Here is a 68,619-nt window from a genome sequence, read left to right as displayed (position 1 = left end):
GCTGTAATAGTGGCCTTAGTCGAGGTGCATATTTTCTTTTTGTCTCCTATTTATGCATTTCATCACACTTGTAATTTCAGTTTATCCTGATTTGAGTCATGTATTTTAGTCTGCTACAATATGTCATTTTGATTCACACACTCTCACACAGCTTGCCTCCAAAGCTGAGGAGAACCTGCTGCTAGCGACTGGAGCAGATCTGGGTGAGAAGAGAGCTCTGCTGATATTTGCAGACACGCTAACGCTGCTGCTGGAAGGTGAGAAAACACAGACTGTGCATGTCTGCCTGAATTCCCCTTTGCATGCTCTCTCCACCCGTGTGCTGGTTTGCGTTCACAGGTATCGCTCGCGTTGTGGAGACCCATCAGCCAATCGTAGAGACGTACTACGGTCCAGGCCATTTGTACACGCTCATCACTCACCTGCAGCAGGAATGTGATCGCCAGGCCCAGAAAATAGTTGACAGCTTCATCCAGCAGAGAGGATACCACACCAAGGTGTGTGTGAGACGCCGGCGCTGCGTCACATGGTTGCTTTCACTGCGTCCCTAACCCGGCTGTGACCTTGAATCTGCTCTTTAGTTTCAGGTCGTCCAAAGCAGCATGATGAAGAGTGTTCCAGGGGAGAGGATCGAGCCAAGGTGCGTGTGTTTGTCTAAGCGGGATGCTGCATTTCCTACATGTTTGAGGGTTTATATTTTTGTTTATACCTCTTCCTTCCACAAACAGGGAGCTGGATCCCGTCCTGGCAGAAGTCACTCTGATGAACGCGAGGGCGGAGCTCTACCTGCGCTTTCTACGTCGCCGCGTGATGGCCGACTTTGAAGTTGGGGACGCTCAGAGCATCACGCAGGGTAGCTTCATGTGTGATTTTCTTTTTCTTTTCTTTTTTTAATTCAAATGTGAATGTAAAGAAGTGTGCAGTTGAAAATGTGTGTTTTCCCCTCCGTGTTTAAACACACAGAGCATCAGCAGAACGTGGAGAAGCTGCTGAAACACTGCCTGCTGAGCACAACGATGCAGGAGCTGATTGGTTATTACATTCCCATGGAAGAGTACTACATGAGAGAGTCTGTCAACAAGGTCAGCTGAGTGCAGTGTTATTTCTGTACTTCAAAGACTCGGTTCACTCATCGAAGACTGTTTATGTGTCCGCTGCACTGACACAAACGTGAAAAGGTTGTGTAACATTTCTGTGGATGTGCAGGGAGCTGTACATGTCGAGTCTGAGGTTAAAAAAAAAAAAAAAAGCTTAAATCCTGCAGGTCACCCTCATCTCTGCTTCAGGCTACATTAGCTGCTGATAGTATAATGCACTCAGATGACAGACCAAACTGTGGTGGTCATGTTGCATTGTGGGTAATGTACACATCTGTTTTAGAAAGGGAAAGAGAATATGAGGGATTTAAAAAAAAAAAAAGGGCAACAGGCTGTTTTTACGTGCAAATTCATCAGCATTTTCTTACTTGAATTTACCTGTGATTTCACTGCAAACATTAAAAATTGCTTAGATTACCAGAGAGCAGATGAGTCCCAAAGTGTGGCCTGCAGCCCCCTGGTGGGCTGTGAAGGTATTGCCAAAGGTTAATTGGCAATAAATACAGGCTGGGTCAAAAAGATTTATTCAATTTCAAAAGGTTGTATTTTTTTTAAAGCAGTGGACATTTTAAATTTAAACATTTTATTTTAAAATGTAACACCATCTGCTTCTTGGAGTTTGTGTTTTTGTTGGGGGTTTTAAGCTATCGTCACTCCTGAGCAAATGCTTTGCTTCTCTCTTGAAAAAGGTTTACAGCTTTCCCTAGTGGAACAGTTCAGAGCATACATATTTCCTTCATCAGGGTTTCTTAACCTTTTCCCTGCACTTTAGAATGCCCAAAAACTTCACACATCAACTGTTTCTCATTTATGATTAGTGATGAAAAAAAGGCTCGGCGGTGCTCGTGTAATACAAAAAGACAGGTCAGCCGGATAGATCAGCAATTTCCTGTTTGTTTACTTTTCCTGAAACAGTTATGTGCATTAATTTAACGTAGTTTTACTCCACATTCATCCCCTGGTTGTCCACCCTGGCCGTGCAGAAGCTCTGTGCCTTACATAGAAAAATGAGGACATTTCAGCATATGCTAATTATAAATAGACAGACAGACTGATTCTCATTCAGTCGTGTCCTGAATGTGACAGTAATTTTACATGTGTTTGATGACTCGCAGGTCTGGCAATGAAATGGCTATAGTGACATTTTTAAAAACAAAATGTAATATTTGTAGACAAGATCTGAATATACTCCAAACATGCATCCAAAAACTTGACTCTTTAACACCCGAGTATCAAACAGGATGTCTGACTTATAAATAAAATATTTCTCATGTTTCTGGAACAGTTTAAAGTTTCTCTCTAGCCCAAACTTGTAGAAGAGCAACGGTAACGACAGCATTGACAAGTAGCACTTGTCAATGCTTGTGCTACTGTATGATAAAGTCAAGTTGCTCATTTTACATCAGAGGCAACATACACTTTGATCTTAGATGGGCCGGACAAGTAAAAATACCCCTTTTGTCACTATAAAATGTGTTAACTACACATTAAATACCTAAGATATCTCAATATAAATACAAAAATATAATATTAGAAAAAATGCCATTTCATCTTTAGATCTAATTTTTCTACTTTTTTTTTTTTTTTTAAATGCGTTTGAGTAAATGAAAGAAATCTGTCAGCACCACTCTTTGTGTCTACATTTATAAGAAAATTCTGGTAGCTCATCGCCCAGACTGTCCTGTAATTATAAAGTTTTTGTTAATTCCCTGAAAACCTCCTGTTTTTATTACTTATGCACACATTGTGCATAAATCTGTGCACACATTCGAAACAAAAACCGTTTGCATATTATACAGTGAAAAAAAGAGTAACTTTCTATCATTTTACTGTTTATGTGTTACCTTATTACTGTAGCATAAAGTAACTTCACGTTTTTTATTTATTCGTTACCATGTTATTAACTCCTCTCCTCCCCCAGGCTGTTGCTATGGACACATACGAAAAGGGACAGCTGACCAGCAGCATGGTGGACGACTGTTTCTACATTGTGAAAAAGTGCATCAGCAGAGCTTTATCGAGTTCCAGCATCGACTGCCTCTGTGCGATGATCAACCACGCCAACTCCGTGCTGGAGTCTGACTTCAGGTCGCTCGCTCATTTTCTACCTCTTTAAAATCCTGGTTTTGTTTGGTTTTACACATTTATTACATTGACACGTGCCCCTTTCCTGCCTCATCTGCCTCTTCTCACCCGTCAGGGAGGTGTTGTATAACAAGCTGCGGCAGGGCTTCCCGGCTACAACACTGCAGGACATCCAGCGTGGTGTCAGCAGCGCGGTCAGTCTGATGCAGAGCAGCTTACAGCAGGGCAAGTTCAACACGCTGGGCATCGAGAGCACCGAAGACGCCAAGGCTGCGTTCCTGGTGAGACCGCTCGACACAGAAATACTTGCCTCACTCGTAGAGCAGTTCCTTAGAAATCTTTGTCAGACTGTAAGATAAATGAATCGCTCACATCTGCTGTATAAGCCCTTTAAAAAAGAGCTCAGCAGTAATTTAAAGGAGGAATCGAATGAATGAGCTAAGTGAGTAGCGCTTTAATTTTTAAAATGGCTCTTTGTTAAAACAAGAGCGACTTCAAAAACCTTTTTAATATCATTATAAATTGAAATTAAGAAACACTTAAAGGCTTATAACTACCAGCTGAGGCAGGAGATGTCAAAATACCTCATCTCCAGCAGATTATAGTTTTTAAAGCAGGACTGAGTCACGCTGGCTGTAAGAATCCTTCATTTGCACTCGTCCCCCACTCAGGTGACCCTGAATAACGTCGAGGTGTGCAGTGAGAACATCACAACTTTAAAGAGGAACCTGGAGGTGAGTTTGTGCCACAGCTCTTCCTTTCTCCTGTTCATCGCGTTATTTTTATTTTTCTCCCCAGAAATTAAAAAAAATGTCAATTTTCTTTCCGGTCAGAACGACTGCTCCAAGTTGTTCAGTCAGGGGGTCGGCTCTGGAGAGCAAGCCAAGATTGAGAGCTGTTTGTCCGACCTTGTCAGCACGTCCACAAAGTTCAAAGATCTATTACAGGTTGGACGTGCACGCAGACACACACACACACCACATGCTTGTCTGCACAGACTTGTATATTTTCTTAATTGGAGTGGGAGCCTCAGGATGGAGAACTGTTGTTAGACCAGAGAGCGCCGTGGAGGGAGAGCTCTTATTTATTTAACAAGTCACAGGAGATCTAGAAGCGCAGCTTTAATGAGATCTTTTAATAAAGCCCTGTTTTCGAGGAGGTGCGTGTCGTTGTTGTGTAACCCCGGGGATACTCCGGGCGTGGCTGCCTGACATCCGGCTCCAATGAAGCAGATCGCACCTGCTCCACACGGTGCTTATGATTCCAGAAAATGCATCCCAGAAACAAGTTTTTGCTTCGTGTTGGCGCTGGAGAAGGCAAAGACTGGAACAGCATAGAGCACCCAGTCAGTTACTAAAATAACAGACCTCGTGCTCCCGGGGTATCCCAGTATCCCGTGAAAACATGACAAACCCACAACCCGTGTGCTTCCAGAATAAAGAGAAATGGAAAGAACTAAGAATTTCTTTATTTATTTTTTAAGGTCGGGTATTTGTCTTTGGTTTTCTTTCACAGGAGGGTCTGACGGAGCTAAACACAACAGCCATAAAGCCTCAGGTCAAACCCTGGATCAGCAGCTTCCTGTCCATCTCACATAACATAGAGGAGGTAACGCTTTCACCTTTCTGCACACGAATAAATCAGAGGTTACAGAACGTCTTGCTGCAACTGTCTGCATCCCTCACAGGAGGAGTTTAATGACTATGAAGCTAATGACCCCTGGGTGCAGCAGCTCATCGTCAACTTGGAGCAGCTGATGACAGAGTTTAAGGTGTCTTTTAAGATTTGACTTTGTGTTTACCGGCTAAAGATACTCTTCCTCATTGTTTAGTAAACTTCTCTTCTCGTCTTCTGATCTGAACTCCCCGCCAGATGGCCCTCTCCCCGGTCATCTACGACACGCTGACCAGCCTGATGACCAGTCTGATAGCTATTGAAATGGAGAAGACGGTCCTCAAATGCTCGTTCAGCAGGGTGAGGCGCTTAGCTTGGCCACTGGGTGGCAGCGAGCTGCTTGTGCGTCACGTCACTGACACTCCCGTGAAGAAAGGCCTCCAATAATTTATTAATGAGTTCAGAAAGGCCTGTAGCAGAGGGTGCTTCCTTCTGGCACGGCAGCTTCTTCCTATTTTTGTGCACCATGTTTTTACATAACCTCTAAATAAATTATGACACAATGTAGAACATATAGTCCTAAAAAAAGAACGTTGCCATGTACGTAAAACGCACCCACAGACGTTATTTTTGACTTTTCTGTTGTAGCTCGGGGGGCTCCAGTTTGATAAAGAGCTCCGCTCTCTCGTGGCGTACCTCACAACCGTGACAACCTGGACCATCAGAGACAAGTTCGCTCGCCTCACACAGATGGCCACCATTCTCAACCTTGAGCGGGTAATTTAGACTGTTTTAGAAACACACACACCATTTATGGCGGCTTAGCACCAGTGATGGATTGTAACTAACAATGTTTTTGCTATTGGGAAATATCTATGTGACAGCTTTAGCTGCTATCCATCCATTCTCTTCCGCTTATCCAATTTAAGGTCGCAGGGGGGCTAGAGCCTATCCCAGCTGTCATAGGGTGAGAGGCGGGGTACACCCTGAGCAGGACACCATTAGCTACGAGTTGCTTTCATTAACCTGGCTTTAGCCTACCTGATACAGCAATGAAATGTGGCCTGCTGGCTTAAATGCAGGAGTTCTTTCCCCTGTATAGGTCAATTTTTGGTATTCCTTTCCCCAAAGAAGTCGCCAGTCAGTATCACGTTGTCAACTGGGATTTCTTTTATTCTTTTTGTCTCATAGCATGTTTAGAAATGACAAGAACAATGGGCTCATGTGGTTTCCACAGAGTGTGGACCACTCGTGCTTTCTGTCATACTGTTGTGAGCTGGAGAAAACACCAAAAATACCAAAAATAACTAAAGTTACTATTTCACCGATTTCTTCTGCAGGTAACTGAGATCTTGGATTACTGGGGCACTAATTCAGGTCCCCTGACGTGGCGACTGACGCCGGCAGAGGTGCGTCAGGTCCTGGCGCTCCGCATCGACTTCCGAAGCGAAGACATTAAGAGGCTGCGGCTGTAACCCTCGGAACTGGTGTGCGGGTGCCTTCGATTGCTGTGAGAGTTTTCACTGCAGAACTCTGTTTGCAGTACGGACAAGCCGAGGATTTCTTTTTATCTGAATTCTTTGGGGGGGTTCAGACCTTCTGCTCTTCACCCCTGACTGATGACAGTCTATATCATTATAGCCGGGCTTTTATGGGGCAGGGATTTTGACGAATTTGATAGGAATTAACTGTAAAATATGAGAACGTTCTGTTAAATGTTTAATTAAAAGCGTGACTGTGTAATTATATCTCAGTGGGAGTTTAACCTGTAACTGGCTCTGAGAAACGAGGACACACTGGGACTGAGGAGCGGCGCTCTGCGGCTCTCAGTGAAACAGAGCAGTAATGAACATCGTACCCATTAAACTGACAGAAGCAGGTCAGACAGCTGATCCAGCCTAGTCATTCAATATATGAATAGCTCCTTGTCTGCAGCGATGGAACACTTTTAACCTAATAAATCGAGAGCTGCTGTGCGACGCCTCTGATCCCCCGCCATCCGCCACATTTCACCGAGTGCCGCTCCGCTGCTGCGCAGGACCTGCTCCCAATCTTTTATACATATTTCTGACACTAAATACAAAGCTGTGCTCACCAGGCGATGAAGCATTAAAAGTGGTCCACTCTCATAATGTTCAGCCTAATTTCCCGGTCTAACCTTAGTTCTCGGCACAGATTAAAGCAGGTCAGCGTTTGTTTAAAGTTTTGTTTTTGTTTTTTCCCGAGCAGCGTTGCAACCGTGACGGTCTCGTTTTTGTTTTCCTTTCAGTCCTGTATAATCAGACTCAGACAAACGCAGGGATAGTTAGGAAAAGTGTGGCTTTAATGTAAACACAACATTCGATTGGCTCAGCACAAACATTCCACATGAGAGCAACCAATAAACTACTGAATAGGATGAGGGGTGCAGCACAAAAACATTCACAGTAAAAAAAAGAAAAAAAATCTGGTATAATCATAATATATATATACAGTACGGTGCTTTTTTTTTTTTTTTTAAGGTGAAAATGGAGATATGAGGGTTGATATGTGATGGCTAGAGAGTATACAGGGGTGGGAAGATGAATTTCTGGGTGCATGGGTGAAAATAGAGAGCTGGGGGTTTTTTTGTTTTGTTTTGTTTTTTTCCTTCTCTGTGAAAAGAGAAACATGACAGAAGAAAGAGGAGAGAAGGAGAGGAGAGGGGAGTGGTGGGATAATGGTTCCCTCCTCACTGATCAGGAGAGGGGAGGTGAGGAGGAGGAGGGAGTGGGGGAAGAAAAACTTGACTCCCCAGACAGAGGCTGCCTCAAATGAAATTGTTCTCCCCGTGCAGTCTTCTATTTCTACACAGATTCACATCGAAGGGTCACGCACCACACGGAGAACAAGATGTCATCGGAGGGCTGATTTCTACCCTCTGAACCGAAGGCGGGAATCGGTGCACCCCAGTTATTTTGTGACAGGAAATAAATAAGGTGGCATGGGATTTCAGGAGGTAGGAGGAGGCATGTAGGGCGTGAGGCTTAAATAAATAAATCATTCACTGATAATAAAATGTTATATCTGTTGGTTAAATAATAGAGTCGATATAATGAGCTATGATTTCTGATGCTATTCCCCTAACTGTCGTTCTCAGATGGTTGGCACCGATATTTTTTTCAAGAGATATCATTGGCTGTTAGGTATTTCCTCAGGCTACAGGAGGCCAGTGCTGATGGGCAGCCACTCTGAACAGAGGGATCCTCTCTTCTAATCGTGATTAAAGTAAAAGAGAAAACCGAGAGTGGAACAGGCCTGGGGGGGCTACTCCGTCATGTGCACATCTGAAGGAAACTTTAAATAAGCCTCCTTCTTTTCCATCCATAACCCTCAGCCACAAGTACAGCACCTCCCTGACATCCCCGTCGTCATCTCCACACACAACAGCAGCTCTTCAAACGGCGCACCAGAGGCTGTATTCAGTCCAAAGACGCGAGCCTTGAGACTTGCACTTAAAAACAAAAATGCCCACAAATTCTGGGGACAATATTCCACGTTGTGCTTAACCCAAAAAAAAAAAAAGAGCACACTCCTCGCATTACATTTCAAGCTCCGGCTGAATAAACCCCTGGTGCCGCCGCTTCTGACCCTCCCGGTTGTTGACACGGTCATAGACGAAACAGCAAACATTCAGCTCAAAAACACATTTTGAAAAAAAAAAAAGACAAAAACGGGTTTTTTTATACTGAAATCAAAATAAGAGGAAGAGGAACAAATCATGGCAATAATCCAGTGTGGTGTCTGACGGCAGCTCTTTGGGTCCGTTTGGACGTGTAGAATTACATATTTATGTGTTTAAGTATCATCAAAATTATCATTATTAACACCTCATACACTCCATGACAACCTCTGTGCTTGGCCAGGCCTCAGTATAAGCCACACCCTCTGAGGTTGTTTGCAATAATGATGTCGGTGACGGCATCAAACACTACCTGGATGTTTCCCGTGTCTGTGGCACAGGTCAGGTGACAGTAGATCTCCTTGTTTGGAGAGCGGTTCTTACTCTCAAACTGAACCTGAATATATGCAGTAGCGTCTTCGTAAGTGTTAGCACCTGGAGAGAAAACAGCAGAGGGCGATTAAAGCGCGTCGCTTTGCTCGGGAAGCCGCTCCGACTGAGGGCGCGGGACTCACCTGTGTATTCTGGAAAACAGATCGTCAGCGGGGACTTCTTTATCTTCTCAGCGAACAGATCCTTCTTGTTGAGGAAGAGGATGATGGAGGTGTCGATGAAGAACTTGTTGTTGCAGATGGAATCGAAGAGCATGAGTGATTCGTGCATGCGGTTCTGCGGAAAGAACAAGTAAAACAATGAGGGGAGTCTAATAAAACACACAGGTCCAAAGGAAAGCCGGCAGCGCTTCAGTAAAGATCGTTTCTTACTGCTTTTGTTACTTGGACACAGGCCCAGTCTGAGCCCAGAAAAACCCTGATAAACAATAAATCGCAGTCCGAGCTTTAATGATTGTTTAATCGCTTTTGTTATGAAACAGAATAAACACACATTTTACAGGATTATTATTATTCCTGTTAACTCAGCCGAGGCACTTTGCAAATATGCATGTGTGGGGGTTTTCCGTCACAGAGGCCTTTTAGAGCAGTTTTAGCCAAACACAAAGAGAAATCACCAGCCTTGTCACATTTTTTAACCACTTTTGCTCATCTTAGTCTGATTTTTTTTTTTTTCACTTGAAACGGTTGGAAGTCACAGGGAAAGGCATAGAGTTCTGTCAAGTATGGTAACAAAAGTATTAAGCCAGGGGGGAAAAACCTGTATGTATCAATTTTATATTGAAGAAGAAAGTAAGAAAACGATAAATAAATGAATAAGAAGTGTTTTTTCCTTAAAATTTAAAGTCTGAGAATGGAATGAGGTGATGTGTGGACTGTACAGCCTACCTCTGAGACAAATAGAGATTGCATAAATACATATTTTTATACAAATATATAACACGTGGCGAAAAAAACTTGCCAAGAAATCTTCAAGTTAATTGGACGACTTCTAAGTTTTATTGGATTAGCGTCAGTGGAGGGATTCAGGCACACTTACAGTTGTTTCATCTTCATGGAGCACCTGGTCATACCCACTCAGAGCGACGCAGAAGATGATGGCCGTCACGTCTTCAAAGCAGTGGATCCATTTCTTCCTCTCTGACCTCTGACCTCCCACGTCAAAAAGCCTGGAAAAGGGCGGGGGGTGTCAATACAGAGCAGGAGCAGAAAACCTTTGAACTTCGAGCAGGAGCGGCTTCCTACCTGAAGTGGAGGTTTTTGAAGGTGAAGTGGGTTTCGACGATACCAGTGGTCTTCACACGGGTTCTCAGGATGTCCTGCTCTGTGGGCTGGTAGTCTGCCGCACCAATTCGGTCTAAACTGTCCAGATAGCTGATGAAGGAAGACAGGAAAAGCAGTGGATAAAAATGGTGGATTTTTTGTTTGTTTTTTTTCCTTTCGTAGTCTCTTTGCTCGACTCACTATTTAGCCGAATCATTAAGCTGGTATTCTCGAGCACGGTTGAAGCACTCCTGAGTCCCGGCGTCAGCCCATAAACGCTTCATAGCGCTGAGGAGCTCTGCAGAGTACGGCTCTGTGTCCTCCATACGACTGACCACATCACAAACCAGCTTAGCATCGGCCTGCACGAGCACATTTCATTAGATCAGGGAAGAGCAACTAAATTATATCAGTATATTTATTATTCATCATCTGTCAGAGCTGTATATATGGGGCTTTTTAAATATGATAAATCAAAATACACATCTGTTCCTCTAAATGGATGCTACAAAGAAGTTGAAAAGTACACTAGATAAAACTGCTGCATCCAGTCCTTAAATCAAAACCCAAAGATGCTGTGAACTACATGAGACCAAAATTCGAGGTTATTTTGTTAAAATTGCAGCTTCTGAAGAGCTGAAGGGTGAAGGTAAGACTAACTTTTCGATCCTTGTCTCCAAACTCAATGCCCAGTGAGTCCATGGCTCGAAGGATGGCTGCCAAGCTCTGGATGGTGTTGCTGTAGACCACAGGCTTGTACTGCTTCACATCATCCCCAGAAAAGCCATCTTCATGGATAATCCTGCACAAGTACAGAGATATGAAAGAGGGAAAAGTCAGACTAGTCCGTATCCTAATGCACAGCTAAATAACTGCCTTTTCACAATAAAAGTTCTGCCTCTGTGTGTGCGCACGTGTGTGAGGTGGTTACTGTCTTATCATGCTCTCTCCCGTGTTCCTACCATCTCTGCCTTAAATCCATCTTTAAGTGTGTGTATAGTGTGTATAATGAGGCAGAAATTGATCACACACTCCGTCTGTGATCAGTAATTGGGCAGTAATGCGATATTTATAATTTATGATGGGAAATGGGGTGGAATCAGTGAGAGCACCAATCAATCACACAGTTAAACTCCTCCATAATCCGGGTAGCATTAAATCATCCATCAGGACATCCTCACCCCCTGGCTTGATCGATAAAATGTCAGGTGCATCCTCCTGAAAACTGACCCGCGATCCACTCCTTAAAGCGGGCAACCCGTTCGCTCGCTTGTCATCAGCAATTGATATTTGATTTGGGGGGTGGGGTGGTAAATATGGGATGACGGTTTTAATATATTCATCTCATTAGTGCACATTACGAAAAGATGTTTCACGGCAGGGAGATCAGCCTCACGCCCTGAATCTCCACCACCATCATAAAAATTAACAGTCGTGTGAAATAAAACATTAACCCAGAGGGAAACAGGAGCAGAGGTGCCATCTAAAGCTGATAGGAATTATACCCGTCGATTAATCGCTCATGCAGTGAGTATTTCCAAAGTGAAAATACTCAAAATACAATTACGGATAAAAGAAAAGCACCATTCAATCATCAGAATAAGTTCCTGACAATTAACTAATTGGTGAAGCTCTAAGATAACTGTGACTATTGATCAATCCTACAAGGACGTGTGTGTGCACAAAATGCTTATAGTGACAAAAAAAACCTTCATAATAATAACTATTCTGACTAAACGAGATACAGGGAAGTGGATAGTTGTTATAAAATTATGAAATTATTAAGAATTCAAAGCACTAGTTTAAGGTATATGCTACTAATAAAGACCAATCACAGAGTGTGACAGTGGAAATGTATATAAATAGACATGCCTGACATTTCTGCAACTGCAACTGACTGCTGTGGCAAGTGCTACATCAATCTATCGATGAAGCTGCTCCTTGTTTAATTCACTCAGTCCATGTGGAAAATCTACTCTGGTGTGTGTGTCTGTGCTGCACTTTTCTGGCTCTACTAAGGCTTTTCAAACATTTCCTGTTGCCTCTCTTTTACAAACTGGCTAGAGTGAAATTGCAATACTGCCTAAATACCAACCTGCAAGATGATGAGTTGGCAAATCAAAATAAGGGCATGCAACCTGAACTCTCCAATACCTAAACTTTATTACTCATGATGTGTGTGTGTATGTGTGTGTAGTAAAAATCCATCCATCTGCTGCTTGCTTGGGCTGAAGGAAGCTCTGAAAGTGTTTGTAAACACTATCTGGCCCAGTGTGTGGAGTTCAGGGAAGAGTGGTGAGTTATGGGCAATCAGAGACCGCAAGGAGGGTAATGAGGTGAAGGGAAGAGGCATAGAGGGAGGGCGCAGTCGGTGCAGTTGCAGGAAGGAGACAGAGATGTTTCACAGGACAGAATAAGCAGAACAGCATGGCTTTTTCATGCTAAAACATCGACAAACTTAGCTAAGAGGGTTAGAGGAGATGACAACTGTGATTTAAAACATCAAAGAGTGATTTAGCTCAGACAGGGGGAGGTTTAGATGCTGTTTTAGAAGCCATATTTCTGCGTAAATCGGCTTTATGGGCAAAGTACTCCCGGCGATATCGGGCACTTAAAGCCATTAAGATTAAAAGCAGAGGTATTCACTAATGGACCTGTAGTCCTCACTGTAATTCACACACGCGCGCGCGCGCACGCACAAACACTCGCATACGGAGAAACAACACCCACACCTCCCCAGTCGCACACTCCCTGTAGTCAAGCCAAAGCCTCGTTAACTACATTTCAGCACCCCGGCGGTGAACAGCACCCTGGGACGCACCGGTGTGGCCTCCGCAGCCTCACTGTCGGTCTACAGGAGGTGCTCGAGTCACCGGCACTCCTCCTGGGCTATACGGCCTCTCGAAACATGGCGGCTCAACCTGCCTTAGCCCATATAGGGGAGGCAGGCGCAATCTCAGGCCTTTCACTCTCGATGTGTGTAAGAGGGTCGGAATAAGGCCCCGAAAAAATTAAAATTAACGGACACTTACTTCATCTGCTTGACGATGGTGCTTTTGCCGGACTCTCCGCCGCCTGTAAAGAGGGGAGGAGGGCAAGAGTGAGAGCCGGCAAAGAAATCAGTACCACGGAGAGCACCTCCGCCCCATGCAGTCCCACCAAAAGAGGTAGACCGAGCCGAGGAGACGAAGCCCCGCGGCCGGGGCGGCTCTGATCTTACCGAGCAGGAGGAGTTTGACGTCCTTTGCGGCGACCAGCCCGTCCTCTTTCAGGTTTTTCTCGATGGCCTTGCTCCGGTCCAGAGCGGCGCGCTCCTCGGCGCTCAGCGTACATCCCATGTTTCCAGGCGAATGAGCAATCCCGTCGTCTCCCCGGTCCGCCCTGTCCCTCGCCGACTCTCTGTCACTGCGTTGTCTCGCTCGCGCTCTCCTCCCGCGCGGTCTGCTACAGCATTAGGCCCGGATTGAGGGCGAAACGGAGCCGGGATCCCGAAAAGGTCTTTTCTCCGTGACTGTGAGTCTCTGGCTCCGTCCCCTCTATCAGAGGGGGTTGAGAAGGGGGGGTGGGAGGTGGGGTCGTTGTGCTCGAGCCTGCGGGGTTGGGGTTGTTGTTAGGTGGGGAGGGGGGGTCTCGAGCGCGCGCTCTCTCTCTTTTTCTCTCGCTCTACAGGGCGGCGCTGATGGTGATGATGGCAGCGAGCGCGAGCGATTTCATCGTATCTTTTTTTTTTTTTTCACGAAAGCAGGCAGGAGGGGCGCTAGAGGATGAGGGAGGGGAGGAGGAGGAGGGAAAGCTGCGCGAGACTCACCTAACGCGGACAATCTGGCTGACGTCAGAGCAGCCGAGCTCTAATCACGTCCGATGAAAGATTATTCAAACGAAAGAGCCGTTTAAATGGCAAACGTCGCCCCCGTGTCTCGTGGCATCAGTGGAAATCGTGCAGCGGTGGGAACGTTAAAATGCCCCAGCGCGGTCACCGTCTATTCCCTGGGACAAGCATGACGTGCGATTATGTCAACAGCATAAATAGGCCTGACCTTGTGATCCCGGCGAGCGAGTTTACTGTGTAAAAGTACTACAGTGATTTTTATATAACGTTTTAGGAGTTAAATACAAATTCCGTGTATCCTATGCACAGGTATGCTATATAACGTCTGCCGTTGGGTAACTGTAACGGTGTAAAGCAGCACAATCGCAGTCACTCATACAACCACTAGCATAAACAACTGTTTACGAATGCAAATATAACACTTTAATTTGTTTAAATATTACATTTAAGATCTTAAGCTCATTAAAAGCTTCATGAGGAAAAATGTGAAGAACAAAAATTCCCAAATGAATGTGGTGAAAGGTACAAAAAAAACCCTCTCAGAAACAGGGAAGTGGTCAAAAGTTTACATCCACTCATCATAGGTACAAATGTCACTGTAATATGGGGCTTTTAATTACTGTTTTTGTAACTGTTCTTTTTCTAGGGTGGAGTAATTGTACAGGATACATCTTTAATGACTTTAAAACACTAATTTGGCGAATATACACCCCAATAATTGCTTTAATGTCTCTTAGCAAGTTGCAACCAGACACTTTTAGTAGCCAACAACAAACTTTTGGCATAATTCTGTCTGTATACTCAGCCATTATCCTTAGCAGAATTGGTAGAGTTCATTTGAATTAATATTGTGTCCTGGTATGGACCTGAGTTTTCAGCATAATCCACAAATTTTAAGTAGGGTTGAGGTCAAGGCTTTGGAAAAACTATTCCAGAAATTTAATGCTAGCCTGCTTTATCAATTGTGTCCAAGTTTCAACTGTCTAGCTGCTGTCCTTGAGGTGCAGTTGAACATTTTGGAGGTAATCGCCTTTTTCATTATTCCATTTATTTTGAAATGTACCAGTACCAGTGGCAGCAAAACAGCCCCAAAACACGATGCTGCCATCACCATGCTGACAGATGGAAGTGTTCTACAGTGAAAGCCTCACCTCCTCCAAACATACCTCTTGTGATCAGAGCATGGACTTTTTTTTCTTGGTCAGCACCCTTTCAGTCCATGACTGGCTTCACTGTGGACAGAGACCCTGTTGTTACAGAAGTTTTCAGTTCATGGCAGGCATGAGTCCTTGTGGCTCCCAGCTTGTTCCTGAACATCCTAAACAATTTCCTCTCATCTGAGGGTGACAGGTTGAGTCTTCTGCCAGATTTTGGTAAAGTGAGGACATATCAGAATAACTTGTACTTATGTACAATAGTTTGAACTGATGATCTTGCAATCTGAAGTTCTTTAAAACTGGCTCCAAGAGACCTTCCTAACTTGTGTGAATCTACAAGTCTCCTTCTTAGAGCTTCATTGAGTTCCTAGGTCTTTCCTTGGAGTACTGGTCAGTCCAATGAGTGCTGTTAAACAAATCCTTTTGCCAGCAAAGAAAAACAACCAGTTGTAGTTAATCATAATCACTAAGGGGAATGAACGGTGGTGTTGTCAGTTTTTAAGACATTGTAGAACCTTTAGCACCACCTATTTAAAGTTTTAAGTCAGTGTTTGTACATATTTGAATCTGTATGATTGTGACTCATTCTCAGCACCAAATTCTTGTTTTGTAAGTTATTAAAGATGTATTCTACACAATCATTCCTCCCTGGAAAAAGAACAGTTCAAAGAAATAATTAAAAGCTCCAAATTGAGGTTGAAGACATCCACACCTGGACAACTGATTGCTCCAGACCAGCAAACTGCTTCCCAGGAAAGCAGAAGGGATGTAGCTACTTCTTTTTTTCACAGAACGACACAGAGTCCTGTAAAAACTTTCTTTTTGCATGTGCCTGTTTATAGGTTTGGGACAAACATACACAGCCATTCAGATGAAGTCTCTTTCAGGTAAGTCTTTGCTGATTTCGACAACACACAACCAAACCACATCCTGCACATATCCCATCGGCTTAGCTCCACAAAAAAAAAAAGAACATGTGTATCCAAACTGGCTGACCTGTTGTCGCACCTGTTCACCTGCTGACCCCAACCCACAAAACATTATGTGGATTAATTTTATTAATCCACGGTGGTTAGCACTGTTGCCGCACAGCAAGAAGGTCCTGAGTTCAATTCCACCATCAGGCCGGGGTCTTTCTGTGTGGAGTTTGCATGTTCTCCCCATGTTTGCGTGGGTTCTCTCCGGGTACTCCGGCTTCCTCCCACCGTCCAAAGACATGCAACTTGTGGGGATAGGTTAATTGGATAATCCAAATTGTCACTAGGTGTGAATGTGAGTGTGAATGGTTGTCTGTCTCTGTGTGTTGGCTCTGCGACAGACCGGCGACCTGTCCAGGGTGTACCCTGCCTTTCGCCCTATGACAGCTGGGATAGGCTCCAGCGCCCCCCGCGACCCTGAAAAGGATAAGTGGAAGCGAATGGATGGAATTTTATTCTCCATCATTATGATCTAAATGTTTTCTTGAATTCATCTTTTAACCTCCATCAGGCCTAAAAGTCATATCATTTAAATCACTTGATGGTATTAACAATATCAGTGTCAGCTTAAATCAACATATGCCACATCGTGTCAGTGCGGGCGTAAACGTCTCTGTACTCCATAAACCCACAAAATTCCCAAAAATATTACTGAGGACACAGCCTAGCTATCACCAGCAGTTGGAGCAGCAGGGACGTGTGTGTTTAACTTAGGACACTATGTATGTCTATTTGAAGGGTCTGTATCACATTGGTGTGGGTGTGTGTGTGTGTGATAAACACGTCTAATCCACACATCACATCTGGATGGATGGTCAAGTTAAAAAAAAAAAAAAAGTAGGGGAGGGGCTCTTTTACAGTGGACCCTGAATGAAACCAGCACAGGAGCTCAACCTGTAGAAGCTCCATCCATCTTTGACAGCCAAGCTGAGATAAAACACACACACCTACCTCAGATCCGCCCTGAAGCGCCCACATCATGACTCAAGCAATGACACACACACACACAGATGTTCAGCATCAGCAGTTCAATCATGTGCACGTGTGTGAGTGACAGCCAGCGCTGGTGGAGAGGGAGGGCGGATTAACACTAAATTATACCTGAGGGACTTTTGACAAAATGGTGTTTTCAGGTTTAATTACACTAATGCATCAAACAGAAACATGAAGCTTGTTTTTTTGTCTTTTTTTTTTTTTTTTGGTCCCCAAACAATTAAATTGAAAGCAACCAATTTGGAAGAAAAAAAAAAACAGTCTCGCACTCATTAGAAAGAAGACCCAACAGGTTCCATCTGTAAATAGACTTTAAAAGGAGAAACATGATGACAACAGTTTAAACAGTGCATTAAACTCATGACAGCATTTTTAAAAAAGTGATGACAGATCATTCAACTAAATTAAAACAATTATCAATAATACTAATAATTGAAAAGCAAAGACGTGAATCATTCAATATACGCACACACTCCCACACACACTCCTACACGCACGCACACACGGGGGATGATTTGAAGGATGGGATGCTGTCGATGACAGACGTGAAGAACAAACACACTGTGTGTGTATAGCATAAGCAGGGAGGACAAAGTCGCTGCTCCTTGCACAGAGAGGACTCCGCCCCCCCTTCTCTGTTTTCACAGCTGAGACTCAGAGTTACTCTCGCGGCTGCAGGTCCAGAATATTTTCAGCCAGGCTCGTGAGTTTGCAGTCCTCCAGTGCTTTGACCAGTCGGCTCAGCTTGGCCGCCCTCCCCTCCGCCTGGATGAAACGGCTGAGAAGCTGATAGGCTTGCTCATACAGCCCTTCTCTCTCGTACTCGTAGGCCAGGTTGTCTATGGCCGGGCCCTTCAGAGCGCGGCAGTTCTTCCCCAAGGCCCTCCCTACGTGCTTCCACTGACGGCCAACTCCGTTAGAAAAGCTCTGCACATCTGCCGCTGTCAGCATTCGGTCCTCTGACGGGGCCACAGGATAAAGATGAAGGGAAAGCATTAATGTAAACCGCAATCAAGTACGATTACATAAACAGTGTTTTAGAAACAGATGTAAACAGCAAGCTCTCACAGAAGAACTTAGGGCAGGGGTGTCGAAACTCCTATTAGTTCACGGGTGACAGTGAGTCGAACTCTAAAACCATTACACAATAATGTATATATAAAAAAATAAAATAAAAAAAACACTCCTCAAATGTTTCCATCTCTGAGGTATAAAAACCTGAGCGAGAGTCAAGATTTTAATAATAGCTGGAACCATAAAGCTAAATGAAAGACACCCATCATGCCACTCCACTAAAAAAAAAAAAAACACAGCCAGACAACAGAAATGAGCACTTTCTTTAAAAAAAAACACACTGCTCATTTAATAAGAAATGTATTTATACACCAGATGACAAAAATAATCTATGCGTCTCTCCATGTTTCCACATAAACAGAGTCCATCAATCCACCTTTTTAACTGCTTATCCAATTCACGGCTGCAGAGGCAATGGAGCCAATCCCAGCTGTCACAGGGTGGAGGCAGGGTGCCCCCTGGACAGGCCACTTGTCTCTCAACTATTCCCAATCTCATTCACACCAATGGGCAACTTAGAATCACCAATAAACCTAATGTGCATTTTTTTTGAATGGTGGTGGGAAGCCTGTGGATTTAGAAAGTCACAACTTTTCAAAATCTACAAATACATTTTCACTTCCCAAACTTTTCCACTCCCGCGTAGTAATCCCAGCATCACTACGTGAAGAATCACATTTCAATTTATCGAAAAATTTGAGTTTTAAAAGAATTTACTGAGAGTCTTTAGCAGGCTGCTTCAATCACACATTTGACTCTTCTGATGTAGTGTTTCTTTTCAGCTGATAACTCCAAATGCTTTTCTAAAAATGTCCAGGTGAGAGCACCTTGGGAGGGAGCTCTAAGCAAATAATAGTACCTGACTCTAGTACAGCAAACTAAATAGTCATATAATCAAAACTACAGTATTTCATACTAATGCTGTAGTTTTCCAGGAGTAAGTGCACACCTGAATCCTCAGACCAGCAGTGTTACATTCTCCGCTGATGTCCAGTCATCCCCCACTATGAGTGTATGACTATGAGAAAAGCTAAAGGCTGCAGCTTTCAACCCAAACTTAAACACCAATAGGACTTGTGTACATGATGCATTATTAATTCCTTGCTTCTCATTTAGTGTTGATGTCAGTTTGGCTGCTGTTTTATATAAAGGGCCACACATAAGGGACACTCAGCACCTCTGGAAACTCCTGTAAACATCTGTAAAATTAACCACATTTATTTTCAAGCTTCAAATTTTTTCGAAACATGTAAACCATGTTTCTAATTAGGCAAGTGAAATTTAGCCATGTTGGTCCACTTTTAAAAGCAGGAGCAAAGAGTCAACAAGAAGGGCTCATCCAGTTGTGAGGCTAGAAGAGAGGCAGAGCATCTGCCAGTCATGTATCATGACACTGCTGGTGGTACACCCAGCAAACGTTTAAGACCCCTGAACTTGTATGACCTCCCTGTGGACATTTAATAAATCCCTTTTCTACATACATAGAGCTCCGATTGCATACGGCTGGAAAAAAGCTCAAGTGGATGCACCCCCACACTGTTTAATTTTAATGTACACCGACAGGACTTTCATACTTTAATACTGCACTGTCCTTTTGCCAGCTGTAGCTGCAGATTCTGCATATTCATTCGTTTCATGTGCTTTAAGATTATAAAACAGCTTTAATGAGTAATTTTCAGCCAGATGGGGACAGTGATACCACCTGTAAACACGCATTTTACCTGACACAACTACAACTATTCCATGTGGGCAAGTTGCTCTTTAGACATTCAACAGTTACACAGCAACACTAGCAAACATCTGGAGACTAAAATTCATTCATTTTCTTAACCGCTTCTATAATTCAGGGAGACGTGAGGCTGGAGCCTTTCCCAGCTGTCATAGGGGGATAGGCTACCTCTTCAGGCTATCTGGAGAGATGGACCGGTGGATTTGAACCCAGGACTTCTCACTGTGAGGCAACAGTGCTACCCAGCTGACCAATGTCCTAACAAGTCTAAAGTTCATCTTAACTTAGCTTAAGCTTTATGTCTTCACTACCTCCTGAAGTGCACATCGCACTTAGCACCTTTAAGTTCACTGGTTTGGTTTTCTGGCTCACTGCTTCAGCAAGCAGCTGGTCTCAAGCAGCAAACACTACTTGCTAAGCACCAAACAACAAACAGGCAAAGTCAGCGAATAGCCTGTGATCACAGAGCTGTGTAATCTCATTGTTCGTATGGAAAAAACTGATCAGAGCAGCTTTAAAGTTGTGCACTTGCATGATCAAAAGTACTGAAAAATCAGGTGCAATTAATAAAGACCAGTCAGTTCATTAACAAAAATCCCTGCTGTTGTACTTTCACACTTTCCTTTTTTCCCATCAAGACCACCAACATCAATTTACAAACCCCAGGAGAGCCTTAATGTGTCACTGGGTGTTTAATTTCAGTTGTTTGGCAGCCACCAAATCTCCTGCATTTTTATTAATTCAAATTTTAGTTGACCCAATATGAAATCAGTCCAAGTATGAAAACCAAACACATTAGCTGCAGGCATTAATCTCTTCCCACTGACTGGCTGGATTAGGGAGTCAGCTGAAATAGTATTGAATTCATGTGCTGTCGAGAAAAAAAAGCCAATCAACAAAGTTCTGTCAGCTTCTTGAATTTAAAAAAATTTGTTTTTGCAGACACATGAGGAGAACGAGGAGATGGCAGCAAGCCCACCATTTGTAAATGAACGACCATCCCCGATAGTTAAATTACAGAGAATATCTAAATAATGTACTGTGGACAGCACACCACACACACGACTAGTAACAAGGACAGTCTCGACTCACCAAACACTCTGTTCTGAAACTTGAAGCAGTTGCTGGGAACGGGAGACTCTTCCTGCATGATGGTGACGGACTGTGAGGCAGGACCGCGGGCCTGACTCTGCAGCTGCTGCTCGAGCTCATCGATCTCCTCATCGCGCAGGCGCTCCGGCTGAAAGGCACAAAATGGCAGAAATCACTCAGAATAAAAATAAATGAGAACGTCAAAGTGGGCACACTCTCCGAAGGCCATAGTGACTACAATAAAGGGCAATGGCTTAAATTTGGCAGAAACAGGAGATTATTTGTTTCAAAATGCTAAATTTTGCGGTTACATTTTCAGTGGATCCAAAATCCTGCAGAGCAAGTACTCACAGGAACTAGAAAGAGAGAGGATATTTCCCATATTGGCTTCTCTTCTTTGGCTCTCTGGTAGAATCAAATTTAAAATCCTGCTCCTCACATACAAGGTCTTGAATAATCAGCCCCCATGTTAATGACCTCATAGTACCGCATTAGAGCACTTTGCTCTCAGACAGCGGGCTTACTTGCGATTCCCAGAGTATTTAAAAGTAGAATGGGAGGCAGAGCCTTCAGCCTCCCAGTTTGGATTCAGGAGACAGAAACCCTCTCTACTTTTAAGATTATGGTTAGAACTTTACTTTTTGGTAAAGCAAATAGCTAGGGTTGGATCAGGTGATCCCCGAATGCCCTCTTAGTTATGTTGCAATAGGTTTAGACTGGTGGGGGCTTCCTGTGATGCAGTGTTCCTCATTCTGGTCTCTTTTCACTCACTGTATGTTTTGACACCTCTCTGCATTTAATCATTAGTTATTATTAAATCTCTGGCTCTCTTCCACAGTGTGTCTTTTGTCTTGTCTCCCTCTCCTCAAACTCAACTGCTCCCAACAGTTGGCTGTGTGGAACTCTAACGAGTGATCAGGCTGAACTGTCACTGAGAGAGTGTGGCTGTTAGCTTTCAGGAACAGGTATGATTATGACAAACCTGCTTGTGTGAATCTTTGTGAAAAGGTTTCACATTGCAGCTAAATTACCTTGCAAGAAAAAATCCCATTAGAAATCGGCCAGTGTCAGGCACGGTGAGGTGAAATGAGATCTACTTTTAAAATCTTTTTGCCTCTTTAAAATCACTGGAGAACAGTTTAACAGGAACATCAACCTTACCTGTGACAGGTGGATGTGCTGTAGGCAAAGATCCAGCTTGTCCAGACACCGATCCAGAGTATGAGTGCCTGCCTTGAGCTGGGTTTCCACAGTTAACTCCTGGGACAGAGCGAGCAGCCGGCAGGCGTGCTGGCAGAGATACTGTCTCACCGCTCCAGAGCTGTAGCTCTCCAGGAACTGATGACATGCTGCCACATTCACAAACTTCACCTCCACCCCCAGGAAGGGATCCGCGTCATGGACCTTTAGGATCTCAAATGTACCCAGGCCTCCAGCAGAGTCTTAACAGTGGAAGACTATGATTAATCAAGGTAAACCCTACAAGAGGTTTTTTCTATTTTAATGAGCATGCAGTATGAGAAATGCCTAACCGAGGGCTCACCTGTAAGTGTCAGCTTGATGACTTTGAAAATGATGAACTTTCCCTGTGGGTCTTTGTAGAGAGAGAGCAGGTTCACACCGGGACACAGCGACTGCAGAAACATGACTGCGCATCCCGTCCATTGACCTCCATCCACAGTCTTGTCCGCCATTCTCTGAACACTACTTGAGACAATTAATGCAGAAAGGTACACTTTCATATATTGTATATTCATCAAATATAAAGTGAAATATTTCAAGCTTTGTTTTTGCTTTAACTTCATTGATTTTAATGTACGGCTCATGAAATCAAGTATCTGAGATTAGTAGAATATTTGCCGAGATCAATGGGAATAAAAAAGGATTTACAAAGGAAACATCCGCATGTTTATACACTTGATACTTGGTTTGAGCTCCTTTGCCACTAATTACTGCATAAGTGCAGTAATTAGTGGCATGAAACCGATCAGCTTGTAGCACTGCTGAGGTGTTACTGAAGCCTAGGTTGCTTTGATTGTGGCCTTCAGCTTGTCTGTGTTTTGGTTTTGGGTATTTCTCGTCTACTTTGTAGATTTCTTGCGGTGGGAGTTAGGGTCAAGTGAGTTGGCTGGTAAATGCAGCAGGGTGAAAACATTGCCAGCAAACCATTTGGTGGTAGTTTTATCGCTGTGGACAGGTCCTAAGTGGTGCTGGGAAAGGAAATTGACATCACTATAAAGGTTGTTAGCAGATGGATTGATAAAGTGCTCTAAAGTCTCCTGGTAGACGACTGTGTTGACCACCACCAGCAGCAGCAGATGAAATGGCACCCTAAATTGTCACAGACTGTGGAAACTTCACACTGGACTCCAAACACGTTGGATTCTCCACTCTTTCTCACATATCCAGGACCTTGATTTCCAAATCAAATGCAAGTTTTACTTTCGGCTGAAGACGTCTGTATGTGGTGGCTCTTGATGCACTGACACCAGGCTCTGTCCACTCCTTGTAAAATGCTCTCAAGTTCTTCAATCCACTTTTTTCCCCTCTACAATCCTCTCAAGTCTTCTGTCATTGTGGTGCAAATTTTACAATACTCTTCATTCTTCCAGTCAACTTTCTATTTATATGCTATGGCTTATATCTATGGCTTATCCTCCGTGAGGAGGGTGTTGATGATCGACTGGACAACTGTCAACTCAGCATTTTTCCTAATGATTGTGCTTGACCACGTGGTTAACAGAGTGTAAATATACTGTGAAATCAAAATTAAATATTCTACAATATTCCACTACATGAGCTACAAACCATAATCAACTGAATTTAATCAAAAACAAGTCTTGAAATAATATGCTTTGTGTAATGAATACAGAATACATGGAAGTTTACTTTTTTAAATTCAATTACATGAATGATATTCAATTTCTTGCACTAGCATAACAAATAAGACAGTGAGCCCTACTCTATCACCTGTTTGTAGGTTTGCTTGTTTGTTAAATTTGAGGATTTTCTCCTTTTCTCGTATTTCTCTTGTCTTAAATGTAATGTTTCTGGGTTTTGTTGTGTTATTTAAACATTTAACTACATTTTTGGATATAGATTTTTTTTTTAACTGGTTCAAGGTAAGAGGCAAGGTGAACCCTGGATCGATCCATCACAGGGCTAATATTTGGAGACGGACATCCACACTTACTCACAGATAATTAAAAAAATACTGACAGCAGCAGCTCAGCCTCCTAGCAGATGCACCTGTTTAAATTTCAAGCTTTCAATTTCAAAACTGACCTCTAACTTTGAGATCACGGTCAATGAGATTCAAACTCACCTGAGATTTTTAATAGATACACCAGCTGTATCAGATCATTGCTTCGTTCTCGATTTATCACATTATCGCCCAACAAACTTGGGCGTCCACGTCCCCCAACCACTCGCTCAGCAGGATAATGAAAATACCCCATCAACCTTTTACGACTAAGGGGCAAAAACAACTATTACTCAAACACGCATGTCTTTGGACTGTGTGGTGAAACCGGAGCATGCAGAGGAAACCCATGAAGATGTAGGAAATATGAAACTCCACAGAAAGGCCCCAGTACAGCAGGAGGTTTGAACCCAGTGTAAATCACTGTTCCTCCACCGTCAGCAGGTAATAAAAACATGTGGTGAGAGACGTACGTCATCTCAAATTCAGGCTCTAAATTTTTGATCAGTGGTCATTAATTCTACGTCTCATTTTATCTGAAGCAGGAGATTCAGTTTCTAATCGTGTTCGCTCAGAGTGATGGGATAATAAACCGTATCACCTCTGCTGACTTAACCGCCCGACCCACGGCAGCCAAAATACATCCACCATGTTTCTGGCCTCACTCCACCTTTTTTTACCCCAGCTCCCTTCTGAAACCCTCATTACATAAAAACATGTTTAATCTCATCCCTCCCCTCCCCCACTCCAGCCCCTGACTCCTGTGCCCTGGATGAACCGCTGAAACCTGCTGGTGCTGTCTCTATGCATCCTGACTTGGAGCGCTCTGCAGGGAAAGAGGAACCTCTGAGCTGGATTAGGTGCACGTCCTCGCATTTTACTGAATCACAGTATGCTTAGCGGCTAGGTGTACAGGAAACGACTTAGGCAGTATGTAATTATTTGCTATCCTATCAACTGGTACACTGGAAGTATACTGTGAGATTAGTTTAGCAGCTGGATGAGGATTAAGTGATCATCGGGAGCTTAAAATATATAATTCATCCTTTGCTGCCAAAAGCCAACCTCTAGTATTCCCTGGAGAGCTTGTTTGGGTAACAAAAAAAAAAAATTGATTCAGAAGCATGAATCAAACGAATTCAAAAGTGGCTCATTTTGTCCAGTCCAAAAAAATACGAACAATAAATTCAGATGACATAAAAGGGTAAAAATGGAAAGTCCTCACATTTGAAAAGCATAAGCAGAAAACATTTCATAATTCCCCCTGACTAAGTTTGCAAATGATCATTTTCAATTATAAATGTAGCTTTTTAACATCTACTCGCTTCAATCCATACATAAATATAAGAATAACTGACACTGAGGGCTAATAATTTGTTTAATCATCCCTATAAATGATCATATCCTTATGACCACACAGCATTAAGTTACACTTCTAGCGTTTTTAGTAAAGCTCTCTGTTGGAAAACAAAACATGCCAACTACATGGTGACGCCATGCCATATATCATTTATCTGATGTCAAGTCTGGCAAGAGATTTAAAATGACCACAAATTCTTTCTTTTTTTTTTTTTTTGGTCTAAAAAAAAACCTTGAAAAATGTGATCACAGGGTCTGCAGGTAACTCTGTTGCATGTGTCTGCCACACCTGTGTGGGAGTCATGCAAGAAAAAGGTCTTTATTGTCAGGAAAAGACCATCCCTACATGGTTATGTCAGCCTGGGGGGGAGCATCTGTGACTCAAGTGGTCAACAACCAGTAGTTAAATCCTTGGCATGTCCATTCTGTATGCTGTGGTGTTCTTTGGCAACATATTAAACCCCAAATCTCCTCCCATGATAATAATCCTCAGCACACCGACAAATCCACAAAGGAAGACCTCAGAGGCAGGAAAGGGAGGGATATCGTTCCTGTGAAGGTAACACTTGTTACATGCAGGAAAACCCTCAAACATCTTTCAATTGATGGACATGAAGGAAGAGAGGTAAAAGATTTGCAACCCAATGTGAAACACCAGGTGGACAACACAAGCTTCTGTGGCTGAGAGCGTAATTACTTTTTCACACAAATGAATGATGTGGTGAAAAGCATGCGACCTTTATCTGTAGTCACTGTATCAAAGATCAGAGGTTTGCTCGTCAAAGAGAAAAGCCCAGTTTCCAGAGGATGTACTAGGTGCTATTTACACAACTGAATATTGATGGAAAACAGCTAAAGCTAGAAATATTGATTCCTCATATCCAAAAGATCCTTTCCTTAAAGTAGTTTTAACAGTAACAGTGTGATCTGACCATTCAGAGATATAAAAATGAACTGACTCTGTCAAAATTCAGAGGTTTCAGCTCGTGAGAAGTGGGTGGCAAAATCAGAGCCTTCGTGGTCATTCATCATCCGAAGCTTCAGCATTCTGTGATTAAATCAAGTCGGTTTTTCCAAGGTTAAAGTGTTTTTAAGTTTCAAGTTCAGTTTGACTTGTTTCTTCAGTGAACTGCTGGTTAGAGAGGACAAATTTTCCTCAGCGGAAGTTTGGAAAACCTGAGGCCTTACATGTTGGGAAGGCTCCTCTTTACAGTCAGTATGAATAAGAGGAGCACGTTTTGCATGCAGACGCATAAAAAGTGACTTGTGTTTTTGATCACCTTAACTTGGCAGGTCTTCCAAAACCATTTCAGTTAACCATAAACTTTGTTTTCAGTCTATTTTTGCTCAGGCAAGTTTATAAACAGTTTGTAAACTGTAAGTAATGAATTAAGGGGTAAGAAAAAACATTTAACTCCTCTGGAATATCTGAGGTTTCTGAATTGATTCCCAGCAAAATATTATATGGAAAAAAGCACACTATGACTAATAACACACCAAACACAATCTGAAATTCCTCCTCTTCATCATGAATGCCTCTAAAAACTGCTACAGGAAGCATCTGACGGAGGTCGCGGCTGCTGAAGGCGGCTGTTTCAGTTACTAATTTCAAGAGTTCATTTGTTATTTTCCACCTTCACTGTTTGTTATCTAGCTGTTCATAAAGGACACGAAAATGTTTTCAGTTTATTCAGATTTTGTTTTTATCTTATTTTGACTTAGAAGATCAGATCACATTATTTCCAGTGTCTTTAAAACAGTTATCAATTTATTTTTCAATTTAGCCTTAGATTCCTTTTAATTTTGGGCTGCCATGGTATCAGAAAACCCTCTTCAGCATGGCTCTTGTGTTTCAAGTTAGAACATTCTAATTAGGGAGACACATCCAACGCAATGTGTGAGGGGTTCATCTCTGAAAACGACATTTAGCACATCTGAACTAACTCAAAGTTACATTAACAACAGGAGGCTAGTTGTGAATAAGTTATTTATCCCCCTGTACATCGAATATGACTAGCACTTCCACCATAAGTAGAGTATGGATGACCTGGGTAAACATGTGGAATGAAGCTGACTTAAAATAATGGTTCCTACACCAGCAGCCTGAGCCATGGATCCATGCTTTTATGTCAAATTCTGACCCTACCATCTGAATGTTGGAGCAGAAAACAAGACTCATCAGACCAGGCAATGTTTTTTCCCCCCGATCTTCTATTGTTCAGGTTTGTTGAGCCCCTGTGAACTGTAGCTAGGGTGGCACTCGCTGTGCCCTCTGCTGCTGGTATGGTCTGCATGTGCTATGTTTTCATAGATGCTCTCCTGCATACCTTTGTTGTAACTAGTGGTTATTTCAGTTGCCGTTAATTTCCTATGAGCTCAAAGCAGTCTGCCCATTCGCCTCTAGCATCAACAAGGCCATGTGATTGGCTGATTAGAAATTTGTGTTAAGAACAGGTATATCCAATAAAGTCGCAGTTAAGTGTATAATAAATACATCACGATTACAGCTTTAGCTTTGACTTCTAAAGTCAGGCAAGCCAGAAAAAGTTCGAGATCCACTGAATTATAAGCAAAAGCATTAACAAATGTTGCTATCTGAGGATATTTTATTACATTGCTATATTTCCTAGCTTAAAGTAACAACAAAACCTTCGATTACAGCTTATAAACTCATCATAAATTAAGCCTTACAGAAACAACAGAAAACACACCCAGAGTTTACTCAAATTATAGACTATGTAACTTTAATGTCAAAGCTATAACTGTTGTCCAACTTAAAACTAGGGGACGTGGTTGCTATGCGACCCGTACGTACAGGTGAGCTAGCTGATTACCTTCATAACAGTTTGACAGCTGCATTGGTTTGAGTCAGAACACCGTAAAGATAGCTATTCCGTTTTAAAATGTCAGTACCTTATACTGAAAGGGATGGAGGTTACTGTGAGAAATGTCACGCAGAATAGATAGAGCTACCGTAAAGCTACGAGCAGCCACGCCGCTGAAGCGGCCCAAAGCCTCGGGAAGCCCACACGCCTAGTTTCTGCCTAGGAGGTCCTTTGATTCACCGTGAAGTAACACTTTGACAAACTCGGCTCAAACTTACCTTAAAACTTTGTTAAAGTGTTTGGTAACGCTTCCTTCTGTGGAATCACACGGACAGTATGAGCTTCCTGGCTTCCCATTGGGTGAGCAGCAATCAAGCTGCATTCTGATTGGTGAAAATCAACGAGGAAAATCGTGACGGGAAGGAAGTGTTTTTTTTGTGTGTGTGAGGTTTTCTTTTTTTTTTTTTTTCATTTTAACGTAAACGTTCATATGTAGTTCAACGAATCTCGTTACGAACAATTACATCTAGCATTTAATCATAAATATAAACCTGAACCAAAACACTGAAACACTTTACTGGCTCTTTGACGAGTCTAATTTCTCACTGTGTTCGCTGGGTTTTTGTGTGTTAACAGATTTAAACAGCTGCTGGGGAAAACCAAAACAATGCACTAGGCATATTTGCATAGTCACACAAAGCGATGCAGGGGTGCAAAGGTTTTCCGGAAATTTAGACACAGGTGACACTGATCTAAGAAATCTAATCAAAAACATTAATCAAATGGAACTTTTATGTCATTTATGAACAAATATATCAGCTGGCTTCAGCTTTTAAATGTTATTTTGTTTAAATATATTTGTTTTTGGGGACTTTTAGCCTAACACAACTAAATCTGAATGTATATAGTCCTGTGCAAAAGTCTTGAGCCAACAGCTCATTATATTTTGTATAGTAAGAAAAATATTATTTTAAGATAAATATAACAACAAAATAATCAAAACATGAAGACAAAAATGTAATAAAGTTACAGCAAGTCTAAAAAAGTGAGTTTTTAACTGCTTTTTAATGAATACCACAGAGTCTGGAGGATCTCAGGCTCAGTGGGAGAGTCTGAGCACCACTGCTGCAAAAACTCTGTCTCCTTTAGTACTCACCCTGATTACATGATGTCTAGAACTTGCTAAAGATGTATGGATGTATGGAAGTTTACTGATCTAGACTAATGTTTGTCCATTAAACACTCAACACATAACTAAATTGGTAACAGTGTGACGTGTCGGTACTTCAAACACTTTTGCAGTGGAGAACAAAGAAGCTTTGTTAAACCAACAGAACAAGGAATTCCTATCATTCAGATGCAATGATATAAATGCAAGATATTAATTTCCAACTTAGAGCATGACACTATTGAAGAGTGAACCAGAGATTTAATGTGAACATTTAAAGTGAAAGCTGCATCAAAAGTTACCCCAAGGTTCCTAATAAAAGATTTAATAAATGTGGCATAGTTTCCAATATTTTAGACACAAATCTGCCAGGGGCACAAACAAGGATTCATGTTTTTCTTCAATAAGTTGGATAAAATTGTCAGTCATCAAGCTTCTAAAAGAGTCTACGCACCTATGCGATCACTGTAACTTAGAAACACATTGGGGCTTAAGAGGTATATAACAGAATGTCATCTGCATAACAGTGATAAGGAATGTCCTTAAAAGCATTCAAAATGTGCTGAAGAGAGAGCAGGTATAACAAAAACAATCAAGGCCCGCAAACTGAGCCTTGTGGCACACATTACATCTGATTGGCAGCATCTTCATTTTTCTGCATGATCCCGAACACACTGCTGATGCAGTAAAAGCATACGTGTATAGAAAACACACAGTGGAACACTATCAGTAATGGACTGGCTTCCACAGAGCCCAAACCTCAACCTTGAAGCAGTGAATTGAAGCAGTGTGGGATCAAACAAAATGGCTTTGAAAGTCCATCAAGACGCCTGGAGAACTATTCCTGAAGGCTAGTTAAAGAAATGATAATCAGAATCAGAATACTTTAATAATCCCCAAGGAAAGTATGTGGGTTACAGTTGCTCCAAGACAATAACAGTAACAGACTAAACTAATTAAATAATACAATATATTACAAAGTTTACAAATAGCACGAGTATATACAAAATTGCTCAATTATAAATATCAAGAATATTACAGAGGTGAAATATATATGATTGACATTTAACTGTAACCTGTGAAACTTTGTCATTTGTTATTTTACTGTAGAGCATGTGCAAAAGGGTGTAACTATTGCAGTGTGTACTGTGTATTAGATGGAGGAGTTGTACAGGAATGATTTCCTGTGTTGTAAATAAATGGTGGCTTTTTTGGCATCATTAGGGTAAAAAAAAACAATAATCTAAAATAACCCTTTTAGCAAGTTCTAAGGAACCAGAGTGGTACTCCTCTTCCAGGCACAGGCAGGCCACAGATAATAAGATCAGATAAGACCACATAATCGACACAGTTAATCTAAGAATGTTGTGAAAAGTTTATTTTTAGTCATGTTTTTAAAATGTTTTTCTCAAGCAATGCACAACGCTGGGCAACGAGCTTTCATAAATGTTTTATCTCATTTTTTTGTGTGTGTCAGAAGTCTATTTAAACCCTACCATATTAAAAAGGTAACACACAAAAGTGAACAGCCCCCAAAGATTCTCTGTCAGGAAATTTACAATTTGGATTCTTGTACATTTACTCTAGCCAGTCAGGTGAAGGTAACACGCCTAAATGTTGGATGTCCACTACTGCTCCCGCATGCTTGACAAGTATAACAGCATGGATACATAAACAGTATAAAAGATTGATAAAGGCACTCTGATGCCATGTGTTGGTTTTGTGAATTCCCGTCCTGAAGCCTCAAGATGAGCATTTTCGCAGTCGCCGTCTTATTTTTGAACCATTTTTGAAACAAGCACATGGTGGATTTAACTGTCAAAATAAGGGTTACTGCACAATCACAACTTGTGATTAAGAAGTTGGTATGCTTGTTAATACCCTGCCAGCTAGCATGGTATGCTTGCTGGATTATGCTCCTTTATAACTCTAATAATGACCATAATTCACAAGATGAACTTCATGTTTCATTCTGTATGACGTGAAAATAGCAACTGAGCCCATAAAAGCGTTTACTGAGGTCACAGAGTGAGGGGGGGCGAGGGTCTTTTTCTCATAAATGTGAATACAACCTGAAGTCTTCTTGGAAGCAGAGGAGTCGCCCCCTGCTGACCAATAGAAAGAATGCAGGTTTGAGATACAAGTTGGCATTACTTTTCAGACGCAGTAGCGCCATCATAACTACGGCTTTTCTATTAAAAAAAACCCATTTTTGTCAAGTTTTGTTAGGCCTGAATGCAGCCCAGGTGCATACGCTATGCTGGGGACTGGCTCTGAATAAAGCAAGGAGAGCCATTTTCATACTTTTCCAGATTTCTACAACTTTAACAAATAATATAAGTAACTTTTTAAGGTGACCCCTATACCATAAGACTATTACAGAGGCCTGGGTTAAAATGTACACCAAGGTTGTTTTGTGCGTGTCTTTTTCCCAGCTTTTCTGTCCTCTCTCTCCACTGTCCTATTGCAATAGTGACTAAAAAGCCTAAAAATACACATTTAAAAATTTTTTTTCCCCCCTCTTGGAATAACTAAAAAACTGAAGTGTCAGTAACATCACACAAGTCAAAGTAGCTTTGGTTGGCATTACACAGCATGTTGCCCATCATTGGTGGTTAGATCCAACCAAGACTCCATCCCTATACTGTATATTTACAAGTGAGAGGAGTGAGTGGAGTTCATCAGCCAGTGTAAATGCCCCCCCCCACACACACACACTCTTATGTATTTATATACATATTTATTCATAGTAGACAAAAGAAAAGTCATAAAACTCTCTGCAGGTGGAGCTGCCATCAGGCTCGGAGGTGCTTTTGTGGTTGATGTGTTTGACAAACTTGAGAGTCTCTTTGTCTCTGTAGACGAGTGCGAGGGAATTGTCCTCTGGGTAGACAGTCAAAAGCTGTGAAGAAAGAAAGCGATGATGATGACTGTCGAAGCAACATCCACACATGTGCGATTACATGTTACATTAATCAGCACTCACCTCCTCATCCTCTTCATTAGCGACATAACATGTGAAGCCGCCAAACTCTGACTGCCAGCCTATGAGAGAGAATTAAAAGTTCAGTACAGTCACACTGGTGTCCGACAGTTCGTTCTTCTCCTGGGTGTGAACTCACCGGCACAGCCGAAAGGCAAAACGAGGTCCAGCGCATATTCTGCCCGCGCTGCCTCTCCATCGTGCAACAGGGTGTAGCCGCCATGAGACCATCGACGTACTTCCCCACAGCACAAAGGGGTGCTCGGCTCTGAAAATACACAGAGGTCAAAACACACGAACAGCAGCGGCGGCGGCGGCTGAATGAAAGCACTCACAGCGATGCACACCTTTCTCTCTGCGCACATCTGCTGAGGATGGTTCATTTGACGACCCCGTGGCTTCTCCATCATCTTGCTGCTTTTTATCCTTCTCTTCATCGCCATTCTCTTCGTCGTCAGCCGGGCAGAGATAGTGCAATCGAAGGCCAGTGAAGTTGGAGAGGAGCAGGAAGAACGCTTCTGAATGAAGCAGCTCCCAGCATGCACTCACACACTGAGGCAGCGAGTCCAGAGCAGCTGCTTCATAGCACCTGAAAGCACACAGATTATTAGCCAATCTTAAATACAGAGTGCTACTTTAAAGAGTCAAAAATACTCACCTCTTATTGGGTGGACCTCTCTTCTTCCACTCAATCTGAGAGAGCCGAAGTGCTTCACTCACCTCGTTGAACTTCTCCTCCTGAAGACAAACGCATAATCACTCAGCAGAAACAAATGAACACGGGAAAGACACGACACCGGTGCCAGCTCTGCTCTGATGCCTTTTTGAAAAGCAGTGCACACTGGATACTTAGAAATTACCTCATTACTCAGTGTTGTGTAGCTAAAGCTGAGGTACTTTCTGTGTGGAAAAAAAAAACATGCGTGCTTCATCTGCAAATCATCTGTGAATAAGAATTTCCAGCTTTGGGAATTGCATTTCTATGGTGCAATGTCCGGAAACCGTTCTGAATAAAAAAGCTGCAGTACTGCGTCGGTGGAAAAGAGTTTTTAGAAGTTACCTTGAGAAATCCTTTGAGCTGAATTTCAGAGCTGTCTTCAAAGTTCTCCTGAATCTGCTCTTGATAAGAAATGTCCAAATAGATGGGATTGATCCACTCCAGCAGCACCGTTTCCTGCCACGAACACAAACAGCAAACACATGAGCTGGCAAGGAGGCCGTCCAAGAGAGGAACAATCTGACATTATAAGAAATCAACTGATGCTCACAACTGATTAAAAAAAGCTTACACTGGAGCCTGGAGATAGCTAGATTTGCATACAGAGCTCTCATAACACTATAATGTACACTCACAAGCCACTAGCTACACCAGCTCAACTGCTCGTTAATGCCAGTCAATGGAGGCATGTAAACATGGCAAAGACAACCTGCTGAATTTCAAACTAAGAATCCGAGTAGTCAAAAAGTGGTGATTCAAGGGACTTTGAACGTGGCATGACTGTTGGCACCAGATGGGTTTCTCTTAGTCTTTATGCTGAGCTAAGCTAACAGATGCCTCCAGCTGTAAATTGATTGAGAATCATGCAAATTATATGTTATATTTATCAAACAAAACGTATAAAATTCTTCTTCCGAAATTTTTTGAGATATTCCCACAAGATAGCACCCACATCTCTCGGTAAGTGTGGATTCCTCTGGACGGGAGCCACTGTGTAGCGAGGAGGACGTTCCAGAGAAGGTCCGTGAAACCAGCCGCTCAGAGACAGCCGACATTTGTCCTGCGACAAAACTTCAGACACCTGAAGAAAAAAGAAACCCCAAACAGTGTAATTTCCAAACGCAGCCTTTTCAAAGAAATAGTAAAAACAAGAATATTTATTCTTACTTGGTGAAAGGAAACTGGAGAAACTTCAAAGAGCACGAGTGTGTTCCAGGAGGGTACGAGTGGCTTCACTATGCTCTGTGGCTGCAAATTACCTGACGACAAAAATGAAATACACACTTCTGTTGTGTAAGAGAATACACGCACGCGCACACGCAAACACAGTGGGACACTCACTGTCTGTTGTGTAAAGATCGAGGGTTCCCCCGTCGCTGCTCTGCCACGGGGGCACAAGATACAAAATGAATGCAACACGCCTCCCCTCCAACTCATCGTCGTGGCACAAAAGAACATCTAGAAAGAAGACAGACAGACAATAACTAAAACAGAAACTCACAATGTAACAGTTTTCCTACTGAGCTAATCTCACCTGTATATTCATATTTGGCACAAGAAATATCCACAGTGGGCTCCAGCTCAACCCCCAGAACCTCCCCGAGCCAGGACCGGAAACGCCCAAACAGTGCTGCCCTACAGACAGTGGTACAGAAACGGGCACACTGTGAAAACCTGGCCGTGACCTTTAAACGCCGTTTAAAATTTGTAACTCTCACCACACGGACAGATTGTTTAGCTACCTGAAAGCCCTCTGTGACATTTTGTTAAGACATAAATAATAGATGACCACAGAGGGAGGCCGTTACTGTGTAATTACTGTATTTATTCCCCAGTGCTGCACTTCTTCAGCAGGTAAAGCGCATATACTCACAAATATGTATCCAGCACATGTAAGTGATTCACTGTAGACAGCTTATCATAATTATAAGAAGAAAGCAGCACGTTATTTCTCAAAGAAGAAAGGTTTACACTGGATTGTGCTATTTTGGCTTGTAGTTTGGCCCCGAGTTCTACTCTGCTCCGATGACTTACAGCCTTGTGTTCACTGCCAGCCTCAGCTCTGTAGTAGAAACTAAAGAATAAACCACCTTCCTGCTTTAACAAACAATCCAAATATTCGCAAGACGTTTCAGTCATCATCACTAAATGTAATATACCAATTACGAGGGCATCTGTAATCTCTGGCTCCACCTGCTGGACCTGATAAATAAACTTCAGAATGTTTCTCATCCTTCCATCAACAGTCCAACAATATCAATATGGAGCTGGATACAAATACAAAAGTACCCCTTTTAGTCTCGGTAAATCTGCGAGCCAACATGAACAATGCCAGGACCCTGAAGGTGGCTCACTTAATGAAGTCCTCATTAATTTTCTTGCTTTGAAGCTCAAAACACCAGCTGTGAAAAGGATCTGTGACTTAAATCTACCTGATGAATATTGTCCACATCTGCTTTGTGCCACCAAACACAACTCTGACCTGTCAGAGGCCTTTATTCCACAAGACCTCTGACACGAGGTGAGGCCTCCATCGATCAGGATGCTCTGTGCGTACGAATGCATTTTTATAGCGAGCAGTATTAAGGTTGAGGGTAGGGCTGGGCCATACCGTTCACGGTAATACCGGGATAATGTTGGGCAACGACAAGAAAATGAAATATCGCGATAGAATATGGGTAAAACGCGCATGCGCAGTGCCTTTGTTTTCATACGCACATAGAGAAAAAGGCACGGCGGCGTTGGAGACAAGGGTGAAAGCGGATCGTTGAATGAAACGGATGAACCAGAATTGGTTTGTAAAAATGCTGCAACGACAGTTGTGTGGAACTGGTTTAGCTTGCGTCCGTCAGATACATAACAAAACACTATTTTTGGTTGAGCGTGCTAGCGGGCCGTCGTTATTACCGTGTTTTTTGGTAAATACGGCACACTTAAAATCAAACCTTTGATTTTTTTGAAAATCGACAGTGCCCCTTATAATCCCGTGTGCCTTATGTATGAATTCTGGTTGTGTTTACTGACCTCAAAACGATTTTATGTGATACACGGCGCTCGAAAATCTGTCAAATGTTTTAGTGCAACTTTGCTATATGAACCCGCAACGCTTGATGGATTGTTGGAGCATTACGGCTACCGTAGGCCGGAGCCTCGCGGAGTGATACGTACTGTGCTTCAACATATATTACCGTATTGCATGTGTATAAGCTCTTTTTAAGTTTTGTGGATATTAAACATGGTTATGCTGAGGATATGTCGGCCAATTTCCACTGGAAATGCCTTTTGGTTAAACTGTCAGCAAGGAATTTGCATTTGTGCTGTTACGTTTTTATACAACTTTAATGTAAAAAAAACAGCTGCTTGTTTAAGTGAAAATACATTGATGTTGTTGTTTTTTTTTTTGCACTAATAAAATTGTGGAGTTGTAAAGTATTTTGTCTATTATCAATTATATCGTCAGTTATATCGTTATCGCAAATTTTCAAATCTATATCGTGAAATGACCGAATTAATTTTATTAAGTGCTTTTAAATCTAAACTACGAATCCTTGAGGCCAAGTCCATAACATGTAACTGTTTCAATTAGATTGATTGTCATTTTAACTGACTTTTTTATTTTTATTTGAATTTTATTTTTTTTTTTATTTGTATTCTTTCACTTATTGTTGCATGTGTGTTGTTGCTGCCTGCGTTTCAGTAATTTCTGTAACTGTGAGACATCTGCTGCTGCCTATCTTGGCCAGGTCTCCCTTGAAAAAGAGGTTTTTAATCTCAATGGGATCTTCCTGGTTAAATAAAGGTTAATAAATAAATAATAAGCCTTGGGTACCCAAGTCCAGTTCACCCATTTTCCTTTAGCCACTTTTTTTTTTTTAGGCACCAAAACATTTTATGCGCCACGTTGTGATTTGATATTGCTTGTGTTTCACCTTTAAGCACGCCCTTTTCTTTTCATCCACTTCCTTGCCTTCATCCTCTTCTTTTTTCGTCTTCATCTTCTTTGCCTTCTTCTCTGTTTTTGTCCTCTTCATTGTCATTCTTTGCTTTTGCCATTCTCCTTTTTGGATTTTTTTTTATCTTCATCTGCCTCCATCTCACTTTAACACACTCTTCTGTCACACCAACCTTCTGCATGTCTTCCTTTGCTACAGTCGTGAACTTCCTCTGTGTTCTACCTCCTTTCCTTTTGCCTGGCAGTTCTTTATTCAACATCCTTCGTCCAGTACGTCCACTACCCCTCCTCTTTGCACATGTCCAAAACCATCTCAGCCTTGCCTCTGTAACTTGGTTTCCAATCCTGTTATAGTCAGGACCCATCTGGGTCACTCCCAGTGAAAATCTTAACATCTTAAACTCTGCCCCCTCCAACTCAGAGCTGGAAGTTCAGTCATAGTTTTTAAATAATATGACAACAAGAAGACGAGTATAATAAAATGTGAAAAAAATCAAGGCTTCTGATTTTCATAAATGAAAGCTTTCTGCCCATTTGACAGCTCACACACACATATAACACAAATGAATTCAAACTATTTCGTTACCTCAGCCCTGCAATATGTGGCTCTGTTCTTTTCTTCAGGTCGTCTGACTGTGTGGGGACAACAAAAACAAATAATAAAAAACAAATAATAAAAAACAAATGATAAGACACTGGAATAAATCAGAGTGAGGATGAATGAAAAAAAAAAAACCTGTTTAAATTTATACAGGTCGTTTGATTTTTCATGGAAGTTTAGCTCCAGCAGCTCTTTCTTGAGGTTTTCTGCAAAGGCTTGGCTGCTGATGAAGTTTCTGAAGATGCAGTGAGGGAACGGTTGGCAGTCCAACTCCAGATCGCCTGCACAATAATTACACACACACACACACACACACACACACACACACACACACACACACACAAAGGAAACTGTGTAAACAACAAAGTTAAGAAAAGGGCAAAACAAACGTGGCAATATTTGCTTTAGAAGAGAGAGAGAAACTTAAAATACTACACTGACCACGGGGGCTCGGAATAGTCCAAGTGATCGCTGCTTTAATTTCCCGGTCAACTATACATAAATTGCACGTCGACACGATTTTTAAAGCTGGTGAACTAGACCAAAGTCATTGATAACAAAAGAACAATAAATCTACTTTCTCCGGTACTTTATACCCGCTCAGTTGCAATGCAATTTAACGCTCAACTACAAATCGATGGCTTTTTGATGGTGACCGGCGCGGAATGATGGTCAACTATAAATAGACATTTTCTCGACGTTGTTGTTGTCACCTGGTCGACTACAAATAGATCAAATATCAATGACAAAAAAACAACGGTAAATCAACGTTATTACAACGTCAAGACCGTCGGTTTACCACAGTATTTCAATGTTGCATTTCAACCCTGACCATAACATGGAAAATCAACATCAATTCACTGTCGTCTTGCTATCTGGGGGGTCTTTACAATCTGTGAGGGCAAAGTTTCAGAACAACGATTAAAGTTTAATTTGGGGGGATGTTTTCTGCCTATATTAGTTAATATAGCAAATGTTAGACAGGAAAGCAGGAAGAGAGGGGGCGTACTGTTGTATTACAAGATACTGATTTGACAACTATGGGGAGAGGGCATGCAGGTCCCCACTCCGGTTATAGTAAAAAATGTTACAGTAGGAACTGTTTCTGTTATGTATTGCAGTGTCCACTATCACGTAGCTCTCTGTATAAACGTCAGAGAGGGTTTATTCCAAATTTGCTGCTCCCGATTGAAGCAGATCTCCCAACAAATTCCCGTAAAACACCTATAACAGCCGCGTCAAAGCTGCAGGTTTCTGAAGACTGATTAACAGCTGCAGATAAATATCTGAAGCTGAACTTTGGTCCTCTCACTGACCGTGGCTGTAGGTAGTCTTGCGGCTCCATGCCTCCGTGACGGCTCTCTTCACCTGCTCGTCTTCTACGGCTGCGCAGAGCTCCGCCGGCTCCTCGCGGCTCTCCTTCTCGCTCTTTTTCTTCTTCTTCTTCTTCTTCTCGTCTGTGCTGCTGCACTCGTCCTGTGGTCGTTTGGTGGTGGCCATTACAGAAACCTGACACGAACTTTCAAAACACGCGTGGACATGGCCTCGCACTACGCGTCGCGGATAAATGACGTTATTAACGATTGTAGTTCGGCCCTGAGTGCAGACTGTCAGGCAGAACTGAACCATGACTATAATATTCACACCAAAATAGAACTTTTAGGATCTGATTTCAGGGATTTACTTTATTATATTTTTACCTCTTTAGCTTTCGGAGGATTAGGTAATAAATCTATTACAGCAGCCAGGTAAGAAAGCATATTAAAGATATTGCTGAACAACTTGTATAAAGCCATGGTCAGCCATTTTTAGGACCACCTCCAAGAGGAAACCTGATGAGGTGAAGCAACTACACAAATCAAAATAAGTCCGGTTCCTGTTATTTCAAGCGCTTAAGACTATTTAAAAGCAGATCTGGTGCAGACTACATAATTTGGTGCTAACCATAATCTCAAACACATGCCACAAGTTTAAAAACCCTAGAAAAAGAAACTGGGTTGTGGGGATAAACCTTTATTGACTATGACAAGAATATTCTGTTCAATTAAAACCTGTTGGCTGAGATCTGGGTTAATTAGAATAGAACTCTAACTTAATTTTCAAAATATAAACTTGACCAATACTTTCCAGTATTTTTCAAATATAATGAAAATGAAGTCTCAAATCAAAAAGTCAGTTTTTCCATGATAAAAATGTTATCGAATTAATCGACTACTGTGGGTGGTTCCTGGCTCTTACCATTTATTTAAGCTATGGTGAGGAATTTCCTTAAGTATAAGATGTTTTTGAAGCTTTTTTTAGTGGTTACGATTTTTTCATGCTGTCTAATTCTAGTCGAAAATCCACAGTATTCCCAAAATACATTGTAATGATTTTCCTTTTTTTTTTTTTTTTGTTTTTTTAAAGTGCATGTGTTATAAAACATGTCTCTATAACCTGCACATCCTCTCCTGTCTTTTTATGGCATCCATTTATATTATTATGATTACTCATGTCTGCAGCCACATGAACATCAGAAAGCTGAGCTGTGGGCAAATAATTAGAAATTATCTGAATGAAGGAACAAACACACAGTTTCTGTCAAGTACAACCTGAAAAACATGTATCCTGATCACTTGTATCAAATAAATACACTATTAAAAAAAACACACACACACACACGAGCCCCAGTGGGGCATCAATCCAGCAGGACTGGTATATGCTGGTTTGTGTAAGGAGCACGAGCCAGATAATGACTTTTAGGAAGATACCTGTGCATATACCTTACTAAACTATCAGAACTAGACCTCCGTGAGGATGGTATGAGGGCCTGATGTCCTTTAGTGGGACTGGCTTGATAAATGTAGACCAAAGCACTTCAGAACTGCAGGTCTGCCACTGGGACTCTGATCTCTTCACAGATGAGAGCACATGTGACAGGCATGAAAGAGTCTGGAGAGCCACTCTTTCATGCAAACATAGTTGATGGGAAGATGAGCATTTAGGGAGCCAAAGCTTCCCACCTTCAATCTTTGAAGCACTACAACAGGTTGTTAGTGGGAGACATTGCTCATCATCTCACTGCTGGTGGAAGAAACAAGACAGATGTAGATTTCTATACATTGATTTGCATTAAGCCACATTAGAATTCAGGCACTGGCACTGGAAGGCATTTCATCACTCGGCAGGATCATGATCCTGAAAATAGAGCGGGAAAAGGAAAAAAAGAAAAGAAAAAAAAAAAACAAGAAAAAAACAAAACAAAAAACCCACAAACCAAAGAGCTGAAGGGGAAGAGGTGGAGAAACATTCTCGACTGGCTGAGTCAGTCACCTGATCTGAATCCAAATGAGTGCCCAGAGCTGGATGTGGCTGTGGGGAAGCCTAGGAGAGCATCACTGACTGCACAGCATTTTCCCCATACAGTAACCACAATGATGCACACATTTCTGTCTGACCTCCTCAAATTAGATCCCAGATTTTAATGGCACCTGCTGTCACTTTACCAGTTTTTGGTTGTTTTTAATTCAGCCTACATCACAAAAATTGCTGACTTCTCCAAAACGTCTTTGATTTGTATTTCTGAACAGCAACAGATGTAATGTAGCATATTATTGAAACTTCAAAAACAAGTCAGTCAGACACGGCTGCTCTTTGCACTTTATAAAAAACGTACTCAAAAGACTGCTTTATTAAAAGAAAATAAAAGAAAACACGGCATTGTTACAGGTTAAAACAACAGGAAACTCAACGTTTCAGCTTGTTTAATCAAACACTGGCCTCCTTTGAGAGGACATAAAATCAGATTTTTAACGCACTGGAATACAAACCTGCAGACTACAACAACTCTTAAGGTTAAAAAGAAACAAAGAAAAAAAAAAGAAGACATTTTCATAGTCTTCTTAAACAGTATAAACACCCCTCCGGTCTGCAGATATACCTGACATGACAAGCATTTGTTTTGTGAAAGATGGTGCTGAGGCGAAGTCTTTTCTCCACACTGCGGGACGCACTCACAGAGACGGCCGCATGTACTTCTGATCATTTGAGTTAGTTGTAGATGAAGTTAAACCTGTAAAAAAAACAAAAAAAAAAACAAAAAACAGATAGTGATTATTACAAAATCAATGCCAGTTAGAACCATGTTGACAAAGAGCTACTTTGATGATAAGAGCATCTTTTCCAGGACAAATCTGTACATTGCAGAAGGTTTACTACAAAGGAAGTAGCTGTTTTTAACCTGGCTAGAACTAACGTGCTCAGTTATGCTCACAGTTTAGATTTAAAATCCCATCGTCATTTCTTCACAACCCCCCCCCCCAATTTGTCACATGTTTCAGATCAAACTAATTTTAATACTAGACAAAGAGCAAATATAAAATGCAGCTAATAACGCGATGATTTCATGTATTGAGGGAAAGACCAGCTCGATTACATCACAGCAGGACACCGAGGGCCGTTCACATCCGAAGGCTCCCTCGAAAGTGACCTACAAATGTGTCCTCTTCCCGGGCTTTCAAGGATATGCTGAGCGCATCCCTCATAGCCCACCTTATCCCAAGTTTCATTGTGTGCCACCGGCTGTGGGCTCATCACTACCTGTTAGTGTCATGGTTGCTAGGCAACAGAAGCAGCACACGAGAGGCTAAGCCGCCTCATTTAGCAGCAGCTCTGGTCGGCCTTTGAAGGGCGCAGCCGCTGAATTGGGACGTAGCTATAAGAAAAATATGTTCAACCCACTGAGCCATACCTCATCAACACAAGCTAATGAAGCTCCTCTGTAAGGTTGCAGCAGCACAAACTGTGTGCATCGCTTTGTCACTGGAATTTGTGTCAAGTTAGTGATGCATAAAAGTTTATACTCGTGCCTTTTACCAAATGGAAATTCCAGCCATTGGGACACAGATTTGAAAATCGATGGGTTACATTTGTAGGCCATTTATCACTGAGAATATTCAGCTCCGTTTACCATGTTATATAAACTATAGGCACTTTGAAGCCTTATTTATTATGGTATAGAAGACTATCATAACTAAACACACCAAGCAACATAAAGTCTTACAGATTGAGAGGTCAAATGTGCAGCTGACACATTAAAGGATCATTATGGTCGCCCGATTGGTTGTTTGGTACACAAACAGTGCCGTGCCATTTATCCTGGCGCTGAGGCCACGGGTGTTTTTAGCTGCAGATGAAACCTTTTCCCAGTGTTTTCCAGAAAGTCTTTTCAAGCTGGTGCAACATCTGAGCTTCTGCGATTCAAAAGCGGTAAAAACTAACACAAACATGCACTCATCTCTTCAACCACCCCATAGCAAACATGCAAGGTTACAAAAATTGACATATGCACATCACACTGATGTCACATCTGTTTGTGCACAGCTTGCACAAACAGATGTGACATCACTTTGCGTGGAAGACAATGTTACATAAAGAAAAATGCAGCCGTTAGAGCGCACGGATTGGTAAAATAAATATATTACCTCAAGAATTCAAATACATAATGATCTTCTGCAGCATCAATCTCTTGTCTAATTTGCAGGAAAAGTCTTCCATTTTGCTGTTATATGTTTTATCACCTGTTGTGTTGATAATGTCTCTGATCGGAGTGCAAACTTTGTGCATTTGTGCACACTGCCAGCGACCAGAAAGAAACCCTGCTATGTAATTTCACAGCACATCCCTCTGCTCTGAGGAATCCCTGCATCACTCGAAAACATTGCAGTTCTATTTTCTGTCCAAACGCATGCAAAAGTTCTGAACATTACCTGCTCAGCAGCTGTGGTAGACTGGAAATGATCGGTCCATATCCAGGAGCGTTGTCATACAGTTCAAACAACGGTGCAGCCACCAGTTTATAGTTTTTGGGCACAGCAAACAGTGCTGTACAAACATCAAACACAGATTTCAGAAACAACCAAAGAGACTCATCTAAGTCTTTACTTATTTTAATTAAGCATCAAAGAAATTTTGAGATACACTGACCTTTTTCCTGCAACTGGACCAGGAACAGCTTCTTATGCTCTTTAGGTTTAGTGATGTGAGCTGGAATATAGGGATACTGCAGGGCAAAAACTTCAGATTAGTTCACATCAAGATGTAGATGTGACAATATCCAACATGACTGATATAAAAATGAATCTAATATTAATTTCAGTCATTCTGTTGAACTGTCCTTCTTCCAGGGTGGAATGATTGTAATGCATACATCTGTTGATATGCAGTGAAGTTGAAGAATTTGGAGGTGGTCCTCTTTCTTCATCATTTCATCTTTGCACAGTGTAGCAGTACCACTGGCAAACTTGTGACAACTGTATGTATATTCTTGGATGTAGAGCAATGTTTAAATTGAGCCTAATGTTTATTCCAAGTTTCTTCCTCACAGTAAGAATTACATGGCCCTGTACTCAGTATAGGCTAATACCTGAAGCCAAGGTATCTGTATCGGATCAGATCTGGAAAAGGTTGGCTTGATGCATCCCTAGTTAAAGTATCATAAATATCCTTCTGATCATCTTCTTTGTACTGACCTGTGGAGGCTCAAAGTTGGGGCGCCACCAGTTACCAATACAATCATCGATCACCCAGTCCTGCTTCACACCATCCTGCCGTCCAAGGATCTAACAACAAATTTGAAGTTGATACACACAGAATCAAAACAGCCAGCACAATGACACTAAGCTCAAAGTTTGGTAGCTACCTCAGTCATCAGGCGCTTCAGACCCTCCACCTCATCTTCCCCAGGGTTCAACTCTCCACCAGGCCTGCAGCAGAGAAGCAAACTGTGAGGCACCCGTGCAGGAAAAACTACCATAGTTTGTTCACACAGTAGAGCTCTGAACATCAGACACTCACAGTTTAAAGAAAGTTGTGCCCAGCTGCAGGAGTAAAACATGAGGCAGTCTGTGTTCATGGACAATGAGGACACCCTCCACTGTCCTCCGCATCCCCATCTTATCAAACTCTTCCCGCATCCGCTGGAACCGGGCTGCCACCGAGCTGTCCTTCTCATACAGCGGCTCCTTGGTACCGAATGTGTAGTTGGTGAGGGGGTATCTGACAGGAAAACACACAAGAAGGCATTTCAGCATAAATGGAGATACCCACAGCGAGGTACACACACACACACAGAAAGTTGTGGGAGACATTAGAATAATAAAACACACAAAGAATTTTTTAATCTATGGCTATAACAAAAAGGTTTTTCTCAAGAAAATAACTGGTTTTATTTAATTATTCAGGGCTGTTCACATTTGTTCATTAAACAGTTAAAACCCAGATTTTATCCAAGTTTAAAAAGTAAAACCACCCCAAAAAATTTCATTTCACTGCTTAATTCAGGCTTTCAGCTGCCACAATCAACCTGATTGAGTCCCTAGTTTGTTTGTTCCCTTATTTTTTGTAAAAACATGTTTAAAAAAAAAACGTGATGGAGTATTTATCAACTTCTTTTTTTCTTAGAAATATTTATTTTCTGAAAAAAAATCATCGTAATTGGAGAAAAATGTCAGATTAATTTATTAGAGCTGACTAATTGGTTATTTTCTTGATTGATGGATGATTTCAAACGTTAATAAACAAAGAGCCCTTTTTTTCAGAGCCCTTGTGAATTTGAGACATTTCTTTTAACCTTCATAAATTCTTAGAAATTCCTTAATATTATTTGAATGTAATTTTGTAAATTTTCTTAATATTCTAAGTGACTTAGTTACCTGTCAGGCAGCTTTATGGCAATCACATTTAAACCACGTCTCGTCTCCAACACTGATAATGGGAATAATTAGTTACACCTGTAACTAAAAACCTAAATTTCTAAACTACGTTCAGGTGAAATAAACACCAAAGTTAGGTTATAATGTCAGAGTTACAGCCGAGATGTTTTTCCCATGTTTTACTTTCAGAATAACCCTCACGAAGCCTTAATAGGACCACAGACATCGACCCGCTAAGTGGCTTCTTCCTGCAGCGATCACAATTAACCGAACCAAGCAGGTCGCGCTGCATCCTGACTCCTCGGTGTGCGATAATTAACGGCACCACGACGGTAGTGAGACCAGCTACGTGTGCGGTGCTTTTAGAATGATCCACACGGACTTACAGGTTGATGGTCCTCTCCAGTGTGAGCGGCTTCGCGGGCCCGTATTTGTTCCCAAACTGGACGGGAGAGCTGCGCGGCCAGCCGGTGGACGAGCGGCTGGGAGGCGGGACCGACATCTTTAGCGTATGCTCAGCGACACTAAACCCGCCGGAAAGAAAGCACCTCCGCTAGGAGCTGGTTATTTATTGGATTATATGAATTACTTCAGAAACGCCGCCGACCCTCCACAACAAATGTCTCCGCCGTTGTTAACCTCGCTCCTCTTCCGGGTGAAGTGCGGCTTTGTGGTGGGGGAGACTCTTCGCCAGCGACCCCTGCTGGTCTGGATCTGAGACGTTACTTCGTATTTGATATGTAGCGAACTATCAAAGGGTGTGTCAGTGAAAATTGAAGTGTAAATTAACCAAAAACGACCTGTTTTACATTTTAAAAAATAATATATATATATATATATATATTATATATATATATATGTTTAATATATATATATAGTTATATATATATTATATATATATATATATATATTGTTAAAAATTTAATATATAATATATATAATAATAATAGATTATATATATTTTGTTTTAGATCAACTTTTTTATTTTGGATTTTATTTTGGATTTTTTCTATTGCATACGAAAGGCACGAGTCGGAAGTATGTGTGGGTGGTGCAGGACAAAGACAGATGGGTTCAAGGTGGGGATGAGATTTCATCAGGAGTATACTCTGAGCCCCTCCAGCCAAGAATACAGACGAGGTCAGGCTATGATGGACTGCGATGTCTGCAGATGACACTGTGATCTGTTGTGAGATTAGGGACCAGGTGAAAGAGAGCAGGTGGAGGTATCCTTTAGAGCAGGGGTGTCAAACTCAAATACACAGTGGGCCAGAATTAAAAACTGGAACAAGTTCGCGGGCTAACATTAATATTTATTGAAAAACAAATCTTCCTCCAGATTTAAGAATGAATCTCTTCTTATGGACTCAAACAGGTTTTTCTGAAAAACTGAATATGGAACAAGCAAAGCTTAATACTAAACAATATATATATTAGCTGTATAATACCAGTAGGCCAGCTCTAATAATAATTTGGTATGGCTTCGCGGGCCAAATGTAATTAGGCTGCGGGCCAAATTTGGCCCGCGGGCCAGAGTTTGACACCTATGCTTTAGAGAGAAAAGGAATAAAAGTTGGTAGATGCGAGACAGAATAGCTGTGAATGGATGAGAGAAAGATTTAACAATGAAGCTGTAAGGAGCAGAGGTAGTGACAGTGGATGAGTCTTAATACCTGGGGTCAACTAACAATGCACGAGGGAGGTGAAAAAGAGAGTTCAAGCAGGAGGGACAAGGTGGAGATGGGGTCTATTTGTGACAGAAGGATAGCCGCAAAAGTGAAAGGGAATGTTTACAGGATGATAGTGAGACCTGTTTTGACATATAGTGTGGAGACAGTGGCACTAACAAAAAAAGATGTTCAGATTTTCACTTCACATTTTCATTTAATCTTATATCAAGGTTAAAAATTGGTATGTCAGGGGGAGAGGTCAGGTTTGAGAGGCAAGGCTGAAGACAGTTTGGACATGTGCAGAGGAGGGATTGTGGATATACTGGACAGAGGATGTTGAATATTGATCTGCCAAGCAGGACAAGGGGAAGACCACAGGCCCAGCAAATATCCCCCCTTGTTGCTTGAGGGGGGTAATATAGACAGAACCCCTTGGGTTACCAGGGATCTGGATCTGATGCAAAAAGAAATCCACAATCACAAGCTCTGCACAGTCAAGTCAAATGAGAAACGCCTCTAAATTACAACAAATGCCTTTCATTTCTACTTTGTATTAACTCTTGTATTAACCCTCCATATTGAACTTGCATATCACGTGCACCTAAAGTAAGACTCTTTGTGTTTAAACTGTTTCCTTTCACCCTCCAGGCCTTTCATCACGCAGTTTCTGCATACCGGCACTCATATGTTTAAAAAAAACAAACGTCCTCAGCCATTGTATACATGTGCAAAATCGGTAGCACGAAACCGAGAGATGAAATTTGTTATGTAAGTTAGCTGACATGCAAAAGGTGACACCTTTCCTGATAATACACAACTCGCACAGATGTTCAGTGGTTAAATGTAGTCCGATGAAAAAAAGGAAACTCTTGGAAATGTCTGCCTCATAGAAATGAAAAGGAAAAATACTATTTCATCTGTATGACTGAGTTTTCAGATGTATGACAACTCTGTATACCAGAGTTGTTTATTGAAAGATGATAAGTAGAAGACCAGTTTCACTAAGACCCAGCTATGAAATGTGTTTAATTAGGCTTTTATACATTACTATTTATCTTTAATAACAACTCTTTTACAAATAAATTTGCTAAAGTTAAAGGCATTTGACTTTAATAAAAATAACAACATTATCAAACTTTCATTCTCTGCAGATGAAAGTTGCTCTTTTATGATCAAATTAAAATCTGTCAGTGTGTGTGGCCATAATCGAGGCTGAGGATTATTGTAGATTATTGGGAAAAACCTCCACAAAAAGCTGAGATGAAGTTGCTCAAAGTAAGGATTTCACACAGTCACTTCAATACTCCATTTAATAGTCATAACTATGTCTCTTATCCATCTATTGTAAACATTGTGTATTTTTTTTTACCACAATAATTGTCTTATGGTACATAATCACACGTGCAATGCAAAACCTCGAACATAAGTTAAAAAAGGACAAAGACACTGCTGGATTTGTTGATTACGTCACACCGAGGGGATCTCAGTTCTTTGGTCCAGTGGCCCACCCTTTGTGGTGTGCTGCTGTGATGTGGTGGTCCCTGTAGGAAGTGCCATGGATCATCATTCCCCTCCCTCTGCTTCACCCTTTACTGTGGCCTCTCCTGCCCCCTCCTCTGTCACAGTAGTTGGTCCCATGTTTAGCATTTTCTTTTTTTCCTTACTTATCACTCACTGGTTTAGTTTCCTCTTGCTTTTGACCCACTATCACTGCTTCCTCTGTGCAGCGCTCACCATCCTCCACTGCTGCAGGTTCAGCCGGTGTGTCTGCTTCAGCTTTCACACTTTCTCCCCGCTCTTCTTTCGTTGTTGGTTCACTCTGGGCCATGGTTGGTTTCTCACTCTGGCTCCGACTGTCAACCACTTCCTTCTTCTCGTCTGCCTCAAGTACTTTGCTCGTTTGTTCCCCATCTGCTGCTAAAAGAAAAACAATATCATAAAACACACCATTCACCATGCACCTACATACAGAGATCACAAGCAGAACTTAAAACTCACCAGTGCCTTTTTCTGCAGGCCCTACACCGGATCTCTCATCAGATAGCTGGATTACGTTATCTTGGCCTGGACTATCGTTAGCGGGTGGTGCAGCAGAACTTATGTTATCGGTAGTGGGCGGGCTAGAGATAGTTGGTGTGAGCTTAGTGTCAACATTGTTGGGAAAAGGTGGCTCTGACCCAGTCGTGAGTGGGGAGCTAATTGCACCGGAGGTTGACGAACTAGCGGTGGAGGTGGTTTCTGCTCGGTTCAGACTGGTAGCAGTGGAAGTGGTGTCTGTAGGGTTTGTTTCACTAGAAGAGGTTGAGGGAACAGACGTAGTGGCTGGGTGAATGGCGGTAGATGAAGAAGCGGAGTTAATGGAGTCAGTGGATAATTGGGGTTGAGGTTGAGCTGTAGGAGTGGTAGAAGGTGCTGAGGTGGTAGGAGGAAGGGCAGCAGAGACCATGGTGGAGGAAGCGGTAAAGGTGGGGTCATGTGAAATTGTTACTGTAATTACATCACTTGAGTCAGAGGGAGGTGATGTAGTCATAGTGACTAATGTTGAAGAGCTACTGGATGTGACTGAAGCTGGTTCATGACTGGCTTCGCTGATGGTGGTGGTAGACAAGCCCGGCGGCACATCTGAGTCGCTGGTGCAGGGCGCAGAAGCTTTGGTGGTGACAGAAATAGCTGCATCACCACCAGCAGCAGGAGCAACATCAAGTGAGAGAACGCCATTTGGCTCTGGCAAAGTCGATTTGGCTGACAGATTTGTTGATGCCGTGGAAACAGGGCTTTCGTGACTGGGAGCAGAAACAGTTTCCGAGGTGGTAATGGAAGGCCCGGCAACTGTTGCTGCTGAAGTGGAAGTGACAGCGAGGCTTGGAGTAACAGACTCTGAGGAGGTGGGGGTAACGGATGCGTTGGCAGGGGGCTCTGTGGGTGCGGTCGTAGTTTCGGGGACGGAGGTTGCTGCGGGAGAGTCAGTGCATACATCTGCGTGTGAGGGAGTTACAGTACTCGAAAGGGGAGCTTCAAAGTCGGTCGAGTCGGGGACCGCGTTTGAGATTGTCGGTGCAGCGGGAGCGGTGGTGGCCGGAGGTGACGGCGCCGCGGCTGGGCTGAGTTTAGTGGGCGTGTGTGTCTCTGCTTCCTGTATTTGGGCCAGCTCGTTCTCAGGTGTGTTGCGGCCAGACGTTGTGGGGGGTGGCCCTGGTTTGATAACCGGCTTTGGAAGCAGAGCGGGTTTCCCGGCTCCTTCGTGCGCTGACACACTTGCCCGAATCTGATGCCTTGTGTCTAAAAAGCAAGCAAAATAAACGTGAAAATGGTTCACTTACTGTACTCTGTACACATGAGAGCGTAAACCAGCGTTTTACCTGATGATGCAGACATCGTTCGAGGTTTTGAGAAAGTGGGAGGTGGCTCGGGTTTACTGTCAATGATGGTACCTGAAGGGCAAAAATCATTTTACCACAGGAATTAATGGCCCTATAATAGACTGAAAGAACCACATCTTGCTTGGCTTATCAGCGCAGCCCCTCAGATACTAAATCTTTTCATTGGAGAACTGATCCATGTCGAGAAGCCTATCCTTTTGACACAAATCACTAGACTTCAAAGATTAATTTAGCCTCATTAATACTACGCTGGAGCTGAGAAGACTATTAAACGTATCACAGATAAAGGCACATACCTTCAGACTCGGCCTTTTTCATCTCTCCTTCTTGATCCTACATAAAAAAGGAGCATTTAGTACTTTTTAAGGCCTCTGAGATATCCATAACAACATTCAGACATGCAGATGTGCAAACCTGTGTCTCTCCTGGCAGGGGTTTGGAAACTCCAATACGCTGAAGCATGAGATGGAGCTTCTGTTCAAAGCTATTCTGGCCTTCAAATTGTTTCTAAAAGCAGCAGCAGCAAACCAATTTTCAGTTCTTATCCACTAATGAAAAAGACTAAAAAAACAGGCATTAACTCTAGCAACACCCACCTTTGCTGTGTTTCTGGCATTGGTCGACCCCGCTGCTGCTGAGCCAGATAGCAAAATGAGAGACTGGGACTTCCCCTCTCTGAGAGCTCGGCGGGGAGGCACTGCTTCGCCCCTCAGCGGCGGAGCGCCAGAAACAGGTGTCTCCCGAACAGCTGGCTCACCAGAAACAGCAGTGGGAGCCTCTTTTGCTTTCTCCTTTTCATTTTCCTTGTCGTGCTCCTTTACTCGGTCTTTGTCTTTGTCTTTCTCGGATCTGGCAACCTCCCTGAGAGGGCGAATGAGATCAGCGATGGAGGCCTTTTTGGGACGCCCCTCATGGCTCGTCTCTGATTTCAAACCTCGCCTCTTTTTGAGCGTAAAGAAATCACCCAGCTTCCTCCGGAGGGTTTTCGTCGGGGCCGGACAAGGGACAGAGCTGGCAGGAGCCACTTCGTGCACTGTGATAGATTCCTCATCCTGCAGCTTCCTGTACAAAGAGTCGTATGTCTCAGTTTAAGGTCTATTCACTTGTACGGGTGAACATGAAGGGGCTAATTTGTGTGCCGTGATACTCACAGTGTATCAGCAGGCAGTACTCTCTTAGTAAAGAACTCTTCAACTCCTTCATCCACACGCCCCATGAGCTCAAGGACTTCATTTTCACTCTCGATTATTGTCTCCTAATTACCCCCCAGACACACACACACAGAAATCAGATATTTTGCACCACGTATCACACAAACTAACAAGGAACAACTCGCATCTTACAGCATGTAACTTTACATTACATAACCATCACTTCTGAAAACCCACACACTCCTGGCACTCCTCATGCCTCTATAGGTGTATTTTGGTTTGATTCTCTCATCCATTTATGTTACGATCCGGGCCTCCCTGGACTCAGTTGCTCAGTAACGTACAATGGGTGCTGGGGGGTGGAGTGGGAGGGGGTCGTCATTGGATTTTTTAAACGCTGAATGGAAGCAACATAACTCATTTTTGCCAATATAGGTAACGTGATATCAAAATTGGGAGCCGCATCGTCCTGATCACATTAACATCTGTGCCCACAAGTAGCAATGAAAGTCGGGGGAGGCTCGAGTCCAGAAGGCAAATTTAGCCGAAGTCACCGTTACATGATATCCTGTCAGGGGAATTGCTTGAATTTTGTCTCCCAGGCCATTTGTCTCCAAGGGAGTGACTGAATGTCTGCAGCCTAATAGCTCTGTGACAGCGTGATCAGCTCAGTGGAAAACGGATGAGCTCACACACATATTTTACACGATCACATGAAGAAACTGAATGGCTTCTTTTTTTCCTTTTTTTTTTAAGAGAAAGCAAGAAAACGAGCGCCCACTCTCACAGAGGCAGATTTCATTGGCTTCCTGAAGCAGCCGGTGACCGGTACAATGGCACTGCCTAATTCAAGCCGGGGACCAGGCATCTTTTACAGCACTCCCCCTCCATCCTTCCCTTCCCCCTGCCTCTCCCCTCTGTACCCTATTCCATCTCTCCTCTCTCCCTCCCTTCCATTTTCCCTCCTCTCTCTCTCAAACACACACACACACCTTTCTCTCACTCTCCATTTTTACAGAAACCTCCCTGATTCTCCTGCACAGTACCTGCGGTCTGCTGGGACGATAGTTCAGTTTCTGTCGGTGAGGTCTCGGTCTGCTCTGGGTGTAGTGCCTGAGCACCGGTCCGCCCAATGGCAGCTCCATTGGGGAGACACACGGCACGCTGTTGCCGTGGAGCTCTGTTGCCGTGGCTCTGTTGCCGAGGCACCGTTGCTAAGAGCACGAGCAGCAGCGGCAGTATGTAATGCCTCTGCTGAGGTGGGAGGGGCCGGGGTGGCGAGACTGACAGATCTGACAACAGAACCAAGCCTTTCTCTGTCCCCCTCCCCTCTGTGAGAGGAATACCACGGGAAAAAAAAAAGATGGTGATAAAATAAGGAGGCAGGGATAAAGTGACCACACTAACATTTGCTTCATCCCTGCAGCCTCACCCATGAACGGCACATGCATGGATGCACCGATTTACTCCAGTGTGAAAAGGCTGAGTGCACAAAATGTTTTACTGTGGTTACGTAATAAATTAATAATTAATTTTATATGCGGAAAAGAAGCTATAAATGACAGACTGACCCACTCTGAAAAACTTCACATTGCATGCATTTAGTGTAACGCCTGTGTTTTACTCTACCTCTCCTGCATGTGGTGACAAGATTAAGTTATCTTAAAAGCCCGGTGTTTATGCACTGTGCATATTTATCTCTCTAGCGTATAAAGTGTACTGTCATTATTATATCATACTTATATATATATATAGTTATATCGGGTGTGTGGTATACACACAGACCCTAAAATTGCACAAATTCTAATTATTATTTTCTCCTTTCGTCTAAAACATCTAAAACACGTTTTAAACAGCTTTTTTGTAGTTCTTAGCTTTCTTTCCCTTTTTTTTAATCCTCTCTCCTTCACAAATGTTTGCTTTTGATCTGAATAGAGTTGTGCACGCCCCCACAACAGTTCCTCACACACACACGGTCTCTTTTTCACGTATTTCACTGTTTATATCGCCGTGCTCTTCTCTTACTGTTATGTCACTGTTCTCTCCTATGTTTCAAAAATTAAAACTCGTTCCTGAACCATTAAATAAGGCACACGCCCTTAGCAGCAGTTTCCATACATCTTAATTATGCTGCATATCCTCCAAAGGACGCATGCTGCAGGTTTCATGGGAATTTGGTTTCCTGGTTGGAATATTTGATAATCAAAACCAGGGCTGATATTTACATGGAGCTCATGTTTCCTTTCCAAAATAACAACCCACAAACAACTTGTTTTTGCATTTATGAAGAAAGGTCAGGTTTTCCACATGAAGTAACGTGAGAACACACCTACAGCAGGTCACTGTAACCTAGAAGTAACTTGGTTATTTAGATCTTATTATTATGCTGACAGAAATCAAATAAAACCTGCAGTGCTCAGATTACAATTTCATCTAATCAGCAGGTTGTCTGGAGAAACTTCACCAGTCCAGAAATGCTCAGGACAAACAAGGGGATCAAGTGTTCACGTGTAACTGACTTTCACAAATAATGTCGGAGGTATTTGTACTTGCATTTCAAGAAATGTTAAGCTTTTAATGCATTACAGTTCAAAGGCAATTACTGTACTGCACAGCTTTTGTCTGCCAGCTGAACACAACCACGTCTGATCTTCAAAACGTGGAATATTTCCCAAACTGTGACAGATTATAAAGAAATGTGAGTCTTAATTATTAGACAAGTAGCTGACAGATGACGACACGCAATCATTTGCATCATTATTCACTATGCACATTTCAGCTCAATGTTTTTAAGGTTCGAATACAAATAAAAATTATGAAAGGAAACCCAGTACCTAGTAATCAAGGCAGTTAAGACTTTTATAGGCCCCAGCAGAGGCAGAGGCAGACATTTGATACACCCGGGGCTTAAGGTAGTATGCATGTGGGATTGGGGGGGGTGGGGGGGTATCAAGACACAAGGACTAAACCCCAATTCAACCAGACCCCGAACTGATCCGGCAGAATTAAAACAGGTCTACAACAGTTCACAATCAGGACTACTTAGGATTTAACCAAGACAGAACCAGAATCAAAACTAGATGATAGTAGCACTAAAAATCATCATAGACCTGCACTACACTTATTTTTTAATTCCACCAAAACACTATTTAGATTGAGAAAAGTTTATATAATTATTTACCCTTGTTGTGCAAACAAGCCTGCAGAACTTAATAAATATAGAATTTGAAAAATAACAAACCTAAAAAGAAACACTAGGTACGAGATACATGAGGACCTATGATACGGTGATACTTTTGGTAAATGACCATTTGACTAACATGTGTGTCTCACCTCCTCTTGTTCATCTCTGTTCTGTCCTCATTCTCCATCTCCCTCTCTTGCCCTCTCTGTTCCTCTCTCTCTCTCTTTGTGCTGACAATCAAGCCAAACACCAACATCATCAAATATACAGTTGAAACCAGATATTTATGTACTCTTCAGATAAAAACACTTTTTTAATTGTAACATCAAATCAGACTAAATGTTTATTTTTTTAGGTTGATAAATATAAAGAGTAAAGAGAGAAACTATCTGTATTTCTTAATTGTAAATGGCACCAAATTGTATTCAAAATTAAGCCACACTTATGGAGCTCCACAGTTCTTTTCCTGGTGTTTTGGTGGATCTCTTGATTTTCCCATTTCAAAGAAACAGGTTCTGTGTTTTGCCTTATATGCATCCACAGCTGTGCCACCAATTTACTGGACTCTACTAACCTATCAGAAGCTTCTTCAGCTCAGAATGGAATCCTCTGGAGTTTTCTTATTAATTAACAATAAACTTAGTGTACATGTACTCCTAAATTTGATGAAAGTGATTAAAATAGAAGCTCTGTCTCTCTTTATTCTGACATTTAACTAATTCAAAAGATATTTCAATATTTATTTATCCAAAACAAAACAAGTTTACTCTAAATTGATGTTGTACAGTAAAAAAATGTTCTTGTGTTTTCCATAAAGTGTACATAAATATCTGGTTTAAACTGTGAATATACTGCTGTGTATTGAACAACATACTTTCTTTTAAAACAGTACTGCCTGAGAGCCCCAGAATCACAGGAATCCAGTACTGATATCAGCTTTGTCCCTAGCACACAAGAGATTTCTCCAAATTCTCTGAATCTTGTGACGATAATATGTACTGTAGATGATAACATATTCACAATCTTTTTACATTTTACATCGAGGAACAATATTCAGAGATATTTTCAATATTTTTCAATAATCAGGAATTGTTCCACAGTTTGTGGACACAGTTTATTCTAGACTGGTGAACATCTACCCATCTTTACTTCTAAGAAAGTCTGTTTCTCTAAGATGCTGTTTTTATACCCAATCATGGGTCTAATTAACCTAATTGCAAAATGTTCCTCCAGCGGTTTCTCAGCTTAAACATTTACTTTGTATCTGTGTTCTAGTGTGGATAAAATATGAGTTTATGGGATTTGCAAATCACTGAATTCTGTTTTTGTTTACATTTTGCACACTATCTCAGTTGTATGGTAGTTTTTTGTGTTCTAGCTACTTTTATTTTATCTCATGTTTAATTTTTGTTCTTAATTTTGTGTTTAGTTCCAGGTCCCAGTTCCAAGTCTTAGTAAACAAAGGCTAAAATAAAAGATTTCCCGTTTAATTTTAGCTGCTTTTTTATTTTATTTCATATGACTTAAATATTTTATTGTTTCTAGTTTGGTGTTAGTTAACTAAAAAACCTTTGAACCAAATAATTACTGGTGGGCTATAATTGAAAAGTCCTAAAAGCTAGGGTCCAGGAGCTCACTTTCCCATGGCAACAGTCTAAATAGGTTTTCTTTTCATCTTACATACACTATGCAGCTAATTATCACTCACGATTTCATTTGTGTGCATGTTGTAAACCCCAATTTGACACTTTCATGCCGCCCTCCAGTGGCTAACTGGATGAACTGCTTTAATACAGCAAACATTATTCCTAATCTTGACTCGATGCTGTTGAATGTTTAAAGGTCACTCCCGATGAAAAAAAAAACTGATAGCAGATCAGAAAACTAATCAATAACCTCTCCCTTTTAATAACCGTCTCCGTGGTTGCCACGCCCACGCCTGAATTCAAATCTGGCGCCCATCACCCACAGCAACATCCCGATCCCTCCTCTTTACTCCCCGGGCACCTAGTTGCGCAGGCGCAGTGGCTCTTATGGGCCGCCATTTTGTATGTTAGGCCCACTCTTCCAAAGCGGGAGAAAATTATTAGCCCGGCGCGGAGCACTTACGGCCGTCCGCTGCAGGACTGAAAGGAGCTACTGTAGGCGCTGAGCTTCCAAGTGAACATAACGAGGAAAGGAAGAAACCAGGAGTAAGTAGGGCTTTTACTTAGCCTCCAAACGCGGAAACGTTTTTGTAGGAGCCGTCGCCGGCCTCTAGGTGTCACGGTCGGGCTTACCGGCCAGGCGGCTGGCGGGGGGTGTTTGTCTCCCTCTATCGTTATCTAAAATGCACTAAATCCGTCTATAAAATGTAACTCCCTGTTTCAGTTGAGCATTTTGTTGGTTTTTGACCGATATTTCGATGTATGTGCACAGGGATGGCTGTATTTATCGGTGTTCCTGTTTTAAGTTTGTTCAGGCCTGACGTCCATCTTATCGTGCCCTTTGTTTCCTGTTTTCAGACGTACTCGCGCCTCCCGAGTTAACCAACTAACACGAGACAGTATTTAAGTAGTTTTATTTCGCTTATTAAACTATACATCATCTGTTGGACGATGTCCTGTGAATTGATAAAAACAGAACGGAGGAGAACGGATTTTTAGATTTAAAAAAATCACACACAAGCGAACAAATGCTTCCTGAAGCATCGGACTAAATGTGATTTCTGTTACTGGCTCACAGTCATAATCTATCAGCGTTCAGCCAAACCAGATAACCACTGGAAGGCAGGAATGAAGACTCTTTTAAACATTTGCATCGCAGTTATTAAAAACGGTTACGGTTTCTGCATCGTCCACCAGAGTTTCACTCTGGCTCGGGTGCTAGTTTACATGACCCGGACTCCTCGAACTCTGGCTTGTGCGGGGTGTCATTGCGTAATGGCTGTACGTGCTTAGTGTAAAGAGTCTAAATATGATCGTTTTTAGTACTCTGGTGAGTCTTAACATCTGTGGTCTCTACTGGGCCCAAGTCCAGGAGATGAGACTTTTATTGGTCCCTTGTATACTTTTACTGACTCACAAAAAGCAAAGCTAAATCCCGGGAGCTTAATCTGTAAAACTATAGCATAATTTATTAAGCGATTTGTTTTACATTATAAATAAAACTGTTAAATAAATCTAGTGTATTGTTTAAATCTTGCACATTTAAACCTGTGGCGAACTTAAAGTTAATCTGAATAGAGACAACTTCCATTGTAGCCTCTTAATTGTGCTTTGTAAAACAACCCATCTGATCAGTTGAAGAGGAGAACTTTTCTTCACGTTTAAACTATCTGAACAGGTACTTTATGTGGAACCCTTTAACTAAAAACAAGGTTTCTTGTCATCACACACAACTGCAGCTAGCTGGCCCTCTCCACATATGGTGACCAGTAAATGAAAAATGTTAAAATACTTTGTGCAAAATGCATTGAGTGCTGTTTGGTATGTATGTTCAGATGAGTAAGCACAAAATAAATGAAAGCAGAGAACATGTTGGGTTGAGGCATTAAATCAACTCTAGTTACTAGTTGGTGACCCTGGTGAAAATGGGGCATCGCTCATCCCTAGCAGAGGTGGGCTTTGTTTGTTTTATTTTGTGTTTTGTTTTAAAAAGTTTAAAAAAAAAACAGCATGCTGCTCATCTGACATCAACTCCAAGTAGAAGACAAGGGAAGCGGAGTTTGGTGTATAAGCCCCAAAAAACCCAAAACAAACTGTGGACAGTTTTACACACTAAACTGTTTTTTTCTAAAGTTGCCAGTTTAAATGGGTGTAATTGATATCCTGGAAATGGAAAAGTTTTGTATTCTGCTGGCAGCACTTTTTGTCATACTGCACATTCAGGAAAAGGAAAACCAAACACTGGGAATGTTTTCAGTGCACAGGCAAATATTGATACAAGGATTTTTTTTTTTTAATTATTTGTTCAGTTAATCTAGGTGCTTTCATCATCTGGTCTAAACATGTCTGGATTTACTGAAAGCCATCCCGTTGTTTCAGTTTAGCCAGAGGGCAAAGGAAGGGGGGGATCAAATAAAAAAATAAATAAAGCACTTTTTGGTTACAAACAATTCTCCATCACACCAGTCTTTCCTTTTGCTAAAGATATTCACGTTCTTTCTGTTTAGCGCATTTGTTGGCTCATTGCCATGGAGGCCGAGGTTGTTTCCATGGAGTCCGCTCAGGTGACGGATGGAAAGGTCCTGCCAGAGGGTGGAGAGGCCTTGACGCAGGGTGAAGTCGCTGGTAACATGGAGATGATGGTGATGGATGCTCTAGACCCAACTCTTCTACAAATGAAGACAGAGGTGTTGGAGGGAGGCGGCACAATGACAGTTTCAGGTGGAGATGAGGGCCAGATCATCACGCTTCAGGTTTGTAAAGAGCACGGTTTAAACTTTTTAGCCAGATTATATATGTCGGGTCTTTTATTTTTGCCATCAAACGATAAAGTCCAGTCTCTCTTCACAGGTGGTGAACATGGAGGAGCAAGCAGGTGCAGCATTAGGTCTGGGCCAGCTTCAGCTCGTGCAGGTACCTGTCACAACTACAACTGTAGACGGGCTCCAGGCTACTTATGTTGAGACGTCAGCGGCTAACAAGGATGCAGAGCCAGTTATTTGTCACACTCTTCCTTTACCTGAGGGCTTCCAGGTGAGAAATGACTTGAGGCTACCAGGTGCTTTTGATTGTCTTTGATTTTCAGTGAAGTCTTTGTTCCAGTAGGATTCATTTGTCATATTCCTACACTAGGTAGTTAAAGTGGGCGCAAATGGTGAAGTGGAGACTGTAGAGCAGGAGGAGCTCCAGGCAGCCCACGAGGAGCTCCAAGGGACAAGGGTGGAGGAGGAAGAGGAGGAGGAAGAGCCAGCAGAGGTGGAGACCTCTGTGCCCCCGCAAGACGACCCAGAGTGGACAAAGGACCCTGACTACCAGCCCATTACTGCTGTCCGTAAAGCAAAGAAGGGAAAGAAGAGTCGCCTGCGCTATGCAGAAGGCGATCGTGACATGGATGTTTCTGTGTACGACTTTGAGGAAGAGCAGCAGGAGGGACTGCTGTCAGAGGTTAATGCTGAGAAGGTTGTGGGCAACATGAAGCCCCCGAAGCCCACAAAGATCAAGAAAAAAGGTTAGACTTTGATCAAGTTACACGAAAACTTTCAAGAGATTTTTTTTCTTCTTCTTTCCCAGTGCTAAATTGAACATCTCTGTGTCCAGGTGTTAAGAAGACTTTCCAGTGTGAGCTGTGCAGCTACACCTGCCCACGGCGCTCTAACCTGGACCGACACATGAAGAGCCACACAGATGAGAGGCCGCATAAATGTCACTTGTGCGGGAGAGCGTTCAGAACAGTCACACTGCTGAGAAACCACCTCAACACACACACAGGTATTTGGAGAAAATACAGAAACGGAAACAATTTGCTGGATGGACTTGGTGAGCGAGGAAGTAAACTTTCAGAGTGTTTACTTATTATTACTGCAAAAGTTAGTGGGCATTTATCTCCTTTTCATCCAGTGTTGTATTTCAGATGTCAGCTACACCAGCAGTTAATATACAGTTCTGATTTTCTTCTTCGTTTAAAGGCACTCGGCCACATAAATGCACAGATTGCGACATGGCGTTTGTGACCAGCGGTGAGTTAGTGCGTCATCGTCGCTACAAGCACACACACGAGAAGCCTTTTAAGTGCTCCATGTGCGACTATTCCAGTGTCGAGGTGAGTTATATTAGTTATTTAATTGGGCATCAACCTGGTCTCTATACCATGGAATAAAGGCTAATGTGTCTTTTCCCAGGTGAGCAAGTTGAAAAGGCACATCCGCTCTCACACAGGGGAGCGACCCTTCCAGTGCAGTCTTTGCAGCTATGCCAGCAGAGACACTTATAAGCTGAAGAGACACATGAGGACACACTCAGGTAAAATCCTCTTAGATTTTCAGTCAAAGTGTGTTTTAGCTCCAGTTTTTTAGGAGAGTAGCTGACTCGTCTTCTTCTGTTGCAGGTGAGAAGCCATACGAGTGCTACATCTGCCATGCTCGTTTCACACAAAGCGGCACCATGAAGATGCACATCCTGCAGAAACACACAGAGAATGTGGCAAAATTTCACTGCCCACACTGTGATACCGTCATTGCACGTAAAAGTGATCTTGGTGAGTGATTTGAGACTATTTCTACTTCAAACTGTATGCAGAAGGACAGTTAAAGGAACGTAAACATGTTGCTCTCAGTTAGTGGATTGCCCTGTGTTGTGAAACAGAATATTTCAGGGAGTCTTTATCTCTATAACAAGGCAATATGACATTTATCTGACTGGATTTTTATGCCTTTGTCTCCATCTTAGGTGTTCACCTGAGAAAACAGCATTCATTTATTGAGACGGGGAAGAAATGTCGTTACTGCGATGCTGTGTTTCATGAGCGCTATGCTCTCATTCAGCACCAGAAGACTCACAAGAATGAGAAGCGTTTCAGATGTGACCAGTGTGACTACTGCTGCAGACAGGTCCGTGTTGGGCTGGAATACGTTATGCTCCTGCTGTTTATTTTACTGCTAAACAAACGTTAAATGTCTTTTGTTCTGTTACCCAACAGGAACGCCACATGATAATGCACAAGCGCACGCACACAGGGGAGAAGCCATTCGCCTGCAGCCAGTGTGACAAAACTTTCCGTCAGAAGCAGCTCCTGGACATGCACTTCAAGCGTTACCACGATCCTAACTTCATCCCCACTGCCTTCGTCTGCAACAAATGTAGCAAGACATTCACTCGCAGGGTAGGACTGACCCTTGAGATCATAGTGCACACATGAGAGGGTTGTTTGTGTGCGTATGTCACAGAGGTGTGACGGTTCTGTGTTTTTGCTCCACAGAACACGATGCTACGTCATGCTGACAGCTGTACAGGTGACGCTTCTTTAGAAGAAAACGGAACTCCACCACCCAAAAAGGGACGACGTGGCAGGAAGAGGAAGATGCAGTCCAGGAGGGATGATGATGATGACGACGACACAGGTCTCGTACACAAGTGCTTGAAAAGCTGATATACAAATAATCAAAAGTGTCTTAAGTAAATATTTAGGAGCCTGTCAAAGAGGTTTGGGTGCTACATTAAATTGTTGCAGATCTTGATTTTTTTTTAAGGCTGTGCAAGAAAATGTGATTAAGTCTAACAAGTTATTGTTTCCCCCCTTTTTAAAAAAAAAAAATATATATATATATATATATAGAGGGCGAGCTTGATGAGGTAGAGGAGGAAGAGGATTTACTGACTGAGATGGAGGTGGAGCAGGCCTCGCCTGTTGTCCCTATCCCAGCCCCAGTGGAGCCACCAGTCAAGAGGAAGCGTGGGCGCCCCCCAAAGAGCAAACCAGACAGTAAGTGTTTAATTGGTGACCGTTTTTGATGTCATTTAACTCGCAGTGTGTAGTGTTGGATTTTTCACATATAACAAACTATATGTACCAATTTGAAAAGGTGTGTCTTTAGTCTGACCTGAAATTGTCCTAAACAGCGGCTGCTATCATCCGTGTGGAGGACGAGGCCACCGGAGAGGTCGACGACATCATTGTGAAGAAGGAGGTCGGAGCCGACCAAGACGATGATGGCAATGAGGCTGCACAGGAGGTGGTGGTGGGTGGAGGGAAGTCGACCATCCAGATGGAGGAGCTGACCCAGGGAGAGGGTGCTACGCAGGTGGGGCAGCTGTCTGAAGCCCCTCCGAACGGGGACCTGACTCCTGAGATGATCCTCAGCATGATGGACCGGTGATGGGTGTGAGGGTCAACCCTGTTTTTAAAAAGGAAAAACAAAACCCATCCCTTTTATTAAGTCTGCGGTTTAATTCTTGGCATTTAGGATAACAAAAGTCCTCCACAGACAAAAACATCACTGTTGTAATTTAAGATTTGCTTTTTAAATCATGTATTGATACGTGACTCGGATGAGTGAAAAGAGTTGTTTTTTTTTTGTTTGTTTTTTTTTTCTCATGTTTGTTTGTTTGTTTTTTGGTTTTTTAAGTAATGATTTACCAACCAACAACTCATGGCAGTTAATTTTGGAGTGGCTGTAGTTCACGGGAGTATCTTACCCTTTTTGTTTGCTTGTTTTTGGGGGGGTTTCCCCTCTTGTCAAAAATCACAATTCGGTTCATTTCAAGATGATGAGATAGCCTCATCTCATCCAATTGTATTCTGGATACATTTCCGACCTCAAAATCTGCAAAGGCATCCTAATCGTTCTTTAAGTTTAGTTTTTGTTTTGTACATAGTGCACATGGTGTTAAAATCCAGATCATATTTATCAGTGAAGCGTTGGTAAATAGGAAAGTGCTGTCTAGTAAAACTGCAGAGGAAAATTGTCTTCTGGGGTTTCACTTAAGAGCAGCGTGATGCCAAAAACATGTAAATTAATCCCAGAGCTGAAAGTCTTTTGAAAAAATTGATTGCGGAAATAAATTTTAAATAAAGGGGACTTTTGATACTGCTGCTAGTCACAGCCACTTCAAGATATTTTTTTTGAAAAGAGAGTATTTTGAATTGTATTTCTCTTTTTCTGTGGTTAGTAAATCCCTTTTTAAGCATATTCTAGTTTTTAAAGCTTAATAGACTGCTTCTCTCATGCTCCTTGCTACTGTTACACCTGTAGATGATGTGTATGTACTAAACATTGATGAGTTGATGAAAAGATGGTTGTTTTCGCTCTCTCGTGTAGCCATTCCACTTTGAGTTGTTGTTTCCCTTTTGTACCATTGGCGATGCAAAGCTACGTAGCAGCTTGAATGACCTTTTAATAACTGTGTGGCAGATGAGAACAAATCTACAACTGCACAACCAATAAATGAGACTAGTAGACACGAGACTTTAGGTTTCTGCAGCTGCAATAACTGTTTTTAAAAGTCTGGTTTGGCTGAGTAATTAACATGTTAGTGGCGCACTCATGGCAAAACGTTTGCTTGAATAATTGTTTATTAAAATTGGCTAAGAAATAGAGCGATAAAACAGAAATGTCGGTTTATTTTGCTTGCAAATATATTTTATTAAATGGAAACATTGATATTAATTTTTTTTTTAAATCTTTATTTGTATGTCCTAAAGAATATTTGGGAAACGGGCTCTGGTGGGCTGGTAGTGGATGTCATTAACATAAACTGTATATAAAAGGTGGTCGTAAATGAAAGGTAAAACCAGTCCAGATGTGTTAAACCCCCATTCTTTCTCTTGGCCAGCAGAGGGTGCAAAACTGATTACACTTGTTTGAGCTCAGTAAACAGTTTCCTGCTGAGTTTATCATCTCAGTTGCTAGTTTTGAGTCGTAATCAACACAATATGATGATCGTTTTGTAAACTGGTCCCAGTTCAAGTCAAAAAGGATAAACGACCTTGAGATTGGTTAGATATACCACTTCGCTTATGTTTGGACTTAATGACGCAAATTCAAAACCTTCCGATTACAAGCTAAGATCGCCCCTGGGGATATCATATTCGGGGTTGCCATATTCGGGCTTCACTTTCCCTTCCAATCAGGCAAAGTGATCTCATTTGTTTATCACTCTCTATTGGCATATTCACGTGAAGTGGATTACACTGGAAACATCTGACCAGTCACAAACATACTGGCAGCAGAGTGATATTTTTTTGTATTATTATATTTATTTTATTTAATTTTTTTAAATATGTTTTTAAAAGAAGAAAGGAAACTCCAGTATTAGGAAAAATTTGAAGTTGCTCACATAATCCAGGCTAAAGGAAACAGTCAGCTGTGTGTGTGTTTGCATTTTAAGTCCTTTGGTCAGTAAAACTGAAGTTAACCCTTTTTGAAGCTAGGAAGGAAAGGAAAAAAAAACAAAAACATCATGCAAGTTAACAAGGCTCATCTGTATCACTAGAAGAACGTGATGGGTTATAGTTTTTTATTTCTTTGACTGCCAGTCCTGGTGCAGTTTAATGACCTGAGAGTAATGTAATATATAAATAAGAACTTAAATGCTGTTTACCTGTAAATTTGTCACATGGTTGACAGAGGTCTGAGGCATTTCCCAGGAATGATGGTACTTTCCAGAGAAGTGAAGTCAGCAGCATAAGTTACCATGGCGATGTACTGCAGTAAGAAGTCTTTGTCTTGGTAATAATTAAAACCCACAGCTAAACTCAAAGTTACCTGGGCATGCCCAAATCTTGCTGCTTAGTTCACCAGTGGAAATGCTCAACATCAGACCTCAAAAGGGATCTCCCTGACTGCTGGACGACATCACTGCACTGTGGCTGCATCCATCTTTTACAAAGTCTAAAGGTGTCCAAACACAAACACAGCTGTGCCTAAAGATACGACTCACTGCTGCACCTTTCTCTCTGTTCCTTTACTCGCTTTCTTCCTCAGCCGGATACAGGTAATGTAGTCAAAACCTGGCAAAGCTCAGCGTGCTCTCACAGACTAAGGCAGGAACTCAGAACAGCCACATCAAAGCATCTAAAAGCACAGAGACAAGATAGATCCATTACATTAAATATTGGGCCTCTGTATGACACAAGCGCCTCTCCCTTAAAGCCAGCTTCTTCTAACTGGCTGTCCCACACAAACACAAGGTTGGAACAGCAGGTGGGTGGAGCTATTATATCCCTGAGATTGCGTATTTGACATACAGAGCTAAGAAATGATGGTTTCAAATAGAGCATTTAGATTATTTGTGCACACATGACCTATTTATTAGAAATTTTGCCCATGTTTAATATGAACATTCACCACTCTAACAGCACATATAGCTGGCTTTTGTGTATAAATGTGAGAGATGATACAATTGATAACATTTCACATTATAAATGAGTCATAATTTGGACATTATTCTAGCATAACTGATTTACTAAAATACTCTTTTTACAAATAAACTGCTGAAGATTTGTGACCCAGAGTGTATCTCTTAAATTTGAAGCTGTGGATTTTAATTACTATAAAGTCATTAAGATTTTACGTCCATGCTCACACACTCACTCATGGTTTTCTTACACTAATTGGGATCTTTGTGGGATCAGTCTGATCAGCCTCCAATAATAAAATTCTCAACTCCGTTTAATCTTTGGCTTCAGCGAACGTGCAGCAGCAGCAGGATCCAAAATTAATGACCACTTCCATTGCATGTGACTTGTCCCGTGAATTTTTATCATGTGAGAAAGGCACGCTGGGGCCGATTATAAATGCTTTTCACTGCCACTGCTGCCATTTTAATTTACCACATGCCTGATTGAACTAAAATAATCTCATTTTTGTATGTGCACCAACAAAAGGAGTAAACATCTGCAGAGTATTTTAATGCATTACTTTAAAAAGTAGATTTTTTTGTCCTGTTAGTTAGCAGACTCAGCAGCCTCACTTAATGCTTTTGGGTGATACTATCCATGGAGTACTGACATTCACACGTGGCACCCATCTTATTCAAACTGGATGTTTAGTGTCTGCTTTTCTTTTTTACTATCGAAGCGTTAGCTCACTAAGGCCTTCAGAAAGGGCTGTGGATGTCTGAGTCTCCATCCATCTATTTTCTTCCCCTTATTTGGGGCCAGGTTGCGGGAGCAGCAGCCTAAGCAAAGAAGCCAGGACCTTTTGTCTCCCCAGCCACTCCTCCAGCTTATCCGGTGAATACTAAGGCATTCCCAGGCCAGCAGAGAGGCATAATCTATGCCCAGGGTTCCATGTCCCAACAGTTAGCCTCGATAGCTGGGCAATGGACCATCAGGGCCTCTGCCCTTGACAACCACCCGACATACATTGCACCTGCAGGAGATGGCCCGACATGAGTCCAGGCCCATGTTTCCTGTTCGAACCCCATGGAATAAGGCCCAGCCACCCTCCCTCTCCAGGCCTGGCTCCAGGGTGAGGCCATGAGAATCCTGTTCAAGGGAGGGTAAACTAAACCTTGATTTCTTCCCCTTGGTTTGGGTCTTGTGAATTGCTCTTCATCTGTTCCATCAACAAGGACAAATTTGCCTTGGGATGCCCTACCAGGGGACAAAAGCCACACACAAACTCCTCCATCATGGTAAGGTAGCCATTCATGGAGGGGTGTTTATGAGTCTGAGAAATAAAACTGTTTGAAATACATCTCCCTGCTGTGGAGAAGACAGTTTAAACTGGTTCAGGACTGGCCACCCTAGCAATTTTCAAACAGGTGGGTACATATGGAGGTATATAAATACAAGGCCATCAGCCAAAATGCGTACGTCAAACAATAAAGTTGTTCCTTAGTCTAAAAGCGAGACGGAAGTTTTAACCGCTCCTCTCTGAACATTTTAGAAGAAGGTGAAGTTGTGCCAGAAACCTCAGCCCCCACACTTCACCAAGGGATCTGCAAGCAGTTGTTGGCGTCAAAGTCTGGCACAGATTGGGCTTCCATGGGAGTCGTGCCATGAAACAAATCTCCAAAAAGAACTTTAGAGCTAAACTAGTTTGTTAAATCTGTAGGCAAACGCTTGATGCCTGATCCAGACCAAAGACAGTTTTCCAGGATAAAAACCTCAGCCATGAAGCGTGGGGATGCTAAAGCTATACACCTCATCAAAAGAGTGGTTGATGACAATTTAAGCCAATCTGTTTTAAAGTTAAGGTGGTCACCTCAGTCACCTCACAGCAAGAAGATCCTAGGTTCAAATCCAGTGGCCTGCTGGAGTCTTGCTGTGCAAAACAGCGCAAAAACATGCACGTTAGGTTGAATAGTGATTCTAAACTGGCTGCAGGCCCTGCAATCGACCGGGATCTGTCCAGAGGGTGGATGGATCAGCTTACATGTCTGAAATAGTGTAGTGTCACACTTTTCACTCACTCTCATATGAAAAGCGTATCACAAACTATAAATGTCACACCAAATGAGAGACACTTTGTTTTTAACTCTAGCTAATACCTGAGTTAATACACAGCAGCAATCAGCCAATCAGCAGATGAACTGTCTTGTTAAATTATCAACGAAGAACACTAACTTGCTGATTAACTTACATTTGACTGTTTTCATGTCAGAAATTAAAAACCAAGCAACATTCTTATCTGCCTAATCATACTCATCCTGTTAGTTATAGTGCTGGCATACTCTGGCCTTCAGGTGCAAGTGTCACTGGCCATACACTGCACCTGAGTCTCTTTCTGGCTGTTGTCTGAGGTTTAAAAAGGTGGTTTGCTGCCTATCTTTGACTTTCTTTTATAAGTTATAGACACCCTTTCCCTTAAATCTCTCACTAGGGGTTCTTCATTTCCATCCTTGCTTACAAAAAAAGGTTGAAAAACATAATCACAGGGCCTCTTTGTGTCTCAACAGCCAGAAGGCGGAAGCTGAGGGGGTTTTGGCTACTAAAATAATATAAAAGCCTTTATTATTTATTCCAAACTGCCTGTGACTTCCTGGACCTGGATTTTTAAAATTTCGTTTTTTAATGCCTGTTTTTGGTTGTAATTTTTCCATTTAGCGTTTTCCTGTTTTTCTTCCCCTCTTTGAGCACCAGTGGTTTGTTATGGAAGCTTGTTTCTGCCACAGAAAAAAACAACCAACCAAACATTTGTTGGCATCCAAAAGTCACTTTTTTGTGTTTCTGAGAATTAACTTCTCAGAACTTTGAGTTATTAAGTTGAAAATTTGGGATAATAATTGCAAATTTTGAGTTGTGAATGGCATTTATTTTTTTTATTTTTTTTTGGTTGGCAAAAACAAGCTTTCATTGTGTGTGCAACACCGAAGGTCCTCCTGTTTTATTGGGTTATTCCATCTCAATTCATAAGATTTCCCACC

General features: G+C 42.1%; 7 protein-coding genes across 9 annotated transcripts in view; 2 read left to right on the top strand and 5 right to left on the bottom strand.

The window, feature by feature from the left end:
- cog4 (component of oligomeric golgi complex 4) overlaps positions 1-6,539 on the top strand; it is a 10,458-nt gene extending 3,919 nt beyond the window's left edge. The window contains exons 6-19 of the mRNA XM_005915216.3: positions 152-257; positions 340-497; positions 582-640; positions 729-853; positions 964-1,082; positions 3,019-3,185; positions 3,298-3,463; positions 3,854-3,916; positions 4,016-4,129; positions 4,698-4,790; positions 4,870-4,953; positions 5,055-5,156; positions 5,445-5,573; positions 6,137-6,539. Of these exons, the coding sequence (XP_005915278.1) occupies positions 152-257; positions 340-497; positions 582-640; positions 729-853; positions 964-1,082; positions 3,019-3,185; positions 3,298-3,463; positions 3,854-3,916; positions 4,016-4,129; positions 4,698-4,790; positions 4,870-4,953; positions 5,055-5,156; positions 5,445-5,573; positions 6,137-6,271 (1,620 nt within the window). The 3' untranslated portion in view covers positions 6,272-6,539. The remainder of the gene's footprint in view (positions 1-151; positions 258-339; positions 498-581; positions 641-728; positions 854-963; positions 1,083-3,018; positions 3,186-3,297; positions 3,464-3,853; positions 3,917-4,015; positions 4,130-4,697; positions 4,791-4,869; positions 4,954-5,054; positions 5,157-5,444; positions 5,574-6,136) is intronic.
- A 559-nt stretch (positions 6,540-7,098) lies between these two features.
- gnao1b (guanine nucleotide binding protein (G protein), alpha activating activity polypeptide O, b) lies at positions 7,099-14,117 on the bottom strand. The gene is made up of 8 exons (XM_005915215.3): positions 13,312-14,117; positions 13,124-13,166; positions 10,752-10,893; positions 10,293-10,453; positions 10,074-10,202; positions 9,868-9,997; positions 8,952-9,105; positions 7,099-8,871 (listed from the first exon to the last, which is right to left on the bottom strand). The coding sequence occupies exons 1-8, from the start codon at positions 13,427-13,429 to the stop codon at positions 8,684-8,686; spliced, it is 1,065 nt and encodes a 354-aa protein (XP_005915277.1). The 5' UTR covers positions 13,430-14,117; the 3' UTR covers positions 7,099-8,683.
- Positions 14,118-17,288: 3,171 nt separating this feature from the next.
- On the bottom strand, positions 17,289-28,725 carry tradd (tnfrsf1a-associated via death domain). Of its 2 annotated transcripts, none has more exons than XM_014340704.2 (5): positions 28,607-28,725; positions 22,486-22,649; positions 22,104-22,384; positions 20,943-21,090; positions 17,289-18,006 (listed from the first exon to the last, which is right to left on the bottom strand). In XM_014340704.2, exons 1-5 carry the CDS (start codon positions 28,708-28,710, stop codon positions 17,708-17,710), a joined length of 996 nt encoding a protein of 331 aa, XP_014196190.1. In that variant the 5' UTR covers positions 28,711-28,725; the 3' UTR covers positions 17,289-17,707. The 2 variants fall into 2 exon arrangements, with proteins under 2 accessions (XP_014196190.1, XP_005915280.1); XM_005915218.2 differs by having other exon boundaries at positions 22,486-22,646.
- A 1,686-nt stretch (positions 28,726-30,411) lies between these two features.
- ogfod1 (2-oxoglutarate and iron-dependent oxygenase domain containing 1) lies at positions 30,412-39,377 on the bottom strand. Its single transcript, XM_005915219.3, has 13 exons — positions 39,067-39,377; positions 37,886-38,031; positions 37,736-37,782; positions 34,732-34,832; positions 34,539-34,655; positions 34,365-34,456; positions 34,150-34,278; positions 33,540-33,653; positions 33,138-33,217; positions 32,827-33,068; positions 32,619-32,747; positions 32,483-32,541; positions 30,412-32,398 (listed from the first exon to the last, which is right to left on the bottom strand). Exons 1-13 carry the CDS (start codon positions 39,248-39,250, stop codon positions 32,237-32,239), a joined length of 1,602 nt encoding a protein of 533 aa, XP_005915281.2. The 5' UTR covers positions 39,251-39,377; the 3' UTR covers positions 30,412-32,236.
- A 2,000-nt stretch (positions 39,378-41,377) lies between these two features.
- On the bottom strand, positions 41,378-46,126 carry nudt21 (nudix hydrolase 21). Its single transcript, XM_042213535.1, has 7 exons — positions 45,828-46,126; positions 44,585-44,785; positions 44,430-44,493; positions 44,260-44,349; positions 43,715-43,790; positions 43,498-43,612; positions 41,378-41,801 (listed from the first exon to the last, which is right to left on the bottom strand). Exons 1-7 carry the CDS (start codon positions 45,941-45,943, stop codon positions 41,780-41,782), a joined length of 684 nt encoding a protein of 227 aa, XP_042069469.1. The 5' UTR covers positions 45,944-46,126; the 3' UTR covers positions 41,378-41,779.
- Positions 46,127-48,403: 2,277 nt separating this feature from the next.
- LOC102291487 (mucin-5AC) lies at positions 48,404-53,428 on the bottom strand. 2 transcript variants are annotated; one of them, XM_005915223.3, is made up of 8 exons: positions 52,689-53,428; positions 51,643-51,746; positions 51,088-51,553; positions 50,906-50,998; positions 50,788-50,824; positions 50,471-50,542; positions 49,110-50,390; positions 48,404-49,025 (listed from the first exon to the last, which is right to left on the bottom strand). In XM_005915223.3, the coding sequence occupies exons 1-8, from the start codon at positions 52,785-52,787 to the stop codon at positions 48,772-48,774; spliced, it is 2,406 nt and encodes an 801-aa protein (XP_005915285.1). In that variant the 5' UTR covers positions 52,788-53,428; the 3' UTR covers positions 48,404-48,771. The 2 variants fall into 2 exon arrangements, with proteins under 2 accessions (XP_005915285.1, XP_005915284.1); XM_005915222.3 differs by having other exon boundaries at positions 48,404-49,028; positions 52,689-53,426.
- A 3,410-nt stretch (positions 53,429-56,838) lies between these two features.
- LOC102291175 (transcriptional repressor CTCF) lies at positions 56,839-63,914 on the top strand. The gene is made up of 13 exons (XM_005915221.3): positions 56,839-57,018; positions 58,980-59,225; positions 59,323-59,505; positions 59,605-59,980; positions 60,070-60,240; positions 60,438-60,571; positions 60,651-60,771; positions 60,857-61,006; positions 61,198-61,358; positions 61,448-61,630; positions 61,727-61,868; positions 62,084-62,230; positions 62,368-63,914. Exons 2-13 carry the CDS (start codon positions 59,001-59,003, stop codon positions 62,622-62,624), a joined length of 2,250 nt encoding a protein of 749 aa, XP_005915283.1. The 5' UTR covers positions 56,839-57,018; positions 58,980-59,000; the 3' UTR covers positions 62,625-63,914.
- Positions 63,915-68,619: the final 4,705 nt, after the last annotated feature.

The sequence above is a fragment of the Haplochromis burtoni genome, unplaced genomic scaffold (assembly GCF_018398535.1).
Source record: "Haplochromis burtoni strain Fernald_Lab_line unplaced genomic scaffold, NCSU_Asbu1 Contig_11, whole genome shotgun sequence".
NCBI lineage: Eukaryota > Metazoa > Chordata > Actinopteri > Cichliformes > Cichlidae > Haplochromis > Haplochromis burtoni.
Note: the sequence above shows the minus strand (reverse complement) of the source record. Positions and strands in the feature narration are given on the sequence as shown.

Coding starts and splice junctions, on each gene's coding strand:
- gnao1b (XM_005915215.3), bottom strand. CDS start 13,429: ATGGGATGTACGCTGAGCGCCGAGGAGCGCGCCGCTCTGGACCGGAGC. Junction 10,203..10,292: donor CTTAATGATTCGGCTAAATA/GTGAGTCGAGCA, acceptor TTCCTTCATCAG/CTATCTGGACAGTTTAGACC. Junction 9,106..9,867: donor TCCATGAAGATGAAACAACT/GTAAGTGTGCCT, acceptor TTCTTTCCGCAG/AACCGCATGCACGAATCACT.
- LOC102291175 (XM_005915221.3), top strand. CDS start 59,001: ATGGAGGCCGAGGTTGTTTCCATGGAGTCCGCTCAGGTGACGGATGGA. Junction 59,226..59,322: donor GCCAGATCATCACGCTTCAG/GTTTGTAAAGAG, acceptor CTCTCTTCACAG/GTGGTGAACATGGAGGAGCA. Junction 62,231..62,367: donor CCCAAAGAGCAAACCAGACA/GTAAGTGTTTAA, acceptor TGTCCTAAACAG/CGGCTGCTATCATCCGTGTG.
- LOC102291487 (XM_005915222.3), bottom strand. CDS start 52,787: ATGGAGCTGCCATTGGGCGGACCGGTGCTCAGGCACTACACCCAGAGC. Junction 50,391..50,470: donor AACGATGTCTGCATCATCAG/GTAAAACGCTGG, acceptor CTTGCTTTTTAG/ACACAAGGCATCAGATTCGG. Junction 49,029..49,109: donor GCCTGCAGAAAAAGGCACTG/GTGAGTTTTAAG, acceptor TTTTTCTTTTAG/CAGCAGATGGGGAACAAACG.
- ogfod1 (XM_005915219.3), bottom strand. CDS start 39,250: ATGGCCACCACCAAACGACCACAGGACGAGTGCAGCAGCACAGACGAG. Junction 34,833..37,735: donor CCACATATTGCAGGGCTGAG/GTAACGAAATAG, acceptor CACTGTCTGTAG/GGCAGCACTGTTTGGGCGTT. Junction 33,218..33,539: donor AGCTCAAAGGATTTCTCAAG/GTAACTTCTAAA, acceptor GTTTGTCTTCAG/GAGGAGAAGTTCAACGAGGT.
- nudt21 (XM_042213535.1), bottom strand. CDS start 45,943: ATGTCGGTCCCGCCTCCCAGCCGCTCGTCCACCGGCTGGCCGCGCAGC. Junction 44,350..44,429: donor TGAAGCGCCTGATGACTGAG/GTAGCTACCAAA, acceptor ATTTGTTGTTAG/ATCCTTGGACGGCAGGATGG. Junction 43,791..44,259: donor CCAACTTTGAGCCTCCACAG/GTCAGTACAAAG, acceptor TTTGCCCTGCAG/TATCCCTATATTCCAGCTCA.
- tradd (XM_014340704.2), bottom strand. CDS start 28,710: ATGCAGCTTGATTGCTGCTCACCCAATGGGAAGCCAGGAAGCTCATAC. Junction 21,091..22,103: donor AGCACATCCACCTGTCACAG/GTAAGGTTGATG, acceptor TGTGCCTTTCAG/CCGGAGCGCCTGCGCGATGA. Junction 18,007..20,942: donor GTTTCAGAACAGAGTGTTTG/GTGAGTCGAGAC, acceptor TGGCCCCGTCAG/AGGACCGAATGCTGACAGCG.